General features: G+C 36.9%; 1 long non-coding RNA gene across 1 annotated transcript; it reads left to right on the top strand.

Annotated features, from left to right (window-relative positions):
* Positions 1-57,247: 57,247 nt before the first annotated feature.
* LOC145001655 (uncharacterized) lies at positions 57,248-59,067 on the top strand. The gene is made up of 3 exons (XR_013661675.1): positions 57,248-57,512; positions 57,616-58,062; positions 58,455-59,067. It is a non-coding gene; the product is annotated as an uncharacterized LOC145001655 (long non-coding RNA).
* The last annotated feature ends 13,022 nt before the right edge of the window (positions 59,068-72,089 follow it).

Below are 72,089 nucleotides of genomic sequence, written 5' to 3'. Positions count from 1 at the left end.
CACTTATAAGTGACAACACACTGGTAAGTATGGATGAACCTAACAACTACATGGAAGCCATGGCAGGCCCTGAGGCTGCTAAATGGAAAGAGGCTATGGACAACTAGATACAGTCCATTTATGACAATCAAGTTTGGAACTTGGTTGAAAATGTACTAGGTCGTAAGATAGTCGGGTGCAAATGGATCTTCAAGAAGAAGACCGACACGGTTGGTAATGTACACACTTATAAGGCACGATTGGTTGCAAAGGGCTTTTCTCAAGCTCTGGGAGTTGATTATAATGAGACCTTTTCACAAGTAGCGAAGATTAAGTCTATTAGGGTTATGCTAGCCATTGCTGCATTTCATGACTATGAAATATGGCAAATGGATGTCAAAATCGCTTTCCTTAATTGAAAGTTGGCTTAGGATGTTTACATCATTCAGCAAGAGGGTTTTGTCAACATAGAGTACCCTAATAAAGTGTGTAAGCTTGAGAAATCCATCTATGGATTGAAACAAGCACCTTGTAGATGGAATCTTTGTTTCGATGAGAAAGTCAAAGAGTTTGGCTTTTCGAGGAGCGAAGATGAGTCATGTGTATATTGTTGGATAAGGTGTCTAAGTCCATAACTATTTCTGGTATGTACTTCACCCAACCCGACATGGTCCATTTGGGTTGCATGGCATCATGCATTTTGGATAGACTAAATGAGAGGAATAACACTTGTGGTTTATTAATATATTATAAGTTCTAATATATTAAAAGTATTATTTAATTAGTGTTATCAAGAATTATTTTGGAGTTAATTAAGTGATCAAAAGATAACTAATTAAATATATGGCTTGATTATATAAATCATCCATAAATTGTATAGTGGGCTAAAAGGCTCCATGGATTATCAAGTTGGGTTAAACCCATAAGATGCTCCATGGATGATCCACAGGAGTTACAAACCCATGGGTCATGGAATTGAAGAGTCATGACACATTAGGGTTTACATGGTGGAACCCTAGATGTGCAAACACTATATAAGTAACGTACTATCCACCAAAATTGGCTACACTAAGAAACAAGAGGGCTAGGCTGATTTTAGAGTGTTTTCATTATCTTTAAAGTCATTCCAAAAGCATTTGGTGTTGTGTGAAGCATTTGAGGCATCACACTTGGGGTGCTTGGCTCACAAGGTTTCAAGGAATCAAAATCAACTACAAGGTATGTATTTCTAGCTATCCTTTTAGGATTAAAGTTCCCATGTATGCTAGATAGGATTATGAACCTTGGAAACCAAAATTTTCATGTATTTAGACAAACATAGATCCAAGGTTTATTAGGGTTGCATCTACACTTAGGAAGTGTTAGAATGCTCAAAACCCATCAGTGGTATCAAAGCCTATGCTTGTTTGTTGAATACTGGATGCAAACTTGTTTTTCAAATGCCAAAAACTATCCAGACTGGAAAACTCTACGAGTTCTGGCCAAAAACTCACCGACTTTGTGTGTTAAAGCATGAACTCGACGAGTTTGTCATCCAGTGAGCAGTTTTTGGAGCTTGGATGCTGGAAATGGACTAGAAACATTACGCTAAACTTTTTTAGTGTTATAAAACTTGTTTTAGATGGCGTAATGGTTGTTTTAATCCATTTACAATGGCTAATATCAAATTTTCATGATTATATGTTTTCATATGTTCTTGAAATGTGGATATGAATATTCATGTTCTTATGAGTTCTTGAGAGATCATAGGAGTTACTTGTTTATATGGTTAATTCATGATCTTTATGTGTTTTAATGGAGTCCATAACTTGTCCTCAAATTATGGATAACCAAAAGCCTCTTTGTGTTAAACACCATTAAAAGAACACATAAGTTATAAACTGAAGAGTCTTTATTTAATAACTCATAGGTTATGAATATGAAAGGTTTTGTAAAGTTACAAAACTTGCCCTCAAGTTTTGGAACATGTAAAGTCACTTAATAAACTTTAGTTCCAACCCTTAGAATTTTAAAAGTTAAAATTCAACCCTTATACTTTATATTATAAGTTTATATATATATATATATATATATATATATATATATATATATATATATATATATATATATATATATATATATATATATATATATATATCTAAGATCAAGTCGTGTTACCGGTAGTACCGCCTCATTCACGAAGCTGGTCTATAAGGGGGGTATAAGGTTGTTGCCTATAAAATGGCAACTTAATGGGTGTCCACTCTCACCCACCGCTTCCTTGATCGGTGGAGGGTCGTTAGCTGAACGGGTAGGACAAGGACTTATAAATTCTCCTTAAAAGTATGATGAATATTATAAAGTAACTAAATGATTTTATTAAATTCCCAGTCTTAGTTACTTTAGGAAAAATGTGAATAAGGTGCTAATCCATGAAATTACACTTTACACTTTGTTTAAGTCGTTGGGAAGTGATTTATGAAATCATTGCCGGAAGAAGTTAACTATTATTATTGATTCTGTAATGGGTTTGGAATTGCTTTTATAGTTAGATTGTTAATCTTTTATATAATTTATTTAATAGTGTTTGCCAAGAACCAATTCTTTCACCTAGAGTTGTATACATTGCTTTCACCTAGAACTGTATACATTGCTTTCACTATATTTTTCACACACAAAAGGAAGATTTTAAATAGTAGGCATTGTAGTTAGATTAGGCATTGAACTTACAGTTTAGGCATTACGTTTAGAATTTAGGCATTTTAATTAGATTATGCATTGTAGTTATACATTAAGCATTGTACATCGTTTAGTAGTCAATGAGCTGAACCAATCAAAATTGATATATTAAACAAATATTTGTTACTCCAATATCTAGCAGAAAAGAGTATCATCTTCAAAATATCACTCATATTCATTTATTGCTTTATCTGGTGCACAATTAAATAGTTGATGCAATAAACAATAGAAAAAAAACAAGAGGCAAAAATACCTAATCAGTTGATATAAAAAATAGTTAATATCAAACTTTTTGGAATTGACTTTCAACATGTTATTCCAAGTATAACCATATTCAAAATCAAAGTCTCGATCAAATTAAAGATAAAAACAATTAATGTTACCTGAAATTGACGAATACTTCACAAAGCCCTTAACTCCTTGCAGTCTCTAGCCGTCCTTCAATTTTCGTAAGGTATTGATAGGGTTTTGTGCGGCCGAATGTGATTGTATAACCGTTCTATTACTCTATATCCATGCTCTCGGTAATTCCGGAAAAGATCGTGTTGATCTGGTATCCCATCCAAACCACAGACACATTCCTCCTAATTTCCAATATTAATATTTTATTTGTTACATTTTTTATTGAATTTCAATGTTTTTTTTATTTCAATTTTATACAAATTGCTATGATTTTTTGTTTCTTTATCATGTTGTTAAAACCGGACTGGACCGGCCGGTTCAACTAGTTTAATTGGGAACCGGTCCTGAATCCAGCTCTTAGAGGCAAAAAAAACTTCTCGTCATGTGAACCAGTTGAACTTGTAAGAACCGGTTAAACGTTTAAGAACTGGTCCGGTTAAAACGGTAAAAATAGAAAATTTAAAAGAAATGTTTATTTTTTTAATTTATGTAATTTTATATATATTTAAAATTAATAATAATATAATTATGACATCATCCGGCTTTTCCGGTTTTTGAGACCGGCTGGACCAGTTGAACCATCGAACATGTAAGACGACTAGTTCGGTCTCCAATCCGGTTTTCAACACCTTCTTTTTAAGAGTAAATCACATGAATAGTCCATATGGTGGTTTGTATTATTTTACACGTTTAATTTCGAATATTTTCTATTCAAACTTGGATCGTCCTCATTGTTTGTTTTTATTGAAGTCTCGGTTCATACCATAGATAAAATGTCCTCATTGATTATTTATTATTTATATAGTTTTAATAACTAAAAAAAATGACCAAACCGATCATCTTCCCATCACATCCTTCTTTAAAATGATCACTAGAGTAGCACAAACTAAAACGCAAACTAATGCTCCATAGTTGGAGCTTGAGGGTGGTGGTTATATGTGTTGACGAGTGGTGGTTACTAGAAGTGAATGGTATAGATGGGATGGGGTGGAGTGAAGGGCATGGACTAAAATTCAGTCCCTAATAATTTCTCTCTGAAGCCAAATGTGTTTAGTATATCCAAGACTAAATTTTAGTCCCTAATAAGTTTCCTTCGAATTAGAATTTGCAACTGATTCATCAGTCTCTGATATATGGCGTCTATGACCAAATAATCAGTCTTAAATACAAAGAGCTAGCTAATGTTAGAAAAAAAGGGTTGAATAGATTGCTTGGATTCTATGAAAGTCATGATTCACCATCAAATTGAAGTATTTCGATGGTACAGAGCGAACACTCAATTGGATGAAATTCAGAGAATGAAATCTTAGAATGTATGTGAGAAATATTCTTCAAGATGTACCAGAAAAATTACCAAAAAACGGATATATCATTCCTATCTGAAAATTGTCAATAGACAGTTACAAACTGTCATAAAACTACCAAACCTGTCATTAAACGGATCTCAGGGAAAAAATGGTCAACTTTCTAAAATTGAATTTTTGAGCCAGGGGCTCTGCCCCTTGGACCTCACCAAGGGCTGCCTCCCCTGGGACCCCACTCCCAGGGGTGCTGCCCCCGGATCCCCGTTCGTTTAGGGGCTTCGCCCCTAAATAACAATGTACTTTGAATCTTGAAAAACTTGAACAAGTGTGCACTCCTACACCATCCTAACTTGTTCAATATTCAACAAGATCGCTTTTGGTAAACAAATTTAATCCTATTACACTTAAATAATATTGATGATATAATATCACCAACAAACCTCCCCTATTTAAGTGTAATCCTGATTAAACTTAAAACAAAACATAAACAACAACAAATCGATGCATAAATGAAATGTCGTGACGATTGAATTTCATATTAGTATATTACTCAATCCAAATATTCGAATATCAGGGTGTCACTAAGGATTGAACCCTTTCTATTCAAAGTGAATACATGGAGATAATACACACACCCGTTTACATTCTCATAATTTCTAACTTGACACTATATTTTACTAGCTTGTGTCCCATCATTCAATAAGCATATCAAAGCCAAGTCCCAACTTCTTGAAGCATCTAAACTTCATGCTTATATAGGTAGTTCTTTTATTCTTACACCTGCAAATGCAATTTTTCAAAGAACTACTAAGAAATAAATTTTCAACCTCCTTAACTTGCAGTACTGAACACATACCTTGGGATGATCATAAATATGTGTTCCAATCTTCAAATATCAAGCTTTCCACATTGAATTAAACATCTAATATTGCATTAGATGGGAATTGGGTATCTTAATATAATAGATTTTAAGTGGACTTTAAACCCATCCTTATAGCCACCTTGTGCACAAAATCTCTTGCTAACCCTTTGGTTAGATGATCGGCTAAATTCAACCGATTTCTTACAAACCCCACAAATATCACACCAGTCATGATGAGCTCACGAATCATGCTATGTCTAACACCTAAATGTCTAGACTTTCCATTGTACACTTGACTATAAGCCTTAGCCAAGGTTGCGGCACTATCACATCTGATAGAAATGGTATATATCGGTTTGGGCCATAATGGAATTTCATAAATCAAATTCCTTAACCACTCAACTTCTTTACCAGCACCAAACAATTCAACAAACTCAGACTCCATGGTTGAGTTAGTAATACAAGTTTGTTTCTCAGATGCCCAAGAAATGGCACCTCCACCAAGAAGAAACACTCAACCACTTGTAGAGGAGTGATCCTCTAAGTTGTTAATCCAGTTGGCATCTGAATAACCTTCCAAAACAGAAGGATATCCACTATAAGTTAAACCATAATTCATGGTCCCTTTCAAGTACTTGAATACTCTACTTACAGCTTGCCGATGATGCGAGCTAGGATTATTAGTATATCTACTAAGCCTTCCCACAACACATGCTATATCAGGCCCAATACTAACCATGACATACATTAGACAACCAATAGCCCTAGACTATTCAAGTTGAGACACTGGAGATCCTTTATTTGGTAAAAGCTTGAGACTAGGATCTATAGGAGTGCTAACAGGAGAATAATTCTCAAAGTTAAACTTTTTCAATATCTTCTCAATGTAATGAGATTGAGAAATTGAAATCCCATTATTTCCTTGTTTAATTCTTATACCAAGAATTACCTCAGCCTCCCCCAGGTCTTTCATTTCAAAACTGGATTATAAGAATTTCTTGGTTTTATTAACTTCTTCTAAATCAATACCAAAAATATAACATACCATCCACATATAAACAAATCATGACTCCTTTACCAGAAGTATCAAATTTGCTATATACACACTTGTCAGCTTGGTTTAATGCAAAACCATTAGACAAGACAACATCATTAAACTTTTGATGCCATTGTTTTGGTGCTTGTTTCAAACCATATAATGATTTCTTTAATTTGCACACTTTGTGTTCATTTCCAGGCATCACAAACCCTTCAGGTTGTTTCATGTATATTTCCTCATCCAAGTCACCATTCAAGAATGCAGTTTTCATATCCATTTGGTGAATCACAAGATTATGTATAGTTGCAAGAGCTAATAATAATCTAATAGTAGAAATTCTAGCAACAGAACATAAGTATCAAACAAATCAATTCCTTCCTTTTGTCTAAAGCCTTGGATAACCAATTTGCCTTTATACTTATCAATTGTGCCACCCACCTTCTTTCTTATTTTGAGGATCCATTTACATCTTAATGCCTTGCAACCAGGAGGTAAATCAGATAATACCCAAGTATTCTTATGCATGATAGAATCAATCTCATCATGAATTGCCTCTTTCCAGAAATAAACAACCCTAGAAGCCATAGCTTCATTGAAAGTCTTTGGACACTGCTCAATATTTGTAGCACTCGGTTCCTGGTATGTATTTTCATTTAAGTAATTGTAACATTTTGGCCTGGGACTCAGCGAGTTGAAGGTCCAACTCGTCGAGTAGAATTGACTTTGGACACGGGAGTTTAATGACCTACTCGGCGAGTCGGCAAACCGACTAGACGAGTAGGCTTTTTGGACAAAACCCTAAATCCGAGGGATTGCACCCTTTTTAAATGTTCTAATGCAGCCTCCATCATCCCTTATGCTTACAGAACACCTCATACAGAAACCCTAATCATTTTGTGAGATCTAAGGCTCTTTTTGGTGATTTTGGTAGTTTGTGATGACAAGAAAGAAGGAAAAGCTTGAGAAGCCAAGAGGAAACCAGAGGATTTCGAGTTTGTGCAGCATCTACATTTCCTTAGAGGTATAAAGCTTATACCTTGTTCATTCATGTTCTAGATCCCCTTTTGGGGTGAATTGGGGATTTTAGGAACCATTTTTGGTGACCAATCGTGAGTGCAAGCATGGTTGAGGGTTAAGACTCCAGATCCAGGGTCCTTAGGGGACTACATGGCCTAAAGTGGCCAACTTTGTACCCTTAGAGACCCACATGCACCTTTAGACCTCATTTTTGGATCCATTAAGCTTATACTCCCATGCATTCAGGTAAATTTCATAACTTTACGTGCTAGATTGATTATTGAAGCCTAAATCTACCTTTTGGATGCATGTTGTACATCAGATATCGAGGTATAAGACTTAGATAACATCGAATCATCAAGTTGTTCTTGGAACTCGGTGAGTCCGGGGCTTGAGTCCCCAATATGTTGAGGATCGAAGGAACCCAGTTGAGTTTTAGAATGGGTTTTAGAGGGGTCCAGTGGAGTGACCCAACGTATTATACTTAGCCATGGTCATGGGAATCATAGGACTCGGCGAGTGTATGAGCAAACTCGACATTCCAAGGAAATCTCCCAACCCTTTGAAGATGGACTCGACGAGTTGTTCGTACAACTCGGCGAGTCGGATGAAGGTTCATTCGATGATGTTATAGAACGAGAACTCGTTGAGTCTTTGCTAAACTCGACGAGTAGAGTCAGAAGGGGGTGAGATGAAAGAATTGGGACTTGACGAGTTGGCGGCCCAACTCGGCGAGTCAGGTCAATTGGGAGTTGACTTTGACCAAGATATTGACTGTGGTAAGGGGTAAAACAGTCATTTTAGCCTAGGAGTAGTTATCAGCTTCTAACTAAGTGTCTTTATGGGAATTATAGCTGGAGAATTGCCGGAGCAGCACATAGAGACTTCTCACTCGGATTGACAACATACATCCTTACAAGGTGAGTTGCCTTCTAGTAGCGGTGGGTCTACGACCACAATGCCGGACCAATAGTAGGAGTTGTATGTTAGATGATTGTCTTTGTGATATTCATCTAGGTTTGCTACTACCTGATATGTTATAAGATGACATGATATGTTATATGTGATAGTGGTAGTAGGAGGGGAATAGCCCCTAAGTTCGGTTGTTAGGACCGAAGGGTAGTTCGGACACCCCAGATATGTCTGATAGTATGTTTATGTTATGATATATGTGATAGTAGCAGTAGGGGTGGAATAGTCCCTGAGGTTTGGTTTTTAGGACTGATGGTAGGTCAGCACCCCAAAATGGCTTGACATGGGCAGGTCAGCACCCCAGAATGGCCTGATACGGGTCGGTCGACACCCCAGAATGGTCGTACCAGGTAGGTCGGGCACCCCAGGAATTGCCCGATAGTATGTAGTCTATGTAATTGTATGGTATGTGGTATGGTGGGGGAACTCACTAAGCTTTGTGTTTTACAATTTCAGTTTTGGTTTCAGGTACCTCTTCGTCCAAGGGGAAGGAGCTGGCAGGGTAGCAGGGCATCACACATGCACATATGATTTCTGCTTAGAGTTTTTTGGGATTGCAGTCTGATATTTTATTACATTCAGATGATATGGTTTTGAGACATGATACTACGGTTTTATGTATTGAGATGATTTTAGCAATGTCTTGGCAAGTTATTCTATAAATCACTAAATTTAAAATTAAATTTTTGGCCTCGGTTTTTGGGATGTTACAAGTTGGTATCAGAGCCCTCGTTTTAAGGGATTCGGTCACGCCCTCGGGGGTGTCTGGACTCAAACCGAGGGACTAAAAGATTTTTCATGGAAAACAATTTCTAAAATTTTAAGTTAAGGAATTTGAAGAAAAGACAAGGTGTGTGATGCATGCGACCGGCCGAGCTCAAGTAAGTTTTCCCCAAGATACCCATACTTGTTATGTTATGTGCATGATTCATGATTCTGAGAACTGCAAGCTAGATTAGGGCTAGGGGTCTAGAAGGATGCCTTTTATGCCTGATATATGATTCTGAGAACTGCATGCTAGAGTAGGGCTAAGGATCTAGAGGATGCCCTGAGTGCCTGTTGTATGAGCTGTATGCTAGGACTGTTTAGTCAGCAGTAGGATAGCCTGATTAGGTTATGCCTGATGTGGTTACTCAATACACGAATGATGCTTGCTTTGTGCTTAAGTGGTCCTAGCTAACTTTAACTAACTAGTGAGCGGATATTTAACAAGTATTTGCAAGCTAGTTAGGGAAGGGAAGCAGGAACTCCTAATGCAACTGATGGCGGAGAGTAGGTCGGAGAGTACCCTAGGAAAGCATATGACGAGATTAGTAGGAAAGGATATCGGTAACGGGACTTGGTGAAGTTGAAGCAATCATTGAGGAAAGTGCAAATAGATGTGGAAGGTAGTATGGGCCCGTACTACTGGAAGCAAAGGATCTGTACTCGAGTTAAGGAGGGACGAGATGGAACCAGGGAACTTGGAGAGTGTGTGAGACCTCTCAAGAGCATGAATGATCATGACGTTTATGTGTTTATTTGCAGTATGGCAATCACGCGACATTGAGCAGGAGGTTCAGGATCAGGATCAGGATCAGGCTCGGGTGAAGGATCCGAGCAGGTTGATGATGGGCTATACGAGTTCATCCCGTCTGAGATCACGAGAGGTATCCTTGAGTCGACCCCAGTTATTTTCTGGTCGATCAAGGAAGGGATTGTTGAGCTGATGGAGGATCGCCTTCGAGCATTCAGGAGTGCTTTAGTGTCCATCCAGATGGGTACACGCATGCTGTACTTCAAGGACTTCCGAGGGAGTGGTGCACCAGATTTTCATGGGGTGAAGGACCCTATTACTGCCAGGAGATGGATCGCAGACATTGAGTCTGTGCAGTTGATGAGCTTCTGCCCGGAAGGGTCGAAGGTCCGCTCTGCTGCGGGGTGTCTGAGGGATAGAACCACAGATTGGTGGGAGTCGGTTGGTGACTCATTGGGGGCCCCAACCATCGAGGCTATGACTTGGTGAGATTTCGTGACCAGATTCAGGGCTGAGTTTGCACCAGCTGTGGAGCTTTAGCAGTTGGCCAGAGAGTTTTTGGATATGAGATAGACTATAGAGACTGTGGTGGAGATCACCACCAAGTTCCAAGAGAGAGCATTGTTGGTACCCCAGTATGCGGTGGATGAGGAGATGCAGAAGACCCGCTACCATGATATGTTGAGGGTTGATATCCGGGAGCATGTCAGCTATTCAGCCTGCTCAACCCTGGAGTCCATGATTGCCAGGGCACGGGAGAGGGAGCTCGATTTGGAGCATGTCAGGAAGAGGAAAGCAAAGTCTGAGTAGGTTTAAGGGGTTTTGGGGAAGAAACCCAAGGGATCCGATGTTAGGTCGAACGGTGAGCCAGTCCAGAGCCGCTGCAGGAAATGCAGCAGGCCGCATGAGGGAGCTTGTAGAGCGGGATCATCTGGCTGCTACAAGTGCGGCAAGATGGAGCACTATGGCAGGGATTGTACTGCCCCCACCCCCGCATTGCAGATGTCAGACCTTATTTACTTTCATTACAATCAGAGGGGCCACAAGAAGGCTAACTGTCCTAGATTGACAATAGCGATAGTAGCAACACCAGTAATGGTGCCGACCCTAGTGTCGGCACGTGTGACGGATGGCCAGATAGCCAAGGTAGAGGTTCCAATGGTGCGGATCTGAGCATTTCAGTTGACAACCGAGGAGGCACGCGCTGCACCCAATGTGGTGATGATTACGATTTCTTTCTTATGCTTTTATGTTATGTCGTTGTGATTTTGATATGTTATGTATGTGCTTTGTTTAGGATTGTTCCATCTGAACGGTATCCCAGTTCAATTATTGTTTAATTCGGGTGCTACCCAATCGTTTGTATCTCGTGCGCTTAGCAAGAAGTTTCCTGAGTCTTTGGGCATGTTGGATTGCCCTTTGGAAGTCGAGATTGCGAATGACCAGTCAGTGCGAGCATCAAAGGTCTACCGGGATTGTGTTTTGAGGTTGTTCGAGGAGTGTTACCTGGTAGACTTGGTTCCCATACCTTTGTAGGGGAACACAGTTATTATTGGTATGGATTGGCTAAGCCCCAATGGGGCAGTGATCGAATGTGCACAACAGTTGGTATGGATCAGGACCCCAAGTAGGGGGAAAGTTGGTGATTCAGGGTGAGAGGCCACATCGAGGACCATCTTTATGTTCAGCAGCGAGAGCTAAGCGCTACCTCCAGCAGGGTTGCTCAAGATTTGTCACCTATGTTATGGATACTCGGGAAGCGGGTAAGGCGACGGTGGGCGATGTGCTGATGGTACAAGAGTTTGAGGATGTATTCCCTAAGGAGTTGCCTGGGATATCTCCGGAGAGGCAGGAGAGTTAAGGATCGACCTAGTCCCTCGTGCGGCTCCGATAGCCAAGGAACCGTATCGATTGGCTCCTCCTGAGATGCAGTAGTTGTCTACGCAGTTGTAGGAGCTGTTAGTCAAGGGATTCATTAGGCCGATCAGTTCACCCATGGGAGCCCCGATTCTATTTGTGAAGAAGAAGGACGGGTCGCATCAAATGTGTATAGACTATCGAGATTTGAATAAGGTAATGGTGAAGAACCGTTACTTACTCCCGAGGATTTATGACCTCTATGACCAGCTTCAGGGAGCATCTTGGTTCTCCAAGATTGATCTACATTTAGGATATCATCAGATGAGGGTCAGAGGGAGGATGCGCAGAAGACTGCGTTCCAGACGTGCTATGGCCACTATGAGTTCATGGTGATGCCTTTCGGGCTCATAAATGCTCCTGCCGCGTTCATAGACCTCATGAACCGTGTGTGCAGATCGATGTTGGATCGATCTGTGATAGTTTTCATCGATGACATCTTGGTTTATTCCAAGATGCGAGAGCAGCATGAGGAGCACTTGAGGGAGGTTTTGGGTACACTGAGGAGAGAGAACTTGTATGCTAAGTTCTCCAAGTGTGAGTTATGGTTGCGCGAGGTGCAGTTTCTTGGGCACCTTGTCAACTAGAACAGGATTTCAGTTGATCCGGCCAAGGTGGAGGACGTGATGAGGTGGGAGGTTCTGAGGTCTCCATTTGAGATTCAGAGCTTCCTGGGACTGGAAGGCTACTATCGGAGGTTCATTCATGACTTCTCCAAGTTAGTCGTGCCCCTGACCCAGTTGACGAGGAAAGCTGTGGTGTTTCGTTGGGGGCCTGAGCAGCAGGCCGTATATGAGAGGTTGAGACAGAGATTGTGTGAGGCGCCAATCTTAGCCCTGCCAGAGTGCATGGAGGACTTTGTGGTATACTGTGATGCGTCCATCTTAGGTTTGGGCGCGGTATTGATGTGGAGAGGGCATGTTATAGCTTACGCTTCAAGGCAGCTGAAGCCTCATTAGGCGAATTACCCGATGCATGATTTGGAGCTGGGGGCTGTTGTTTTCACCCTCAAGATTTGGTGCCATTAACTCTATGGGGTTCGTTGTACCATTTACACGGACTACAAGAGCCTGAGGTATCTCATGGACCAGGCAAATCTGAATATGAGGCAACGTCGGTGGCTTGATGTGGTAAAGGATTATGATTGTGAGATCCTCTACCACCCGGGGAAGGCTAATGTCATGGCTGATGCGCTTAGCCGTAAGGCGGTGCCAATCAGGGATATTTGTCTGAGGATGACAGTTGTGACTCCGTTGTTGGAGCAGATCCGGGAGGCCTAGCAGGAGGCCATGAAGGAGGAACATCGAAAGAGTGAGAGAATTGTGGGTCAGGTTTTATCCTTCGACTATGATAGCCGGGGATTGTTGACTCTTCACCATAGGGTGTGGGTCCCTTATCATGGCGATGTGAGCTAGGTACTAATGGTAGAGGTGCACAAATCCAGGTTCTCCATCCATCCCGGGGCGATGAAGATGTATAGGGATCTTCATCTCGATTATTGGTGGACCTGTATGAAGAGGGACATAGCTTGGTTTGTGGAAAGGTGTCTGACCTGCAGGAAGGTCAAGGCTGAGCACCAGAGACCTCACGGAAAGGTCCAGTCATTGAATATCCTGCTGTGGAAGTAGGAGGATATTACTATGGTCTTCATTACAAAGCTTCCCAAGACCGTGCGAGGGTTGGATTCGATTTGGGTCATCGTTGATCAATTGACCAAGATCGCCCATTTTATTCTGATTTAGGAGAGTATTTTGGCCGAAAATTTGGCCGACATCTACATACGGGAGGTAGTGGCACGGCATGGGGTGCCAGTTTTGGTGATTTCAGATAGGGACATGCGGTTGACTTCCAGGTTTTGGAAGAAGTTTCATGATGAGCTAGGTACTCAACTGCATTGTAGCACCGCCTTTCACCCGCAGACAGATGGTCAGAGCGAGTGGACCATAAAGACTCTAGAGGATATGCTGCGAGCGTGTGTTTTAGACTTCGGAGGTAGTTGGGATACTTACCTCCTATTGGCGGAGTTCTCCTATAACAATAGCTATCATGAGAATATCGATTGTCCTCCTTTTGAGATGTTGTATGGGAGGAAGTGTAGGACCCTGATATGCTGGGGAGAATTGGGGCAGAGAGTCATGGGGATTACCGAAGTGGTACTCAAGACTATGGAGAGGATCCAACAGGTTTCGAGCAGGCTTTAGACTGCTCAGAGTTGGCAGAAAAGTTATACCGATAAGCATCGATCATACCTGGAATTCCAGGTCGGGGATATGGTGCACCTGAAGGTATCGCCATGGAAGGGCGTCATTCGATTCAGGAAGCGGGGAAAGCTGGGCCCCAGGTATATTGGGCCCTTCAGGGTTATATCCTGGGTGGGCAAGGTAGCATATAGGATGGATCTTCCAACTGAACTCATTCAGATTCATAGCACCTTTCACGTCTCCCAGTTACGGAAATGTTTGGTGGATGATTCGGCAGTGGTGTCTTTAGAGGATATTCAGGTTGATGATAGCCTGAACTACATCGAGCGCCCAGTAGCGATCCAAGACAGGAAGTCAAAGGATCTGAGGAACAAGAAAGTGGAGCTGGTAAAGGTGCAATGGCAGCACCGCAAGGGCTCGGAACGGGCCTGGGATCCGGAGGAAGAGATGATGGAGCATTACCCAGAGCTTTTTCAGGATCGAGCTGCAGACTTCGAGGACGAAGTCTAAAATAAGTGGGGGAGATTTGTAGCACCCGGTTCTTGGTACATATTTTCATTTAAGTAATTGAAACATTTTGGCCTGGGACTCAGCGAGTTGAAGGTCCAACTCATAGAGTAGAATCGACTTTGGACACGGGAGTTTAGTGACATACTCGGCGAGTCGGCAAACCGACTCGATGAGTAGGCGCTGTTTGGACAAAACCCTAAATATGAGGGATTGCACCCTATTTAAACGTCCTAATGCAGTCTCCATCGTCCCTTATGCTCCCAGAACACCACATACTGAAACCCTAATCGTTTTGTAAGATCTAAGGCTCTTTTTTGGTGATTTTGGTAGTTTGTGATCACAAGAAAGAAGGAAGAGCTTGAGAAGCCAAGAGGAAACCAGGGGATTTCGAGTTTCTGCAACATCTATAGTTCCTTAGAGGTATAAAGCTTATACCTTCTTCATGCTTGTTCTATATCCATTTTTGGGGTGAATTAGTGCTTTTAGGAACCATTTTTGGTGACCAATCATGAGTGCAAGCATGGTTGAGGGTTAAGACTCCAGATCCAGGGTTCTTAGGGGACTACATGGCCTAAAGTGGCCAACTTTGTAGCCTTAGAGAGCCACATGCACCTTTAGACCTCAGTTTTGGGTCCATTAAGCTTATACTCCCATGCATGCACGTAAATTTCATAACTTTACGTGCTAGATTGATCATTGAAGCGTAAATCTACCTTTTGGATGCATGTTGTACATTAGATATCGAGGTATAAGACTTAGATAACATCGACTCGACAAGTTGTTCTTGGAACTCGGCGAGTCCGGGGCTTGAGTCCCCAATATGTTGAGTATCGAAGGAACCCAATTGAGTGTTAGAATGGGTTTTAGAGGGGTCCAGGGGAGTGACCCAACGTATTATACTTAGCCATGGTCATGGGAACATAGTACTCGGTGAGTGTATGAGCAAACTCGACGAGTCCAAGGAAATCTCCCAACCCTTTGAAGATGGACTCGACGAGTTGTTCGTACAACTCGGAGAGTCGGATGAAGTTTCATTCGATGATGTTATAGAAGGAGAACTTGTCGAGTCTTTGATAAACTCAACGAGTAGAGTTGGTAGGGGGTCAGATGAAAGAATTGGGACTCGAAGAGTTGGCGGACCAACTCGGCGAGTCAGGTCAATTAGAAGTTGAGTTTGACCAAGATATTGACTGTGGCAAGGGGTAAAATAGTCATTTTACCCTAGGAGTAGTTATCAGCTTCTAACTAAATTTCTTTATGGGAATTATAGCCGGAGAATCGCCGGAGCAGCAGACAGAGACTCCTCACTCTGATTGACAACATTCATCCATACGAGGTGAGTTGCCTTCCAGTAGCGGTGATGCCGACCCACCAGTAGGAGTTGTATGTTAGATGATTGTCTTTGTGATATTTATCTAGGTTTGCTACTACCTGATATGTTATATGACAGCATGATATGTTATATGTGATAGTGGTAGTAGGAGGGGAATAGCCCTTAGTTCGGTTGTTAGGACCGAAGGGTAGTTCGGACACCCCAGATATGTCTAATAGGATGTTTATGTTATGATATATGTGATAGTAGCAGTAGGGGGTGGAATAGTCCCCGAGGTTTGGTTGTTAGGACCGACGGTAGGTCAGCACCCCAGAATGGCTTGACACGGGTCGGTAGGCACCCCAGAATGGCCGTACTGGGTAGGTCGGGCACCCCAAGAATTGCCCGACAGTATGTAGTCTATGTGATTGTATGGTATGTGGTATGATGGGGGAACTCACTAAGCTTTGTGTTTACAGTTTTAGTTTTGGTTTCAGGTACCTTTTCGTCCAAGGGGAAGGAGCTGGCAGGGTAGCTGCGCATCACACATGGACATATGATTTCCGCTTAGAGTTTTCTGGGATTGTACTCTGATATTTTATTACATTCAGATGATATGGTTTTGCGACATGATACTACGGTTTTATGTATTGAGATGATTTTAGCAATGTCTTCGCAAGTTATTCTATAAATCACTAAATTTAAAATGAAATTTTTGGCCTCGATTTTTGGGATGTTACAATATTAAAACAATATTGATGTTGAGACACCATATCATTTCTTGTTCCTCAATTAAATATTGTTGAAAATCAGATCCAAAAGACTTAGCTTTTCTAGCTCTTGTGCTTTTCCTAGGTTCCGGTACAGAAGTTGCACCTCCAGAAACATCTTCAGGTTGATTGGTACTCTTGCTAGAAGATTGATGAATCATGTCGCTTGCTCTAGGTATAGAAGTAAATCTTTTTTTCATCAAAAATAACATCTCTTGACTCTATCACGGTGTTTACAAACACAGAGTCATTAAATTCTATAGCATAGAATCTATATGCTTTTGAATGCTCAACATATCCAATAAAGATACAATCTACACCTCTCTCACCCAATGTTTTCCTTTTGGGTTCAGTGAGCCTTGCAACTGCTCTATACCCCTAAACTTTGAGATAATTCAAATTTGGTACCTTTTTACACCAAAGTTCATAAGGAGTATTCTTACTCCTTTTGTTTGGAGTTCTATTCAAAATGTAATATGCAGTTAACATTGCCTCACCCCAAAACCCTTCACTTAATCCAAAATAGGACAACATGGAATTAACCATTTCTTTCAAAGTCATATTCTTCCTTTCAGCTACACCATTTTGTTGTGGTGTATAAGGAGCTGTGGTTTGATTTATTATTCTAGTTGATTCAAAATAAATTGGATCATAATATTCACCACCTCTATCAGTATGCAAGACTTTTATTAATTTATTTTTATAAAGCTCAACTTGTTTATAAAATTTAAATTTATCAAGTGCTTCATCCTTAGAATGTAGCAAATAGACATAACAGTATCTAGATGCATCATCAATAAAAGTAACAACATACTTTTTGTATCCAAGGGAAGGTGTTGCATGGAAATCACACAAATCACTATGTATAAATTCCAACACCTTGCTTTCCCTAACAACATCTTTGAAAGGTTGTCTTACGATTTTGGTTAACATGCATGTTTTACATTTTCCATTGTTTATATCAAAAGCAGGAATTAAACTCATTTTTGACATGTCTTTAAATCTCTTGTAATGAATGTGTGCTACTCTAGCATGCCATAAATAAGATTTATTAAAGTTATTACTAGTAGTAGAAGAAGCCATGCAAAAAGCATTATCATAGCTAGGATAATTAATATGAAGCTTAATCATTCCATTACATACATATCCGAAATCCATAAAAGAACCATGTCTTGACAAGATATACTTGTCACTTTCTAATACTTCTTTGTAACCACAATTATTTAAAACAATTCCAGACACAAGATTCTTTCGAATCCCCGGTACATATAAAACATTGTTCAGACATAAAAACTTTCCAGAAGTAAAGTAAAGTAAAACAGATCCTAAACCCTTGATTGGTTTAGTTGCAACATTTCCCATTTTCACCACAGACCCATCTTCAATTGGTTGACATTCCTTGAACCAACGAAGATGTTTACATATATGGCTTGTTGCTCCCGAATCAACCCACCATGCAACATCATCATCTTGTACATAAAATGCTTCAGAAATAACAAAAATATAATTCTGAATATATTTAGAATTCTACATGGAAACGGAAATCTGACCTATTGCTTTTCTGGATCCTTGGATCCACTTGGTCCAGCACCATCCTTGTTCACTTTGCGAAGACGACAATCTTTCTTGAAGTGGCCTGGTTTGTTACAATTCCAACAAACCAACTTAGCCTTCTTGTTGGAAGACTTGTCATCCTTTCCTTTAAACTTCCTTTTTCCATTAGACTTCTTGGGATTCTTTGAACTTTCTCCTTCCACCATGTTCACAGAAGAGGAACCAACTTGGTTCTTGCCTTTAGGATTGTTATCAAGTTCTTGAGTTCTTTTGCCCCTTGGACCCCGCCAGGGGGTTCCTCCCTGGGACCCCACTCCTAGGGGCGCTGCCCCCGGACCCCCGTTCATTTAGGGGCTTCGCCCCTAAATAAGAATATACTTTGAATCTTGAAAAACATGAACAAGTGTGCACATCTACACCATCCTAACTTGTTCACTATTCAACAATATCACTTTTGTCAACAAATTTAATCCTATTACACTTAAATAATATTGATGATATAAAATCACCAACAACTAATTATAAGTGTTCATTCGAATGTCAAGTAGTGCATGTCTATTAGGGACTGAAATTCACTCTTTAAAAAGTTTCTCGTCTGTAGGATAAATTGGTGCAATTGTATCAATGACTGAACTTCAGTCCCTAATAAGTTCCTTACATAATCAAAACTGACACAAGTTTATCAGTGACTGAAAATCAGTCCCTTATAACTTCCCCTCTAAATTTAAAGTTCGCGCAAAACTATTCGTGACATAAATTCAGTCCCTAACGTGTTTCCCACCAATCCTAAACCTATGCAAACATAATGGGGATTGAATTTTAGTATCGAATAAGTTTGGCCAGACTCTAATGATTCACAAATTAAAATAAATCCTAGACATAATTCATCAGTCCTAGATACATTGTATCCAGGACTGATAAATCAGTCTTTGATATTTTAGTCACAAAAGCCCCTTTTTCTTATACTGATATATATATATATATATATATATATATATATATATATATATATATATATATATATATATATATATGTATGTATGTATATATATAAAGGGTGTACTTTAAACATTTTAAAATACTAGGGTTCTAAAACTTAAGATTTCAAAATGAAACTATTTAATTTAAATTTTAAAACCAAGATATTCCAAGGATGCATTTTAAACACATTTCAAAAATACTAGGTTAAATTTTTAATAATCAAAGTAATTTTACTTTTATCATAAAAATTTAACCTAATGATGAATGCATGATAAGGATACAAATTACTAATTACAATATCCAATTTTAAACAATTAATACGAATTTAAGGTAATTATCTTAATCAATCCATGAGACAATTATCAAAACCGAAAATATTGGATCTAACAGTGCAACTCGTCGAGTTTGGTAAATACCACGTTGAGTTTCATGTCAACTCATCGAGTTCAAAGACCAACACGAGGAGTTCAAAGAACAGAATGTCGATTATGTTCCTTTCTCCTTTGAGCAATTCACAATTGAATCAATTCAATAGATAACTAATTCTAGGGTCTGATATCACTGATGGGTTATGAGCAAAACAATAATTCCTATGTTTGCTTGCAACCCTAATGCTTTGGATCTAGGTTTTCTGTAACTGAACATGCAAACTTGAAGACAAAAGGAGAAACCCTAGGAAATAACTACAATTTTCGAAATCAACATAAAACTAAGGTTAGGTTACATACCCTGATTGTTATATTATAATAACAATGATTCCCTTGTAGATCTTGAAGCTTGAGAACTTTGTGTCACAAGTGTAACTCCTCTAATGACTCACAAACACACAATGTAAGAGAATGATATGAGAGAGGAGGAAGAAGATCAAATTTTCGGTTTCTTCTATTTGGAATCAATTGCCGGAAATTATTGGGTTTAGCACCATTTATATAGTGCACCAAGAATGCTACAGATAACCCTAATCTGAATAAAATATTATTATCTCAAATATGGTAATTATCCACCTCCTTTGATTATCCATATATGATAAGATATTCTAGAAATTCTAGAATATTCTTTTATATATATATATATATATATATATATACACACACACACACACACAAACACACTAGGTGTGCACTCGTGCAAAGCGGCAGCAACAATTATTCTTATTTCAACAAATGTTTTGTTTAGAAAATGTTATTTAATTGTTTCAATGACTATATATTTTCTGGCTGATATGTTATAAAAATTAATATGCCCGACCATTGAAAAAACATCATGACCAAGTTGAGATAATAAAATCACTTCTCCATGTTGGGTCATAAGAAGGTGGTTAAAAATTAAGTATAAAATAAAAATCCAAAAAATCGAAGCTTTTTGGAGAATGTTTTGAAAGTTTAATCTGTGAGAAATTATCTTGAACTATTTTCAATAGTAAGGATAAGGAGGGAAATCATATCTCTTGTAATGATCAGAAATATAAAGAAATGGGAGGAACAAAAGAAAATATATTTTTGTCCAATTACCATTTGGTGAATACATACTAAGTATAATTCATATTGTTTTGTCGTGTACTACTTAACAAACTGGTCCTAAGTAAATTTTGTATCTAGAGGAAGAAGCCACTCGAGATGGTTCGGAAACTGATTTTCATCCTAAAAAAAAATAAGTTTTCAAAAAAAAAAAAAAGACTTAAATGTAACAACAAAGAATAATTATATTTTATGAAGGAAAAGATATCACATCAAGAGAAGATTGAACGACAATGATCCTTGTTCTTGAGGAACTTGAACCGACCAACTCATCAAAAAGTTGGATAGATGAACGACCCTTAATAGCTCTCCAGTAATACTTTGGAGAAGATAATTGATAATATCCATTGTTTCAGTCATCATGCAGTTTATTAAAAATACACTTCAAGTTTTCCATAAAATTCATTCAAGAGAAAGAGAATATGCCCACCATATACAATTTTAACATATACGCAGATGTATAGAGAATCAAGAATATAAATGCATGATTTTTTTCATGTCAAAACTTTACAATATACATAGATATATAGAAAATCAAGAATAAAAAGAATGCATAGTTGTGATAGAAACAATTAATAGAAAATCAGGGATATAAAAGTTCACCATTATGTGATAATCGCACCACTAACACCAAAAACATATTTGGAGATTCACAATAATTCCTGACTATAAAGTATTGATATGGAACATGAATAAAAAAAGAAAAATAAACTAAAAGATTAAAACCAAAGTAGAAATATGTTAAAAAAATATGGAATCGTGAACTCTAGTGAATAAAATGACAGTAATGTGAAATAATAACATATCTCGTATTTATTTTTAAATTTTAGTATAATCTTCTCTTTACCTTAAAAAAAAGAACAAATTTTAATTGATATTTGTGATAACTGTCAATTCAGGTCATTCTTGGACTCATGCATCTTTATAAAAAACCATTCATGCACAACATGCCATGGCCTAGTAGTATAGATTAGGTCAGAATCTTGCATAAACTAGGATCCAACTAAGATCTAGGACTAATATACTTGACACTTACGATTCTAGTAAGTTGCTTAACTACAATAGGAAATGCCAATACTATAATTAGAATGAAACTTCAAACTTTGTTACAATTGAAAAAGGGTATAAAACCCTAAAAATAAATTAAAATATTCTAATTACATTTCAATATGATGGTGAATATCAAACAATGTTCCAAAAAAAAAACCCTAAAGAGCCAAAAATCGAAATTTATAAATCTTAAAGCTTAAAAACTTTATAAAATTTGGCTATAAACTTCCTAATATCAAATTTTTATTAATCAAATTATGGATTATAATCAATGACATAAAAATTTGATTTATTAAACATTAAGCATAATTTATTAGTTAAAAACAAAGATTTTTAAAAAATCAAGTATTACATAAAGAAGAATTTTTATAAAAATTCTTAGGTTTTATAAAAATGAAGAGGGAATTTATTTAATTTGAATTTTAGGAGAGAGAGGGCCTTTAATCCACCCAAAATCCGGGCACCCTCTCCCCATGCTCTCCCTCTTCCCAAAACTTCAATCATTAAGATCTAATCCCCACTCTTCCACTTCTCTCTTCACTCTCTCTCACACTCCACCCTTCTAATACTCAAACTCTCTTTCTCTCTCTCTAACTCACGAAAATCATCAGCCAAGAACACCTATCCACACTCAAATCTTCATCTTCTAAGACTATTCTTCAAGGTAAACACGAAAATCACTCATATTTCCTTACTTTCCTTCTTGTTTTCTTTAGGTTTTTCTTGTATTTTGCTTTCTTCTACACCATTCTTTATGAACATTCATGAACATGTTCATTAATCCTGAGTTTTATGATGATGGTGGTAGGGTTTCACCCAAAAACAAAATGCATGTTGTTTAATGGTGAAATCCAAGGACCAAAACCTATGTCAAACACTAAAAATTCGGATCTTTGCAAGTTTTAAAGGTTCAAACACCTTATACATTCAAGTATTTCTTTTAAAAACATCACTATAACAAACATATGTCCATGCATGGTCTTCAAACCGTGATGCATGTGATGAACACCAAGCTAATGAGCTTGATGATCAAAGTACATTGTTAATAGTGCATGTAAACGATTTTGTCTATAAAAATATCTAAAAGTTATTTTCTTTTCAAACCAAAAATTTCACAGATTCCCATTAAGGTAATATGAACATCTGGAAAATTTCAAGAGCTTTTATAATTTCTTTGATTTATTAAAATTATTGCAAGAAAACAAGGGCATAAATCACATAAAATATTTCCAGAGGTCTATAAATCCGGAATAAATTCATGGATGACCCTTATTGTGAATAATGATCCCTCATTAAATTTCATCGATTTTTGTTGCTGTTTGGTATGATTTCCGGTTTTCTTTTTCTTTGTGTATAATAAATCACAAAACCACTTTAGAGAGTGTGAAAATTGTATCTAACAATTTTCGCAGCCCTTAACTGTGGTGGGTGACTCAGAAAAATAATTTAAGAATTTTTTAATCATGCCTTACTATTTTTCCCGATTTTTGGTATTTATAATGACCTAAAAATAGGAAAAACAGTTCAGATTATCCAAAATTCATGAAAATTTACCAGGACATCATGTTGTACAGTAGGAGGTTACATAACAATTTTGATGATTTTTATCTACTGTAAACTATTTTTCTCCTATTTTCTAAGGTTAACTACACTTAAATACACATAAATACCCAAAACCGGATTATACAATATGAAAACCACTTTTGGTATTTTTCCCAGATTACTTATACTGTAAATGATCTTACAAAAACTTTTGGTAATTTATTTTAACTGTTTAATATTTATTCTTCAATTAATGATTATTTAAAGGAATAAAACAAGGAAAAATAGAAATACCCACTGAAAAATATCTTTTATATTTTTCCCAGCCTAGTTATGTATAATAACAGTTAAATAAAAAGTTTGGGTAATTTTGGAAACTGTTTTCTATTTATTTCAATTTTTATTGAAATAAATGCTCAAAAATCATAAAATATAATTAACCAGCTTGGAAATGCATTTTTATATTTTTCTCAGCTTATTATTGTGTAATAACAATGAAATAAAAAGTTTGAGAATTTTTATCCTTTGAATTCTATTTTTCGTGAATTTATGTTGTTAAGAAGACTTAAAAATTTAAAAAATAGTTAACCATATCAAAAATTCAAGGAAACTTTTCTGGATAACCTCTATTGTATTTACAATGGAAATACAAAGTTTGACAAGTTTTGGAAAGTGTTTGATAATACTTTACATTTTTAGGAATATAAAACACCTTTAAATGTGTAGAAATACCTTTAATTTATATTACTAAATCTGGAAAATTAATATTTCCAAAGTTTTAATTAATCGCACGACTTATAGAGTTTCACCATTTCAGAAAAAGTGTAACCAATTAATATAAAATCCAATACTAGAACATAAATTGGCATTTCGCTATATGTAGAGTTTAGTATATTAGTATTAGATTTCGACATGGAAACTCACTAGTGTGTGTTTGATGTCGTAGGATCCCGGTAGTAAGACGTTGGTGCATTCCGAGGCACCACTTGTACCTACACGAAACATTGTGTGTATTCACGCACTCCCCTATTTTCAGTTTTTATGTTTTGGGGTGGAAAAGCATGTCTAGAAAAACTACTATTTGCATGTTGTATTTAAATTGATTATTATCAAACATGATTGCTATTGTATTGCTATGTCTCTTTATGTATGTCTATGCAACATGGAACATGAGAACTTATCGTACTAAGGCCCTTCCCTTATCTCTAACCATTAACTCTTTGAGCCAATGGTCATTGTGGATAGCGCTATTAGGAATTGACAACTCCTCACTCGCCCTATTGCTGGAGTGCATGATACCATATTCATCTATGGAACGATAAGCATAGATCTCGATAGGGCTTCAGTCATAGGTTTGGTTGAGACTCATTGTTTGCTCATACACATACAAACTCGTTTATTGTTATAGCAATAAACTTGTATTCATTAATAGCAATCAACTTTGTTTCTCATTAAAGCAATGTACTTGTATTTACGAAAAGCCTTATTTCAAGCTCGATTTATAAACTTGTGAACTCACCAACTATTTTCATAGTTGACGCTTGTTTTACATGCTTTTTCAGGAAATAATTAGTAAGTGGATATAAAGATTCATCATCATAGAGCATGCTGCATCGTGTTGAAGCTATTATGAAGTTATATTTTGCCTGTCAAATCGGGCCGTCGTGTCATGTTTTTGTCTGACACGACACGACACGACAAGGTTTTTTGTAACACGAACACGACACGACACGATGTCGTGTTTTTTTCACTAACACGAAAACGAACCAATTAAAAAACGACAACACGACACGACACGACAAAGATAATATTACATAACTATTATTTTATTTAATTCATATTTAATCATATATAACACGATAAAAACGACAAACATGAAAACACGACAAATACATGCTCAATCGTGTCAATTTCGTGTGGATTTGCAAACACGAACACGACACGACACGACATCGTGTTTTTTAAACTTGACACGAACACGACACGAAAACGAATTCGAATTATGATTTCGTCCCGATTTCGTTTCGTGTCGTGTATTTTTGTCGTGTCGTGTCATAAATTGACACCCCTAATTTTGAACAATGTTGTTTTGGAAAACTTGTACTTTGTTTCTTTTTAAGCTATGGATTGTAAACATTTAAATACTGCTATGGTGATGTATCTTTATCTTTTGCAATGAAACCGTTATCGCTGTTATATCTTGCGTTTCCGCTTTAGCGGGGTGTGACAATATTTCCTTCCTTAAATATTTTCGGTGATTATTCTTTACCATAATTAGTTTTTGTTCATAGAAATATGAGCGTTTAGTGCATAACAAATTTGTACATTAAGTTTTCAAACATGTACCTCTTAAAAGTGAGTGAGTGAGAGAGAGAGAGAGAGAGAGAGAGAGAGAATCGTCCACCACCTTCCCTAAGAAGGTGCTCGACCCTTTTGTTCAACTATTAAATAATTGCACTTTTAGTCCTAACATTTTTAGTTAATTCCTTAAATCACAAAATTATTACAAATTAATTTCTGATTAAATATTAATTAACAATATGATTACTAATTTCTATATTATTTCCATAACATATTAATAAATCATTTATTCAAATTTATTAATCAAATTAATGAATTCTTCATTTTTCTCAATTAATCATCGTGTCTGGTTGCAAGTGTGAAGACAACCCAAAAGAACCATATCACTATCAATTCAAGTACATACCAATTATAGTTATGGGCTTAGATACATAATCCAATAGTGATAACATAAAATAAAATTATGAAAAAAATATTAACAATCCCACACACAAATAAGAATTTTTCAACATACCTTAACTTATTTAACATAACAACATTTATTTTAACTTAAAATGTCCATATTCAACAACCAAATAAAAAATAAACGTATTTTAACTTCAAAATATCAATATAACACATACCCATTTAATAATACACATTTTTAACCGACTGTAACGTAATCACTAACAATTAACGATCTATAATTAAAAACAATCCATAATAAATAATTATAACAATTAAAATATCTTTAGGCGTCGAAAATGACATATTTGTTATAAAATATGATCAAATAACAAGATAAATTATAAAGTAAAGAAAGACATGAGAGTAAAGAGAGCTTCTATTCCAATACTTGTAATGAAATCATAAAACTTTACAATACATAATATTCATTATTTATACTAAACAAAGAAGATGAAAGGTCATGTATGATATGAATGCACATTATAGTGGTGCATAACTACATTCATAAAACTCATAATAATGTTTGATATAATGTTCACTAATTATGGAGAGTAATGGGGGTATGGAGAATCCAATAGTCATTCACTAAATAATAATTCATAACACTCCCCCTTGAATGACGATTGAATCATGCCTCATTAAAATCTTAATCGGTAAAACCCTTTATTAAGGAAAAAGAGTACATGATTAATAATAGATATTGGAAACAATTGCCTCGTTAAAAACCTTGCTAAGAAAACCCAGTGGGAAAAACATAACTAAGGAAAAGAGTACAATATGTTTCCAACTCCCCCTGATTAGCATATCACTTGATTTTCTTGAAGCACTGCATATCATTGTTTCGTACCATCTTTTCAAATTTCGATGTAGGAAGTGCTTTAGTTAACCAATCAGAAAAGTTCTTACTGGATTGAATTTTCTAGATGTTGATGTCACACTCTTTTTGAAGATCATGAGTGAAATTTTTTTTGGTGATATTTGCTTGGTTCTGTTTCATTTGATAAGTCCATTCTTGAATGGAGATATACAAGTTGTATTATCTTCATATAGTATAGTTGTAACATCCCTGTTAGAAGTTAGACCACAATTCTTGCACATATGTTGAGTTAAAATTCTTAACCAACTACATTCATGATTTGCCTTATAAATTGCTATAATCTCTGCATTGTTAGAATAAGCAGAAACTAAAGTTTGTTTAACAAAATGACAAAAATTTACGTTATGTCCACAAGTGAATAAATAACATGTTTGGGATCGAGCTTTGTGTGGATCAGATAAATATCCTGCATCTGCATAACTAATTAACTTCGCATTTTATGAATTTGATTAGTATAAATTCATATCTATTGTACCTCGAAGATATCAAAGAATGTGTTTGACTCTATTCCAATATCTTCTTGTTGGACAAAAACTATATATTGCTAATAAGTTTACGACAAAAGATTTATCAGGTCTCGTATTAATAGTAAGATATATTAATGCACCAATAGCACTAAGATATAGTTCTTCAGGAACAAGAAGATTTTCATGTTTTTTATGATGCTGAAGTTGGTCCTTTTTGGCATCTAATTGCCTTACCACCTTCGGGTTATTCATAGATGTGAGTTATTCATATAAAACCTTTTTAGCACCTTTTCTAGATATTAATGTACAAAAACTTCATTTTGTGTGCTTAATTTGAAGACTTGAATAGAATTTCATCTTACCAAGATCATCCATTTCAAAATTTCTTTCAAACAAGAAGTGACCTATTCCAATTCTCTAGGAGTTCCAATTATGTTCAAATCATCTACAATAACATCAATTATGAAAAAAAAATTATCTGTATCTTTTTATAAAACACATGGGCTTAATGAATCATTTTTATAGCACTCTTTCAACGGAAATGTACTAAAACAATTGAAACACATACGGCCAAATTGTTTCAATATATACAAAGATTTATTTAATTTTACCAAATATACTTCACGAGAATTAGAAGTTTGTGCTTCTGGCACCTTAAACCCTTCTGTGATTTTCATATTGTCACACCCCGAAAACCGAAGGCGGAAACATTTCCGGGGTTGACTCCACGTTGTGTATCACATCCAATGCACATAGTAAGTAAAGAAAAACAACCATTACATTACATATAGAAAAGTTTACATTTGTTTCAAAAGTAAAGTTATACAAGTGATACATAGTATATATGAACAAAATGAAACGGATCTTCTGAGCACTCTGTCTTCGAACAAAAGGATCTTCGGGTACCCGTCTAACGCTGACCTGAGAATACAAGCAGTTTGAAAATTAGCATAACGCTGGTGAGTTCATAAGCGGTTTTGTTTTGTGAAAAATGTACAAGTTTCCTTTCTGTTACTAAAAATGTTACACACACCAAGAAAATACCATATTTTCTTAATAAGATTGGTTATTGAATTCTCAAAATGTAATGTAAGGTTGTACATTGAAAACACGTTTATTCTTGTGAATGTAAAGTTATCTGGTTTGTTACACTTTTCTGGTTATGTACAATGTTCCCCAGGAAAATCCCATATTTTCCTGAATGTTGGTTACCAATGTGAAGATGTATACTGAAAACCTGGTTATCTTGTGAAATGTATTAGTTTTAACACGTATATAAAACTAATATTTACAAAGTAAATTAATTACTTTATTCATTATTACTATTAAGTAAATTTCACTTATCCTAATTGCGAGTCCCATAACCATACAATAGACTAAATATGGAAATAAGTAGTCCACATCACCTTATGACTTTCGTCACCCTTGATCCATTTCGGTTCGGCTGTAGCTAGCAGCCAGGTGTGGGGTAGTCAGCCCCGTATAGATCTATACACTCAAGTCACGCTCCCTATCTAAGAGATTCTAGTTATGGTTGTGGTCCTCCACTCGCGTATCTCTGTGGAGTGTTCACCGAGGACGTGTCTCCAATTATATAGGACTAACAAATTTACTAGTAATAATACAATAATCCTCCACTCGCGTATCTCTGTGGAGTGTTACCGAGGACAAAACAGTGTACAAAATCTTATGTAAAGGTTCTAATGTCATACTTTTAACTGATAAAAATGTGGAAAACCATTTGTGAAATAATAAACATAACAACTTATAACTAATTTCACAAATAATGTATATGATTATCCTGCAAGTTTCAAACGGTTGTTTGTTATGATTATCAGTGTCAAAAGCATATGAATTATGAAATGCAAACATGTAAAACAAGTTTTTATGTACAATTATCCAATGTACTTTGCTTGTATTCCCCCCTAAAAACAATGAAAAACAGTGAAAAAGGGTAGGGGTATAAACTCACCAGACGAGAAGGCGCAACTGTTTTGGACACTAAACGTTGGTTCGGGGCTTGTTAATACGTGAGGTTCCTATGTAATATGAAATGGTATCCAAAGGTATCTAATTAGACTTTAAAACACTAATTAGATATGATAATACACTCCAATGAGTGAAAACACTTCATAACAAGTGTTTGGAGTGACTCGGGTGACATCTACGGACGTGTAATGATGCGTGGGATTGGAAATTGAGTTTACTCTTCAGGAGTAAACTCCTTATGGAGTTTTCGGCCTTGAACAACACACACATATGAGTTCACGGCCATGAACTCATGTTTGAGGGTTGTATGATGCTAAATGGCTTGAATACTCATGGGAAATGATGGAATGGATTTTTCTAAAGCCTTGGGATGGATTGCACTTGCATGAATATCATTTATGGGAGTTCATGGCAGTAAACATGGAGTTTAGACCGTAAACTCCACCCCAAGCTCAAACCATAACTTATTTTGTGAGTCTAGGACAATCACATGTGATTCCAACTATTTTTCCAAGCCTTGGTATGAGTTTTGGGCATCATTTGACACATAAAGGGGAGTTTACGGCCCTGGAACTTGTCCTTGGGGTTTCATGGCCATAAACTCTCATTTGGAGGGTGTTTGACATGTTTAAGGTCCCCAAACTATTTTTAGATGATTCTAGGATTTATTCCAAGGCTATTGGTGGAGTTATATGGCTTTTAAACATGTTTAAATGAGTTTACTCCCCATGTATGAGATGTTTACGGCCCAAGCTTGTTCTTGGGCAGTAAACTCATGTTTACTCCTCAAAAACCATGTTTAATGTGTTCTAAGTCCGAATTGGTAAGCTATATAGTCGTATCTAAGTCCCAAAATTGGTTTGGAGGGGTTAAATTGCTCAAAAACCCATTTATTATGTGTTTACGGCCCAAGCATGCTCCTTGGCCGTAAACACATGTTCCAGGTCCAAAATGATAGATTAAACATGAATTTGAAGGCCTAAGAGGTTATAAAACAATTAGGGATGTTACCTCAAAGATTTGTAGCCTTAATTCAATGTTTTGGACCTTGATTCTTTAGTTGAGTAGAGAGGTTAGAGAGAGAGATAGTAGCAAGATGAAGCAAAAGCTTCAAATAAAAGCTTAGGTCACTTAAAATAGTGTTCAGGATTTGGACACCATGGAATTCTACCCGATACCGGCGTTAGACGTGGCTTTTGGTCGCACCCGATCAAGTTGCCGTAATCCGATATGGTTGATTCTAGAAATGTTCCGATTACTAATATGGGGTGTTAGAATAAGTTCTAAAAGTATTAGGACACCCATTAAGTCATAATATCAATTACAAATTAATGACTTAATTAAATGACGAAATCGGAAACGAAATTGGAAACGACGATTGGATTATTGAAATGAGTTACGAAAAGGGTTACAAGCAATGATACAAATTTTCGGGTTGTTACATTATCCCCCCATTAGAGGGAATTTCGTCCAGAAATTCAAAATTAAGATACAAATCATGGATCTGGAAAGAGATGCGGATACTTCTATTTCATCGAGTCTTCACGCTCCTAAGTGAATTCCGGTCCCCGCTGGGCATTCCAGTGAACCTTCACTATCGGGATGCGGCTTTTCTTTGTACGTTTGACTTCTTGATCCATGATTTCGATCAGTTCCTCCACGAAGTTGAGGTTTTCATTGATCTCGAAATTGTCTAAGGGAATCACTAGGGTTTCATCGGATAAGCACTTCTCGAGATTTGAGACATAGAAGATGGGATGGATGTTACTGAGTTCGTGAGGTAATAGAAGTTTATAGGCTACCGGACCGATCCTGTCGACGATCTCGAAGGGTCCAATGTACCTCAGATTAAGTTTAGCACGCTTCCCAAAGCATGCCATGCCTTTCCATGGCAAGACCTTTAACAGGACACGGTCTCCAACCTGGAACTCCAAAGGTTTCCGTCGGTTATCAGCACAACTTTTTTGTCTATCACTTGAAGCTTTCAGTCATTCTCAGATTTGGATGATCTTTTCGGTGGTTTCACGGATAATTTCAGGACCGGTGAGAGCACTATTGGGAAATCGACTCTTGGCTAGCTGCGTGTCCCCTACCTCAGCCCATCACAAAGGGGATCTGCACTGGCGACCGTAGAGGGCTTCGAACGGGGCAGCCTTGATACTGGTATGGTAGCTGTTGTTGTACGAGAACTCGATCAAAGGAAAATGTGTGTCCCACGATTTCCCGAAATTGATGACACATGCCCTAAGCATGTCTTCCAGTGTTTGGATAGTTCTCTCACTCTGTCCGTCGGTCTGAGGATGATAAGCCGTGCTCATGTCTAGTTTGGTTCCAAGCGACTTCTGAAGAGACTGCCAAAATATGGAGGTAAACCTGCTATCTCGATCTGAGATAATAGACGCAGGTACACCATGTAGTCGAACTACCTCTTGGATGTAGATCCGTACGAGTCTTTCCATCTTAAATGATTCTTTAATCGGGATGAAGTGAGCGGATTTGGTCAAACGATCGACAATTACCCAAATGGTATCATACCCACTCGGACACTTGGGTAACTTGGTGAGGAAATCCATGGTAATCATCTCCCATTTCCATTCGGGTATCTCGGGTTGCTGGAGCAGACCCGAGGGTTTCTGGTACTTAACTTTCACCTTGGCACAAGTCAGACACTTGCCCACAAACGTAGCGATCTCGACTTTCATGTTTGGCCACCAGTATTGTTTCTTGAGATCTAGGTACATCTTGTCCGAACCTGGATGAACAGAGTATCTGGTCTTATATGCTTCCTCCATGACAATCTCCCAGAACCCTCCGGACTTTGGAATCCAAATTTGGCCCATGAAATAGTAGACTCCATCACCTCTTATCTCATGTTTGTTATCCATTCCCCTTAAGGCTTCGCTTGATTTGTTCTCAGGTTTGAGGGCTTCTATCTAGGTGTCTCGGATTTGCATGGATAAATGGGAATGGATAGTCATTGTCAAGGTCTTCACTTTTCGGCTTGAACTTTCCTTTCGGCTAAGGGCATCTGCTACCACATTGGCCTTTCCGGGATGGTAGCGAATCTCGCACTCATAATCGCTGAGCAACTCTACCCATCGCCGTTGCCTCATGTTTAGGTCTTTCTGATTGAGGATGTGCTGCAGACTTTTATGGTCAGTGAGGATTGTACACTTGGTTCCGTAGAGATAATGTCTCCAAATCTTCAATGCAAAGACTACGACTCCTAACTCCAAGTCATGTGTGGTATAGTTGACGTCGTGTGTTTTTAGCTGTCTTGAGACATAAGCAATCACTTTTCCTCTTTGCATAAGCACACAGCCTAAGCCCTGATTTGATGCATCACAATAGATAATGAAGTCTTCTATCCCTTCGGGTAGGGACAGAACAGGTGCACTACACAAGGCTTGATTTAATGTCTGGAATGCTGATTCTTGCTTTTCACTCCAACAAAAGGGTACGCCTTTCTGCGTTAGAGGGGTTATTGGTTTGGCGATTTTGGAAAAATTCTGGATGAATCTCTGATAATAGCCGGCGAGACCCAAGAATTTACGGATTTCTGTGGGTGTCTTTGGTGCCGACCAATTCTCTATCGCTTTAATCTTGGAAGGATCCATGTGAATGCCCTCCTTGCTTACCACGTGACCGAGGAAAGTTACCTTCCGTATCCAGAACTCACACTTGGAAAATTTCACGTACAATTTGTCGGATCTAAGGGTCTCCAACACTAACCTCAAGTGTTGCTTGTGGTCTTCTTCGCTTCTAGAGTAGGTGAGAATGTTGTCAATGAACACAATGACGAACTTGTCTAAGAAAGGACGAGACACCCGGTTCATCAGGTCCATGAACACAACCGGTGCATTGGTTAGACCGAAGGGCATCACTACGAACTCGTAGTGTCCATACCGAGTCCTGAAAGCTGTTTTGGAAACATCACTCTCAAGAACTCGTAGCTCATGGTACCTTGACCGAAGGTCTATCTTGGAGAAGTAGCTGGCTCCCTGAAGTTGATCGAAGAGGTCATCTATTCGCGGAAGAGGTTATCGGTTCTATATGGTCAACTTGTCCAGCTCACGGTAGTCGATACACATCCGGAAGGATCCATCTTTCTTCTTGACAAACAATACAAGAGCTCCCCAGGGTGAGGAACTCGGTCTAATGAATCCTTTACTGAGCAACTCATTGAGTTGGCTGGATAACTCCTGCATTTCTGCTGGAGCTAAGCAATACGGAGGCTTCGCTACGGGGGTAGCTCCAGGAATTAGGTCAATGCGGAACTCGACCTGACACTCGGGAGGAATTCCTGGAAGCTCTTCGGGAAATACATCAGGAAAGTTACAGACTTCGGGGATGCTCGCGAGGTCTTTAACTTACTGTTTCTCATTGATTACATGGGCTAAGAATGCAATGCACTCCTTTCGCAAGAGCTTTTGAGCTTTGATGAAAGAAATGATACAAAGATTGGAACTGAGTTTATCGCCATAGACTATGAGAGTCTGACCCATAGGAAGATTGAGACGGATGGCTTTTTCAAAACAAAAGATATCTGCATGATTGGGACTCAACCAATCCATGCCAATGATGACATCAAAGCTTTTTATGGAAACCGGCATGAGATCGATAGGAAATGAGTGGTCGTTCAGGGTAAGGGTACAACCTATGAATACATCGCTAGCGCTTTCTTTCTCACCGTTAGCCATCTCGATGGTAAACGTTTCAGTTAAAGGTTGGGGATTATGTTTTAGGTTATGTTTGAATGCATGACTAACAAAACTCCTTTCAGCACCCGAATTGAAAAGAATACTAGCATATGAGTTGTTGAGAAGGAACGCACACAAGACAACAGTAGGATTGGCGACTTCTTCATCCCGTCCCATGGCTAGAACTCTCCCGGTATTATCAGTTGTTGACTTCTTGGGGCAGTTCCTTTTAAAGTGTCCAACCTCTCCACAGTTATAGCAGGCTTGACCAACGCCTGCTCCAGATGATTGATTGGTCGATTGGGCCGGAGCTTTGCAGAATGGGACCATGTGTCCCTTTTTACCATAATTGGTACAAGATAGTTCTCGATAGGGGCCGGGGTTGTGGTGATATTTGCACTTGTCACACAGAGGAAGATTACCAGCATACCTGCTGGTAGGAGTTGGAGTTGTGGATCCCACAACAGAAGCAGCAGCAACGGGGGTAGTAGCAGCATGGACTGCTACAGTCTGCTGTTTCTTGGAAGATCCTTGGGAAGATTGACCCTTCTTCTTCTTCCAAAACTTTCTCTTCTCACCACTCCTTTGATTCGGCTCAGGAGTGGTAGTGGTTTCCTCAACATCATCGTTATGATCAATCAAGGTCTAGGCTAAACTCTTGGCACTGTCATAGGTATCCGGACGTGCAGCTAAAACATTTCCCTTTGTTGGCTGGGTCAGCCCCCGGATGAACCTTTCTATCTTTTTACTTTCAGGAGTGACCAATCCTGGGCAGAGAAGTGCGAGGTCATTGAATCGAGAAGTGTATGCAGCAGTATCGGAACCCTTCATCTTCAGGTTCTAGAGCTCGTGCTCTAGTTTCTGCATTTCACCTCGGGGACAATATTCGGCTATCAGGAGTTCTTTCATGGATTCCTCGCCCATGGCGCTGGCTACGGGTAGGGTCAGAGATTTGAATCAGCCATTCCACCAAGTCAAGGCTTTATCAATGAAGGTACAGGCTGCGAACTTAACCTTATCAGATTCCGCACAGGCATAGATTTCAAAGATGGATTCGATTTTCTCGAACCATCGGGATAAGGAAATGACACCTCCAGTACCATTGAAGGATGTTGGTTTCACATTCATGAAGTCCTTATAGGAACCCTCCTTTCGGTGTCCCTGATTATTTTCTTGGTTTTGGGGCTGAGGACCACCTCATGAGCTACCGGGGTTCATTTGCAACATTGCTGCTACCATTGCGGCAGTCAGAATTTTGTCTGAAGCGATGCAAGATCAAATTGAGGAGGAGGTGGTGGCGTAGGAGGATTGTTTTTGGTCTTTGAGCTGGGTCTCTTTCTGGGAAGCATCTTGATCTAATAAGATCAGGAAAGAGATGATGATAAGTCCTCCAAATTGAATCGATGGATATGACAGTTATTTATCCCGAATAAGCGATAAAGCAGGAAAGAGTTATCAAAACAGATAATTTATCGCCAAGGAATGATCAGGGAACATCTCTTGAATGGGGATTTATACTAAGGATTGGCTCGAGAAATACTCCCATAGTATTTCATGGTTCGCTACGACTCTGGTTCGATGTTTGTGGTATTAGGGTAAGTTTTAGGCATGCTGCATACCACAGTCACTCCCAAGCACATGTTGGCCATGTCTCGAATGAATATAGTTGTCCAGGCTATATAGATCCTAGACACGACTACATAACTGCCCAGGTTTAACCGTAGAACACAAAACCCATTTACTTATGTTTTGTAGTTACGGATCTCGAGGGTAAGGTATACTTGTATACTTTTTGAAAATACTTATATTTTGAAGTATACTTTTAGTTCAGAGCACTTAGGCCCCTTAGTGTTTATAGTTTTATACCATGTAATGTTTGGTATACTTTATTCACTATAAACAAGGTCTCTGATACCAATCTGTCACACCCCGAAAATCGAAGGCGAAAACATTTTCGGGGTTGACTCCACGTTGTGTATCAAATCCAATGCACATAGTAAGTAAAGTAAAACAACCATTACATTACATATAGAAAAGTTTACATTTGTTTCAAAAGTAAAGTTATACAAGTGATACATAGTATATATGAACAAAATGAAACGGATCTTCTGAGCGCTTCGTCATCGAACAAAAGGATCTTCGGGTACCTGTCTAACGCTGACCTGAGAATACAAGCGGTTTGTAAATCAGCATAACGCTGGTGAGTTCATAAGCGGTTTTGTTTTGTGAAAAATGTACAAGTTTCCTTTCCGTTACTGAAAATGTTACACACAACAATATAATCCCATATTTTCTTAATAAGATTGGTTATGGAATTCTCAAAATGTAATGTAAGGTTGTACATTGAAAACATGTTTACTCTTGTGAATGTAAAGTTATCTGGTTTGTTACACTTTTCTAGTTATGGACAATGTTCCCCAAGAAAATCCCATATTTTCCTAAATGTTGGTTACCAATGTGAAGATGTATACTGAAAACCTGGTTATCTTGTGAAATGTATTAGTTTTAACACGTATATAAAACTAATATTTACAAAGTAAATTAATTACTTTATTCATTATTACTATTAAGTAAATTTCTGTTATCCTAATTGCGAGTCCCATAACCATACAATAGACTAAATATGGAAATAAGTAGTCCACATCACCTTATGACTTTCATCACCCTTGAACCATTTCGGTTTGGCTGTAGCTAGCAGCTAGGTGTGGGGTAGTTAGCCCCATATAGATCTATACACTCAAGTCACGCTCCCTATCTAACAGATTCTGGTTACGGTTGTGGTCCTCCACTCGCGTATCTCTATGGAGTGTTCACCAAGGACGTGTCTCTAATTATATAGGACTAACAAATTTACTAGTAATAATACAATAATCATCCACTCGCGTATCTCTGTGGAGTGTTACCGAGGACAAAATAGTGTACAAAATCTTATGTAAAGGTTCTAATGTCATGCTTTTAACTGATAAAAATGTGGAAAACCATTTGTGAAATAATAAACATAACAGCTTATAACTAATATCACAAATAATGTATATGATTATCCTGCAAGTTTCAAACGGTTATCTACTATGATTATTAGTGTCAAAAGCATATGAATTATGAAACACAAACATGTAAAACAAGTTTTTATGTACAATTATCCATTATACTTTGCTTGTATTCCCCCCTGAAAACAGTGAAAAACAGTGAAAAAGGGTAGGGGTATGAACTCACCAAACGAGAAGGCGCAACTGTTTCAGACACTAAACGTTGGTTCGGGGCTTGTTAAGGTTGGAATAGTGTCTAAGGCTGCAACTATATTAGGCAAGTATTTGATCCGGTAGTGCATGGTCCTTTTGGGTTGGCTTCACCATAGCAACTTGATGGATGATTTGTTAAGAGAGAGTAAATATTATAAGGAATAATATATATGGTTATTTGATTAATATAAGTCATAGATTAATTGGAATTAATTTGGTGACTTAAAGAGATTAATTAAATAAGAGGGTATAAACTGTCAATTGTTTGATAGTTACACTTTAGACTATAAATCCTTATCCAAGATAGGATGGACGATTTCTAGGGCTTGGATAAGCCAAAATCGTCCATTGGGTTATCAACGAAAGGATATGGATCAACTTAAAGTCTAAGTAATCCAATTAGGGTTAAAGCTGTAATCCTTAAGGAGTCTACAAGTATAAATAGACCCTAGGGGTGAGGGAATTCGACACACCATCTAAAGTAGAGATACTCTGGCCGAATTCCTCCCCTCTCCTCTCTCCTAAATCATCCTTCTTGCTATTGGTGTTTGTAAGCCATTAGAGGAGTGACATTTGTGACTCGAGAAGCTCCAAGACAACAAGATCAACAAGGAATTCAAAGGTATGGTTCTAGATCTATTTCAATGTTGTTATTTAACCTAATTAGCCATTAGAAGTCTTGGATTCAAATCATGTTTAATTAGAAAGCCTAGATCCGAGCATTAGGGTTTTGCATGCGCACATAGGAAAGTTCTTATGGCTAAAACCCATCAGAGGTATCAGAGCCTAGCTTGGTTTTCTTTAAATTGTTGCTTGATTAACTGAAACAAACCTGCAAAAAATTCGATTTTTTGGTTTCTGAGTCATGGACTCAGCGAGTTCCAAAGTGGACTCGGCGAGTTCCTTTGTGTACTCGGCGAGTCCGGGCGTCAGGATTAGGAAAAACCGGGATTTTTTCATGTTTATTTTATGGAAACTTACCTTAATCATATTAGATCAACACTAATCTGATTTTTTTATATATATAACTATAATCTTGATCTAATTAAAGATATTTATCATCTAATAAAATATTTAATTTCCTTATATCATAATTGATTAATTATTTTGATAATTATCTTAAAAGAAATCTTGGATAAATCAAATAAAGATAATTAGGATATTAATTGTTAATTGGAATTATTTGTTATTTGATCCTCCATGTTTTAAATGTTTAAAACATGCCCTCAAGTTTGAAATTTATATTTGTGATTAAAAGGTTTTAATTTAGACAACTTAAATTTCAAACCCTATGTTTTAAAAGGTTAAAAACACAACCTTATACTAATATGATATTACTAGAATAATATATATATGTATAACTAAATGCTAGTCTTACCGTTAGTAGGCCTCATTCACGAAGCCAATCTATAAGGTGGGTATAAGGTTGCGGCCTATAAAATGGCGTTTAATGGGTGTACACTCACACCCACCGCTTGCTTGATTGGTGGAGGTCGTTAGCCGAACGGGTAGGATAGGGCAACCTCATCCTCTCATTAAAAGTATAATAAGAAATACAAAGTAACTACACGTTTTAAAAATTTCCCAATCTTAGTTACTTTAGGAAAAGGGAATTGATGCAATCCCATGAAATTACACTTTGCACCCTTGCTAAGAAGTTAGTGGAGCGTGTGTGGTTTACCGGCACACTAATTGGTTCTAAGCAAAGGTGGAAAATGGTGATTCATTGTTTATCATAGTTCGATGGAGCGTGTGTGGTTTACCGGCACATCGAATAGGTGATCGTTACAATGAAGGCACCATGTGAATTTGCATAGTAATTCACACCCGCTTTGTGATCCTCGGCATCCCAGTCACAAACAAGAGGGGCATATCGAGATTTAAACATGCCATTGAATAGTTTCAATGAATCTCATCCGAACCTAGGAATTCTCAATACACTTAGGACTAATAGTCTAGGTTTTGTAATGGAGAATTAGTGAATCGTCATTCACTTACCTTCAATTTATTTTCATGTTGGATTACGGCATCCCTTTTCTAATATGTAAATGTTATTTTTGGATCCTAACCCTAATTTTTCTTATTGGGTGATAATTAGGGATTCTTATTTTAATCTATCTTTGTATTTTCTATAGATGTTGAACACAAACAACGCTTCTGCGAGTTCTTTCACGTTGATGAGCCTTTGCCAAAAGGTCACCTTCGATGGAACGAACTTTAGCGAATGGATAAGATACATTCGCACCATTGCTCGCTATGAGGATAAGGAGTATGTCCTCGATGAAAAGCTTGAGAAGATCAACCCCAAAATCGCTACTCCGGCCGAAATCACTGCTTTTGAGACTCATGAGTGCGATGCAACGAAGGTACATTGCATCATGATTGCCACCATGAACTCCGAATTCCAAAAGTCCTACGAGGACATGTATCCATACGAGATGCATCAAGACTTATTGGAGAGATACCACCAAAACGCGAGACAAGAGCGTTATGAGATTTTCACTAACATGATCTCTGCTAAGATGGGTCATGGAGAATCTCTTACCGTGCACCTGCAAAAGATGCAAAGGTATGTCGATCGCCTTCGCAAGTAAAATGTTGACTTTGGGGAAGACATGGTGATCGACATGGTGCTTCACTCTTTGCCTCCGATGTACAACCAATTTAGGATGACCTACCACATGAACAAAGAGGAGGTCACCCTAAGCAAACTCCAAGGTCTTTTGAGAGTCGCTGAGAGCAACTTCAAAGACAAGTCTGTTGCACCTACTTCCAATCCGTCTGCTGCTCCTGTCTTGGCAATTGGTCAAGGAAAGGGAAAGAAGAGGAAGGCTTCATCAAAGAACTATCGCAAGTTTAAAGCCCGAGATAGTGCCTCTTCTAGTGGGACCAAAGTTGATCCCTCTAAGCCCTATCCTAACCCGAAGGAGGCAGAGTGCCACCACTGCCACAAGATAGGACATTGGAAGAGAAGCTGCCCAGAATACCTGCAAGCAATCAAAGAAGGAAAGATCAAGCCATCTTTCGCAGGTATATACACAATTAAATCTAACGATTCTAATCATGCTATTTCTTGGGTTCTTGACACCGGTTGTGGTTATCACATTTGTTCAAATGTGCAGGGACTAAGAAGAAGTAGGGATGTGGAGCAAGGAAGGATCAATCTAATCATGGGGAACAGAAGATCGTCGCCTGTTACCAAGATTGGAGTGTATTCTTTAGTGCTTAGGAATAATTTATGTTTAGATTTGAACTATTGTTGCTATTCGCCAGAAATGGCTAGAAACATCATTTCATTTCATGGTTTATATAGACAAGGATTTAGATTTTCTTTTAATAATGAGAATGGTTCTATTATGGCTTATCTAAATAGTGTTTTTTACTTTGAAACTATACCGTGTAATGGAATATATGAAACTGTTATGATTGTTGATAACTTAGGAAATAATGTTTTGAATATTGATTCTTCCACTAGTTTGGATAAAGCATCCTAGTGGCATTGCCGTCTTGGACATGTCAATAAGAAACGCATAGCTCAACTCCAAAAGGATGGAGTGTTGGAGTCATTTGACCTTAGGGAAGATGACACATGCGAGTCTTGTTTACATGGAAAGATGACTAAGTCACCCTTCACAAATACTTGTGAAAGGGGTGAGGGGCTATTGGACCTAATACATACCGATGTATGTGGACCCTTTAGATCAACCACGAAGGATGGGAACCGCTTCTATGTGACTTTTACCGATGATTATAGTAGATATGGGTATATCTATTTAGTCAAGCAAAAGTCAGAAACCTTTGAAAAGTTCAAAGAGTTCAAGAATGAAGTGGAGAATCAATTGGGCAGGAAAATCAAGATGCTTCGATCCGAACGAGGAGGAGAGTACCTAAGTCTTGAATTCCACGATTATCTCAAGGAGTGTGGAATAGTTTCGCAATTGACGCCTCCTAGGACACCGCAGTTGAATGGTGTGGTAGAAAGGCGTAATCGAACCTTATTGAATATGGTTCGCTCTATGATGAGTCGTGCTTCAGTACCTATCTTCTTTTGGGGGTATGCCTTAGAGACTGCCGCCCATATCCTTAACTGAGTCCCTACTAAGAAGGTTGCCAAAACACCTCACGAGATGTGGACAGGGAAAGCTCCCTCGTTGGCACATATCAAGGTTTGGGGTTGCGAGGCTTTCGTAAGATGAGATACTCACGACAAGCTTGAACCTCGAAGTGAGCGATGTATTTTCATCGGCTACCCGCAGATATCCTTTGGATATCTCTTCTATAGACCGAAAGACAATGTTGTTTTTATTGCGAGGAGAGGAGTTTTCCGAGAGCGAGAACTCATAAGCCAAGGAGACAGTAGGAGGCAAATCGAACTTGAAGAGATTCAAGAGTCCATAGATGAAGGAACCTCTACCGCTGGCATTCAACCCGAGGAGGAAACTCCGGTTGAACCGATTGACGAGTCCTTACCTCTTAGACGTTCCGATAGAGTTAGAGTTCATCCCCAGTTTTATGGTTTTCATATTACTACCGAAGGGGACACGTATATTAGTGATGGTACACTAGTAAATCTTAATGAACCTAATAGCTATAAGGAAGCCATGGCAGGCCCGGAGTCTGCGAAATGGAAAGAGGCAATGGATAGCGAGATCCAATCCATGTACGATAACCAAGTTTGGAATTTGGTTGATTATGTGCCCAGACGTAAAGTCGTTGGGTGCAAGTGGATCTTTAAGAAGAAGACCGACGTGGATGGGAACGTACACACGTATAAAGCGCGATTGGTTGTGAAGGGCTTTACTCAAACTCCAGGAGTTGACTATGATGAGACCTTCTCACCAGTTGCGAAGATTAAATCTATTAGAGTGATGCTAGCAATTGACGCATTTCATGATTATGAAATTTGGCAAATGGATGTCAAGACCACCTTCCTTAACGGAAAGTTGGCTGAGGATGTTTACATGGCTCAGCCAGAGGGGTTTGTGAATCTGCAGCATCCAAATAGAGTGTGTAAGCTTGAGAAGTCCATTTATGGACTTAAGAAAGCGTCTCGCAGATGGAATCTTTGCTTCGATGAGAAAGTCAAAGAGTTTGGATTTGTACGAAGCGAAGATGAATCTTGTGTATATGTCAAAGCCAGTGGGAGTATAGTAAGCTTCCTCGTTCTATATGTCGATGACATATTACTCATAGGAAACGACGTCTCGCCTCTGCAGGAAGTCAAGTCCTGGCTCGGGAAGTGTTTCGCTATGAAGGACCTCAGAGAGGCTTCTTACATTTTGGGAATAAGGATAGTAAGAGAAAGAAGTAAGAGACTAATTGGACTTAGTCAAAATACTTACTTAGAGAAGGTACTAAAACGTTTTAGTATGGAAAACTCAAAGAAGGGAGAACTACCGATACAAGGAAATGCCAAGTTGAGTAAGACTCAAAGTCCGAGTACTGAAGCTGAAATAGCAGAAATGAGCCGAATACCGTACGCTTCCGCAGTTGGATCAATCATGTACGCTATGACTTGTACTCTCCCTGATGTAGCCTTCGCTTTGAGCATGGTTAGCAGATATCAAGGGAACCCTGGAAAAGCACATTGGATTGCGGTAAAGAACATCCTTAAGTACTTTCGGAGGACGAAAGAATGGTTCTTAGTCCTTGGAGGGAGTGATGACTTGAAGGTGCGAGGGTATAGTGATGCCAGTTTTCAGACTGATAGGGACAACTACCGTTCGCAGTCGGGCTGGGTCTTTACCCTAAATGGAGGAGCAGTAACTTGGAAGAGTTCCAAGCAAGAAACCGTAGCTGATTCAACGTGCGAATCAGAGTACATCGCAGCGAGCAAAGCGTCGAAGGAGGCAATATGGCTAAAGAACTTCATTGGTGATCTTGGAGTTGTGCCTGCCATAAAGGAGCCCATGGAGATTTTCTGTGATAACGAAGGTGCGGTTGCCTTGACCAAGGAACCGAGGGATCATGGTAGATCTCGACATATCGACAGAAAATATCACTTCATTAGACATCGTGTAGAAGAAGGACAACTCATAGTTAAGAGGATATCATCAGAAGATAACCCAGCAGATCCGCTTACGAAGGGACTGAGTAGGGTTAAGCATTTGCACCATGCTAGGAGCATTGGGCTGAAGGATGATATTAGTATAGATTAGATAGTATTAGAAACCTATAATAGATAAATGTAATTAACATTTGATGATTAAATAAAGGAGTTTTATTTATAAGTAAAGTTACTGTCATATGTTAATTGTTTAACTATTGTTTCACTTTGCATGTTTTGACTTCCAGAATAATTGAGTTTATTAGGAATAATCGAATTATTCAAATTGTCCACAATCGTTCACATGTTGGAAGTAGATATGAATGAAGATTGTCATGAATTGGTGTGTAGATTGTCTAAATAGTGTTAGACATAACAAAGGTTGCTGCAACGTTCATGAGTGCTTATGAACTGGTTTTGAGCATTGGAATAAACCCGCGCTTGCTGGAATCACTTTATGGAATACGATATGAAAGGTGATCGCAAGACGATAATATCATATAGTCTTAAAACCTAGATATATGGTTTATTATTTGTTAATTGATTGTACATTGATAATGCGAAAACGCATCAGTAACTTGGTGTTATAAAACGCATTGTTGTGTATAGTTGGTTAATGAATAAGTAAATGCATATAAGTCGAAGTTTATCTGTAAATTTTATCCTAAGAGTGTAGAAGAGATATCTTGGCCACTCGATGATTTGATTTGACTTATGTGCTGGGCCCGGTCAGAACTGAATTGATGTGTTTGATTAAGTTCTATGTCGAATAAATCGGAGATCGAGAAATCAAATGCTAGACTAACCATTCCATAGGATTGTCAGCATGATATCTAACAGTGGATTGTACGATCCCTTATCTAAAGGACAAGATTGATTAGATCAGAGTTTGATAGCGTCTTTGAGAGCTACGATTGCAAACCGAATTGTACTTGTATAGTTACTAGACTTATCCAAGTGGGGGACTGTTGGAATAGTGTTTAAGGCTACAACTATATTAGGCAAGTATTTGATCCGGTTGTGCATGGTCCTTTTGGGTTGCCTTCACCATAGCAACTTGATGGATGATTTGTTAAGAGAGAGTAAATATTATAAGGAATAATATATATGGTTATTTGATTAATATAAGTCATAGATTAATTGGAATTAATTTGGTGACTTAAAGAGATTAATTAAATAAGAGGGTATAAACTGTCAATTGTTTGATAGTTACACTTTAGACTATAAATCCTTATCCAAGATAGGATGGACGATTTCTAGGGCTTGGATAAGCCAAAATCGTCCATAGGGCTATCAAGGAAAGGATATGGATCCACTTAAAGTCTAAGTTATCCAATTAGGGTTAAAGCTGTAATCCTTAAGGAGTCTACAAGTATAAATAGACCCTAGGGGTGAGGGAATTCGATACACCATATAAAGTAGAGATACTCTGGCCGAATTCCTCCCCTCTCCTCTCTCCTAAATCATCCTTCTTGCTATTGGTGTTTGTAAGCCATTAGAGGAGTGACATTTGTGACTCTAGAAGCTCCACGACAACAAGATCAACAAGGAATCCAAAGGTATGGTTCTAGATCTATTTCAATGTTGTTATTTAACCTAATTAGCCATTAGAAGTCTTGGATTCAAAGCATGTTTAATTAGAAAGCCTAGATCCGAGCATTAGGGTTTTGCATGCGCACATAGGAAAGTTCTTATGGCTAAAACCCATCAATTAATACGCGAGGTTCCTATGTAATATGAAATGGTATCCAAAGGTATCTAATTAGACTTTAAAACACTAATTAGATATGATAATACACTCCAATGAGTGAAAACACTTCATAACAAGTGTTTGGAGTGACCCGGGTGACATCTACAGACGTGTAATGATGCGTGGGACTTGGGAATTGAGTTTACTCTTCAGGAGTAAACTCTTTATGGAGTTTTCGGCCTTGAAAAACACACACGCACATGAGTTCACGACCGTGAACTCATGTTTGAGGGTTTTATGATGCTAAATGGCTTGAATACTCATGGGAAATGATGGAATGGATTTTTCTAAAGCCTTGGGATGGATTGCACTTGCATGAATATCATTTATGGGAGTTCACGGTAGTAAACATGGAGTTTACGGCTGTAAATTCCCCCCCCCCCCAAGCTCAAACCATAATTTATTTTGTGAGGCTAGGACAATCACTTGTGATTCCAACTATTTTTCCAAGCCTTGGTATGATTTTTGGTAATCATTTGACACATAAAGAGGAGTTTACGGCCCTGGAACTTGTCCTTGGGGTGTCATGGCCATAAACTCTCATTTGGAGGGTGTTTGACATGTTTAAGGTCTCCAAACTATTTTTAGATGATTCTAGGATTTTTTCCAAGGCTATTGGTGGAGTTATATGGCTTTTCAACATGTTTAAATGAGTTTACTACCCATGTATGAGGTGTTTACGGCCCAAGCTCGTTCTTGGGCAGTAAACTCATGTTTACTCCTAAAAATCCATGTTTAATGTGTTCGAAGTCCGAATTGGTAATCCATATAGTCGTATCTAAGCCCCAAAGTTCGTTTGGAGGGGTTAAATTGCTCAAAAACCGATTTATTATGTGTTTATGGCCCAAGCATGATCCTTGGCCATAAACACATGTTCCAGGTCCAAAATGATATATTAAACACGAATTTGAAGGCCTAAGAGGTTATACAACAAGTTAGGGATGTTACCTAAAGGATTTGGAGCCTTAATTCAATGTTTCGGACCTTGATTCTTTGGTTGAGGAGAGAGGTTTGAGAGAGAGAGAGAGTAGTGAGATGAAGCAAAAGCTTCAAATGGAAGCTTAAGTCACTTTAAATAGTGTTCAGGATTTGGAGACGGTGGAATTCTACCCGATACTGGTGTTAGACGGGGCTTTTGGTCGCACCCGATCAAGTTGCCGTAATCCGATATGGTTGATTCTAGAAATATTCCGATTACTAATATAGGGTGTTAGAATAAGTTCTAAAAGTATTAGGACACCCATTAAGTCATAATATCAATTACAAATTAATGACTTAATTAAATGACGAAATCAAAAACGAAATTGGAAACGGCGATTGGGTTATCGAAATGAGTTACGAAAAGGGTTACAAGCAATGATATGAATTTTCAAGTTGTTACACATATAAATATCATTTTCAAGTGAACCATATAAATAAGCGGTAAATACATCCATTAGACACATCTCCAGTTTTACGTATGTTGTTAAACTTATAAAATAACTGAATGTAATTGCATCAATTACCGGAGAATACGTTTCTTCATAATCAATTCCGGGTCTTAGGGTAAAACCTTGTGCAACAAGTATTTCTTTATATCTCACAACTTCATTTTCTCGTTTCTTTTACGTACAAATACTCATTCGTGTCCCACTATTCTTACTCGGTTTGTTGTACGGACTAAGGGTCCAAAAACTTTTCGTTGGGTAAGAGAATTTAACTCTTTATTTATTTCATCTTTCCATTTTGGCCAATATTTTCTATTCATACATTTCTCAATAGATTTAGGTTCAAGATCCTCATTTTCTTTATAATCACGCATGGAACATGATATGAAAAATTATCGTCGACTTCTGTCTTATGTTGGTTCCGTCTTATTCCTGTCATGACATAATTTATTGAGATCTCATCATTTTCATTTTTTTCTAGGTACCTTATATTCTTTTGTTATGTCATTGGGCTCTTCTAGAGCTTCATTCATCTTTTCAAGAGATTTTATTTTCACTTTTGGACCATCAATTGTATTTGCTCCATTTCATTTTCGAGGATTTTTATCTTTGGAACCGGCTGATCTTCCATGCTTCAGGCGTGCCTAAGATTCATTTGCAGTTGTATTTGTTTTTTCTTATGGGATATCAATTCTAACTTGAGTATGTATAGCTGGTACATGAGACTTTGCTACTCAATTAGGGTCAGTAAATGCTTCTGACAATTTATTTGTTACATTTTGTAAATGAATTATCCTTTTTATTTCAAGTTCACATTAACTTGAATGAGGATCTAAAACTGAAAGTGATAATTCATTTCAAGAGATTTTATTTTCCAACTTCTTTATTTCTCCCCTTAATGTTGGAAAATATGATTCATCAAAATAATAATCATCAAATATAGCTGTAAATAAATCTCCAGTTGATGATTTTAAATATTTTACTATAGATGGAGATTCATATCTAACATAAATTCTCATTCTTCTTGAGGATCCATTTTTGTGAAGTGGGGTGGAGTAATGGGTACATAAATTTTACATCCAAACATCTTTGGATGGTAAATATTGTTGGAATAGTGTCTAAGGCTGCAACTATATTAGGCAAGTATTTGATCCGGTTGTGCATGGTCCTTTTGGGTTGCCTTCACCATAGCAACTTGATGGATGATTTGTTAAGAGAGAGTAAATACGATAAGGAATAATATATGGTTATTTGATTAATATATGTCATAGATTAATTGGAATTAATTTGGTGACTTAAAGAGATTAATTAAATAAGAGGGTATAAACTGTCAATTGTTTGATAGTTACACTTTAGACTATAAATCCTTATCCATGATAGGATGGACGATTTCTAGGGCTTGGATAAGCCAAAATCGTCCATAGGGTTATCAAGGAAAGGATATGGATCAACTTAAAGTCTAAGTTATCCAGTTAGGGTTAAAGCTGTAATCCTTAAGGAGTCTACAAGTATAAATAGACTCTAGGGGTGAGGGAATTCGACACATCATAAAAAGTAGAGATACTCTGGCCGAATTCCTCCCCTCTCCTCTCTCCTAAATCATCTTACTTGCTATTGGTGTTTGTAAGCCATTAGAGGAGTGATATTTGTCACTCTAGAAGCTCCAAGACAACAAGATCAACAAGGAATCCAAAGGTATGATTCTAGATCTATTTCAATGTTGTTATTTAACCTAATTAGCCATTAGAAGTCTTGGATTCGAATCATGTTTAATTAGAAAGCCTAGATCCGAGCATTAGGGTTTTGCATGCGCACATAGGAAAGTTCTTATGGCTAAAACCCATCAGTGGTATCAGAGACTAGCTTGGTTTTCTTTAAATTGTTGCTTGATTAACTGAAACAAACCTACAAAATTCGTTTTTTAGGTTTCTGAGTCATGGACTCGGCGAGTTCCAAAGTGGACTCAGCGAGTAGGCCTGACTCGGCGAGTCCCTTTGTGTACTCGGCGAGTCCGGGCGTCAGGATTAGGTAAAACCGGGATTTTTTCATGTTTATCTTATGGAAACTTACCTTAATCATATTAGATCAACCCTAATCCGATTTTTTGATATATATGACTATAATCTTGATCTAATTAAAGATATTTATCATCTAATAAAATATTTAATTTACTTATATGATAATTGATTAATTATTTTGATAATTATCTTAAAAGAAATCTTGGATAAATCAAATAAAGATAATTAGGATATTAATTGTTAATTGGAATTATTTTTTATTTGATCCTCCATGTTTTAAATGTTTAAAACTTGCCCTCATGTTTTGAAATTTATATTTGTGATTAAAAGGTTTTGATTTAAACAACTTAAATTTCACACCCTACGTTTTAAAAGGTTTAAAACACAACCTTATACTAATATGATATTACTAGAATAATATATATATGTATAACTAAATGCTAGTCTTACCATTAGTAGGCCTCATTCACGAAGCCGGTCTATAAGGTGGGTATAAGGTTGCGGCCTATAAAATGGCGCTTAATGGGTGTACACTCACACCCACCGCTTGCTTGATTGGTGGAGGGTCGTTAGCCGAACGGGTCGGATAGGGCAACCTCATCCTCTCATTAAAAGTATAATAAGAAATACAAAGTAACTACACGTTTTAAAAATTTCCCAATCTTAGTTACTTTAGGAAAAGTGAATTGATGCAATCCCATGAAATTACACTTTGCACCCTTGCTAAGAAGTTAGTGGAGCGTGTGTGGTTTACCGGCACACTAATTGGTTCTAAGCAAAGGTGGAAAAGGGTGATTCATTGTTTATCATAGTTCGATGGAGTGTGTGTGGTTTACCGGCACATCGAATAGGTGATCGTTACAATGAAGCCACCATGTGAATTTGCATAGTAATTCACACCCGCTTTGTGATCCTCGGCATCCCAGTCACAAACAAGAAGGGCATATCGAAATTTAAACATGTCATTGAATAGTTCAATGAATCTCATCTGAACCTAGGAATTCTCAATACACTTAGGACTAATAGTCTAGGTTTTGTAATGGAGAATTAGTGAATCGTCATTCACTTACCTTCAATTTATTTTCATGTTAGATTACGGCATCCATTTTCTAATATGTAAATGTTATTGTTGGATCCTAACCCTAATTTTTCTTATTGGGTGATAATTAGGGATTCTTATTCTAATCTATCTTTGTCCTTTCTATAGATGTCGAACACAAACAACGCTGCTGCGAGTTCTTTCACGTTGATGAGCCTTTGCCAAAAGGTCACCTTCGATGGAACGAACTTTAGCGAATGGATAAGATACATTCGCACCATTGCTCGCTATGAGGATAAGGAGTATGTCCTCGATGAAAAGCTTGAGAAAATCAACCCCGAAATCGCTACTCCGGCTGAAATCACCGCTTTTGAGACTCATGAGCGAGATGCAACGAAGGTACATTGCATCATGATTGCCACCATGAACTCCGAATTCCAAAAGTCCTACGAGGACATGTATCCATACGAGATGCATCAAGACTTGTTGGAGAGATACCACCAAAACGCGAGACAAGAGCGTTATGAGATTTTCACTAACATGATCTCCGCGAAGATGGGTCATGGAGAATCTCTTACCGTGCACCTGCAAAAGATGCAAAGGTATGTCGATCGCCTTCGCAAGTTAAATGTTGACTTTGGGGAAGACTTGGCGATCGACATGGTGCTTCACTCTTTGCCTCTGATGTACAACCAATTTAGGATGACCTACCACATGAACAAAGAGGAGGTCACCCTAAGCAAACTCCAAGGTCTTTTGAGAGTCGCTGATAGCAACTTCAAAGACAAGTCTGTTGCACCTACTCCCAATCCATCTGCTGCTCCTGTCTTGGCAATTGGTCAAGGAAAGGGAAAGAAGAGGAAGGCTTCATCAAAGAACTATCGCAAGGTTAAAGCCCGAGATGGTTCCTCTTCTAGTGGGACCAAAATTGATCCCTCTAAGCCCTATCCTAACCCAAAGGAGGCAGAGTGCCACCACTGCCACAAGATAGGACATTGGAAGAGAAGCTGCCCAGAATACCTGCAAGCAATCAAAGAAGGAAAGATCAAGCCATCTTTCACAGGTATATACACAATTAAATCTAACGATTATAGTCATGCTATTTCTTGGGTTCTTGACACCGGTTGTGGTTATCACATTTGTTCAAATGTGCAGGGACTAAGAAGAAGTAGGGATGTGGAGCAAGGAAGGATCAATCTAATCATAGGAAACAGAAGATCGTCGCCTGTTACCAAGATTGGAGTGTATTCTTTAGTGCTTAGGAATAATTTATGTTTAGATTTGAACAATTGTTGCTATTCGCCAGAAATGGCTAGAAACATCATTTCATTTCATGGTTTATATAGACAAGGATTTAGATTTTCTTTTAATAATGAGAATGGTTCTATTATGGCTTATCTAAATAGTGTCTTTTACTTTGAAGCTATACCATGTAATGGAATATATGAAACTGCTATGATTGTTGATAACTTAGGAAATGATGTTTTGAATATTGATTCTTCCACTAGTTTGGATAAAGCATCCTTGTGGCATTGCCGTCTTGGACATGTCAACAAGAAACGCATAGCCCAACTCCAAAAGGATGGAGTGTTGGAGTCATTCGACCTTAGGGAAGATGACACATGCGAGTGTTGTTTACTTGGAAAGATGACTAAGTCACCCTTCACGAATACTTGTGAAAGGGGTGAGGGGCTATTGGACCTAATACATACCGATGTATGTGGACCCTTTAGATCAACCACGAAGGATGGGAACCGCTTTTATGTGACTTTTACCGATGATTATAGTAGATATGGGTATATCTATTTAATCAAGAAAAAGTCAGAAACCTTTGAAAAGTTCAAAGAGTTCAAGAATGAAGTGGAGAATCAATTGGGCAGGAAAATCAAGATGCTTCGATCCGATCGAGGAGGAGAGTACCTAAGTCTTGAATTCCACGATTATCTCAAGGAGTGTGGAATAGTTTCGCAATTGACGCCTCCTAGGACACCGCAGTTGAATGGTGTGGCAGAAAGGCGTAATCGAACCTTATTGGATATGGTTCGCTCTATGATGAGTCGTGCTTCACTACCTATCTTCTTTTGGGGGTATGCCTTAGAGACTGCCATAGAGCGAACCATATCCAATAAGGTTCGATTACGCCTTTCTGCCACTCCATTCAACTGCGGTGTCCTAGGAGGCGTCAATTGCGAAACTATTCCACACTCCTTGAGATAATCGTGGAATTCAAGACTTAGGTACTCTCCTCCTCGATCAGATCGAAGCATCTTGATTTTCCTGCCCAATTGATTCTCCACTTCATTCTTGAACTCTTTGAACTTTTCAAAGGTTTCTGACTTTTGCTTGATTAAATAGATATACCCATATCTACTATAATCATTGGTAAAAGTCACGTAAAAGCGGTTCCCATCCTTCGTGGTTGATCTAAAGGGTCCACATACATCGGTATGTATTAGGTCCAATAGCCCCTCACCCCTTTCACAAGTATTCGTGAAGGGTGACTTAGTCATCTTTCCAAGTAAACAAGACTCGCATGTGTCATCTTCCCTAAGGTCGAATGACTCCAACACTCCATCCTTTTGGAGTTGGGCTATGCGTTTCTTGTTGACATGTCCAAGACGGCAATGCCACAAGGATGCTTTATCCAAACTAGTGGAAGAATCAATATTCAAAATATCATTTCCTAAGTTATCAACAATCATAGCAGTTTCATATATTCCATTACATGGTATAGCTTCAAAGTAAAAGACACTATTTAGATAAGCCATAATAGAACCATTCTCATTATTAAAAGAAAATCTAAATCCTTGTCTATATAAACCATGAAACGAAATGATGTTTCTAGCCATTTCTGGCGAATAGCAACAATTGTTAAAATCTAAACATAAATTATTCCTAAGCACTAAAGAATACACTCCAATCTTGGTAACAGGCGACAATCTTCTGTTCCCCATGATTAGATTGATCCTTCCTTGCTCCACATCCCTACTTCTTCTTAGCCCCTGCACATTTGAACAAATGTGATAACCACAACCGGTGTCAAGAACCCAAGAAATAGCATGATTAGAATCGTTAGATTTAATTGTGTATATACCTGCGAAAGATGGCTTGATCTTTCCTTCTTTGATTGCTTGCAGATATTCTGGGCAGCTTCTCTTCCAATGTCCTATCTTGTGGCAGTGGTGGCACTCTGCCTCCTTCGGGTTAGGATAGGGCTTAGAGGGATCAACTTTGGTCCCACTAGAAGAGGCACTATCTCGGGCTTTAACCTTGCGATAGTTCTTTGATGAAGCCTTCCTCTTCTTTACCTTTCCTTGACCAATTGCCAAGGCAGGAGCAGCAGACGGATTGGGAGTAGGTGGAACAGACTTGTCTTTGAAGTTGCTCTCAGCGACTCTCAAAAGACCTTGGAGTTTGCTTAGGGTGACCTCCTCTTTGTTGATGTGATAGGTCATCCTAAATTGGTTGTACATCGGAGGCAAAGAAAGAAGCACCATGTCGATCGCCAAGTCTTCCCCAAAGTCAACATTTAACTTGCGAAGGCGATCGACATACCTTTGCATCTTTTGCAGGTGCACGGTAAGAGATTCTCCATGACCCATCTTCGCGGAGATCATGTTAGTGAAAATCTCATAACGCTCTTGTCTTGCGTTTTGGTGGTATCTCTCCAACAAGTCTTGATGCATCTCGTATGGATACATGTCCTCGTAGGACTTTTGGAATTCGGAGTTCATGGTGGCAATCATGATGCAATGTACCTTCGTTGCATCTCGCTCATGAGTCTCAAAAGCGGAGATTTCAGCCGGAGTAGCGATTCCGGGTTTGATTTTCTCAAGCTTTTCATCGATGACATACTCCTTATCCTCATAGCGAGCAATGGTGCGAATGTATCTTACCCATTCGCTAAAGTTCGTTCCATCAAAGGTGACCTTTTGGCAAAGGCTCATCAACGTGAAAGAACTCGCAGCAGCGTTGTTTGTGTTCGACATCTATAGAAAGGACAAAGATAGATTAGAATAAGAATCCCTAATTATCACCCAATAAGAAAAATTAGGGTTAGGATCCAACAATAACATTTACATATTAGAAAAGGGATGCCGTAATCTAACATGAAAATAAATTGAAGGTAAGTGAATGACGATTCACTAATTCTCCATTACAAAACCTAGACTATTAGTCCTAAGTGTATTGAGAATTCCTAGGTTCGGATGAGATTCATTGAACTATTCAATGGCATGTTTAAATCTCGATATGCCCCTCTTGTTTGTGACTGGGATGCCGAGGATCACAAAGCGTGTGTGAATTACCATGCAAATTCACATGGTGCCTTCATTGTAACGATCACCTATTCGATGTGCCGGTAAACCACACACACTCCATCGAACTATGATAAACAATGAATCACCCTTTGCCACCTTTGCTTAGAACCAATTAGTGTGCCGGTAAACCACACACGCTCCACTAACTTCTTAGCAAGGGTGCAAAGTGTAATTTCATGGGATTGCATCAATTCACTTTTCCTAAAGTAACTAAGATTGGGAAATTTTTAAAATGTGTAGTTACTTTGTATTTCTTATTATACTTTTAATGAGAGGATGAGGTTTCCCTATCCTACCCGTTCGGCTAACGACCCTCCACCAATCAAGCAAGCGGTGGGTGTGAGTGTACACCCATTAAGCGCCATTTTATAGGCCGCAACCTTATACCCACCTTATAGATCGGCTTCGTGAATGAGGCCTACTAACGGTAACACTAGCATTTAGTTATACATATATATTATTCTAGTAATATCATATTAGTATAAGGTTGTGTTTTAAACCTTTTAAAACGTAGGGTTTGAAATTTAAGTTGTCTAAATCAAAACCTTTTAATCACAAATATAAATTTCAAAACTTGAGGGCAAGTTTTAAACATTTAAAACATGGAGGATTAAATAACAAATAATTCCAATTAACAATTAATATCCTAATTATCTTTATTTGATTTATCCAAGATTTCTTTTAAGATAATTATCAAAATAATTAATCAATTATCATATAAGTAAATTAAATATTTTATTAGATGATAAATATCTTTAATTAGATCAAGATTATAGTCATATATATCAAAAAATCGAATTAGGCTTGATCTAATATGATTAAGGTAAGTTTCCATAAGATAAACATGAAAAAAATCCCGGTTTTGCCTAATCCTGACGCCCGGACTCGTCGAGTACACAAAGGGACTCGCCGAGTTAGGCCTACTCGCCGATTCCACTTTGGAACTCGCCGAGTCCATGACTCAGAAACCCAAAAAATGAATTTTGCAGGTTTGTTTCAGTTAATCAAGCAACAATTTAAAGAAAACCAAGCTAGGCTCTGATACCACTGATGGGTTTTAGCCATAAGAACTTTCCTATGTGCGCATTCAAAACCCTAATGCTCGGATCTAGGCTTTCTAATTAAACATGCTTCGAATCCAAGACTTCTAATGGCTAATTAGGTTAAATAACAACATTGAAATAGATCTAGAATCATACCTTTGGATTCCTTGTTGATCTTGTTGTCTTGGAGCTTCTAGAGTCACAAATGTCACTACTCTAATGGCTTACAAACACCAATAGCAAGTAAGATGATTTAGGAGAGAGGAGAGGGGAGGAATTTGGCTAGAGTATCTCTACTTTTGATGATGTGTCGAATTCCCTCACCCCTAGAGTCTATTTATACTTGTAGACTCCTTAAGGATTACAGCTTTAACCCTAACTGGATAACTTAGACTTTAAGTTGATCCATATCCTTTCCTTGATAACCCTATGGACGATTTTGGCTTATCCAAGCCCTAGAAATCGTCTATCCTATCATGGATAAGGATTTATAGTCTAAAGTGTAACTATCAAACAATTAACAGTTTATACCCTCTTATTTAATTAATCTCTTTAAGTCACCAAATTAATTCCAATTAATCTATGACATATATTAATCAAATAACCATATATTATTCCTTATAATATTTACTCTCTCTTAACAAATCATCCATCAAGTTGCTATGGTGAAGGCAACCCAAAAGGACCATGCACAACCGGATCAAATACTTGCCTAATGTGTCATTTCTGGTTAATCTTCATGAATATCACTTTGAATAAAATTTGTTTTAATATTTTATTTTTCTTTATATTTTAGATAAGCTTGATAAAGATCAAAAAAATGCTTTGGCAAACGACATGCACAAGACCAATGATCGGTCATTCCACATTAATGACAAACATTTTCAACCTTTTTTTTTCCCTTGACCACTTTATCATTAGGATGTGGATTTTTTCATTTTCTAACTTCTGGTGGTTATTTGTAATCTTGTTAGTTTTATGATAATTATGGTAACCTCCACGACGTCGGTTAGACCCATGACTATTATGATTATATAATGTTGCATTCACTTTAGGGAATGCACTAGAACCGGTTAGGATTGATTGGTGATTTTTCATCAATAATTTTTTTTGTTTAGCCACAAGAAGACATGAGATTATTTCAGTTTCTTTTTTAAATCTTTCTCATGATATTGCTGCTGTAGGAGCATGTTGGTGGCATGAAAAGTAGAGAAAATTTTGTCTAACATAATATAGTTTTCCATAGTGAAAATACTAATCAAAATAAAGACTTGTATCTTTAGGAATTCTTAGTTAATAAATTTCATACAATAATACGTAATCATTGTACATGTGAAATTATAAAATATACATACCTGAAAATGACAAGAGCGACAAAGAGTTAGAGCTCTATGGTAGAGTCGTGCTGATAACGTGTTATAAAATATGGTCAAATAACAAGATAAATGATAAAGTAAAGAAAGACATGAGAGTAAAGAGAACTTCTATTCCAATACTTGTGATGAAATCATCAAACTTTACAATACATAATATTCACTATTTATACTAAACAAAGAAGATGAAAGGTCATGTATGATATGACTGCACATTATAATGGTGCATAACTACACTCATAAAACTCATAATGTTCACTAATTATGGAGAGTAATGGGGGATATGGAGAATCCAATAGTCATTCACTAAATAATAATTCATAACAATATTCAGATTCTGAATATGAAACATTTTCATTATTGTCTCTAATTAGCGATCATCTACTTTATGCTTCCATGTTATTTATAAAATATGAAAAAATGTTGGAAATTTTTTGTGTACACGAGAATTGTTTTTGGGAGTTGATGACTCATGTTTGCAATGCCAATAAGGTTGCAAATGAGTCATGAGATTACCCCAATAAACAAATTTTGATCTATAGAAAGAAACTATTTTAACATGAATATAATCTTTGATTTTTTTTATGTTTTTTTTATGTTTTTTTTTTTTTTTTTGCATTAGATACTTTTAACATTTTTTTTTAAAGTTTTATGACTATTATATATAACATAAAAGCTTAAAATGTTGGGGATCAGTGACTTTTTTTCTCTTTCATATTTTGACACGAAGGTTTTTTGATTTTCTTATTTTGGCACTGAAACTTCTATTTCTTAGGGGAAAGGACAAACCGCCTTACATTTTCTCATCCTTTATCTTTTCTACCTCAAACCCGGTTGCCAGGGATACAAACAAGAAAACACCTTCACCAAGAATGATGACTTCTCTCACAATTACGAACGTTGACCGTGGTAATTTCACTCTCAAAATTCCAGGTCTAGGATCAGTCTTAACCCTCTTTATCTTCTTCTGTTTTTTTAATGACTGATTTTGTTCCCTAAATCATGTTTTAACTCTTGATCGTTCATTTGATTTTTTATCAGCAGGTTGGTTTGGGCCTTCAAGTTTGATAGTGGGACAGAATGAAATCGAGAAGGAGATATTGAGAGGACAAGACGGGAAACATAATGAATCAAATTACTCAAAGAAATCGACTTCATTTGATTGATCTCTTCCAATCATCCATCATCTGATCGGCATGCTTTTGTTCACATCTGAATGAACCGACGTCGGCGTTGCTGCTACTGCTGACGGCGGGGGTAGTAGGTTGGAGTTGTGATGGTGTTGCGCCGTTGCTCCACATATAAATTTTCAAGGTAAACACAAATCGTTCGTCGTCGTTCTTTATAGATTTCGAATCTCTTCCAAGTCAAGGTTTTATGAAATGATTGAAATTAATTGTGTTTGTATATGGTGTAGTTCAATCAGTTTCAGGTCATCGGCAGAGTCCTACCCACAGAGTCAGATGAGAATCCTAAGAAGATACGCATCGATTGGTCATTGTTTCTTCTTCTCCACCGTCCGCTGAATCAATGTGTTGTTCTGATTTGAAGCTCACAAACGTTGAGACTGGACTTTCTTTCATGGGGCGATACGAACGGTAAGGTTGAATAAATGTTGCAATGTTTGGACACCACAAAAAAACGTAGAATATAATACTCCGAGCAACAGAAAACACAAGAAAAACACTCCATGACCGTTTATTTTCCATTTAATTTTGGTTTCAAAATCTAATATTTCCACATTTGTTCAAAGGGTTCCTCAACAAATCTCCTGAAATATTTCACAAGAATATATAGTCGATTTCTTTTTTAGGGTTTGGGCGTTCACTTGGCAATCGAACTCTACTCCATTCGTACATCAGAGGTAAAGTTGCTTTGAGCATCTTTTTTCCTTTTTCTCGATAATTCTAGAGTAATTTTAGGATTCCTCTATGATTGTTTTGATTTTGATCAGTATACTGTAGTACTTTTAGGGTTTTTGTTTGTGAGCAATTACAGTGTAGGAATATTCCTTATAGAACATGAACGATGTATTGTAGTTTGATTTGAGTTTACAGCCATTAATGAAGTAACAAAAAAACAATTTGATGATCATCTGATAATATTATTTTTCGATTTCATTATACTGTGTGTGTAAGATCGCGTTGTTATTGCTTCTCCTTTTTCATGATTCTTGATTGGGAGCTTATAATGGCAAGCTTTGCTACCAATCGATCCTATATAATGCATCTAATTCGTTTTCCTGAAATTCTGTAGGAAAATCCAGCTTAAAAAGTGATTGATTACAATGAACTATGGATTCAGCTTCAAGAACACTCTCCTAAAATCATCAATGGCTATGCAAACATTCCGTTTTACATTGTTTATGGCTTTCGGCATTTGGTTATTATACCAGATCAAGCAATTGTCCACAAAGAAGAGTGTCACTAGTGAGATCTTCTCAATCCATCTCAACAACCAACGAATTTCCAACATATTGGGACGAAAAGGGCGAGTCACACCACTGAAGTCGACTCACCGAGTCAACTCAGAAGTGATCCTATATGATACAATGAATAATTCCGGTGAACTCAATGATAGTGTCTAAGAACAGGAATCGATAGCAGCAGAAGTGTTGACTAAGAAGTCAAACGATCATGAACTTAAAGAGCCTGAAGATGGGGATTATAGATTTCTTGATGAAAATGGAATTCCTGAGGCTGATCGTGAAAAGTTGGTTGGAAATGAGTCGACTCGGTCGGGTAATGAAAGTTGAAACTCATGTATGAGCTCAAAACATTATGTTAAGCTTTTTCCTATTACTTATAAAGTATATATATACAAAAATATTCTACTTGTATATGTATTAGAATAAAGATGTCTATTAAGATCTCCATTTATATCAAATTACACTAAAGATTAGTATTTGTGGAATTAAATGAGTTTACAAGACTGTTATAACATCAAATAATCATGTATGTCCAAAAATATGATATTTTATATATTGTCCCAACACATGCAATATTTTCTTTTTCTGAAAATTTTGTTTTCCAAATCCATAAATGTCATTTCTTGATCATTAGAACATATTTGTAATATTGATTGTGATATGCATTCTTGATACTTGATCGATAGATAAAAACATTTGTTAAATATTTGAGAAAAGTTATTACATCAATTATTTTTTATTTGTTTAAAAGTTGAACAACAGTAATTCATACCTAAAATTGGATCCATGGAATCAACCATATAACTATTGAGATATAGGGTTGACATGTGTGTACATGTTACGCAAAATCGTTTGAACCTTTTAAATTCTTAGCGTACTTTCTCTTACATCTCGTCATGCCTTTGACGACTAATTTCTCAGCCTTGGTCTGAATTTGTGTACTTCGTTGAAGAAGACTGGAAAGAAGCAAACAGAGCAATGGATGAAAAAAATCCAAGAAACAATGACATTGACTCGAGGGAATTGGATGAGTGTGATGAACATCTTGATAATTTAGTACTTGAAGATGGAAGAGATGAGAAAAGCGACGCAACAAAGGGTCCTAAATCTCGAAATAAGGTAAATGTTACTGTTGCACGATCTTTTTTTGTAATTGTACATTGCTAGATAAGTAATTTGTTGGATAATTTGGCATGAGTCTCGATACTCTAATGATGTCTCTTTTATATCATACAGATTTACCACACCCAATTTTAGATCTTTAAAAAAGACCAAAAATAGAACCTGCAATGGTGATTGAAGGAAATAAAATGACTTCTTTACAGATCCTTATGTAGGTAATTTGTGATGTGATTGTTGTTTACTCTAGTAACACCTGTCCAATTGACACAACTGACACAAAATTAAACCATTTTACAAAAAGCCCATAATAATTTTTATTAATTAATATATTAATGGTGAGAAATTGACATTTTGTTAACAGGACAAGAGGATTATAACAAACTCGGTGAGTTAATAAATAAATTAATGTCTAAATATGAGAAAATAACCACTTTACCCTTGGTATATAGATCTTCAGGATGATAAGTAGTTCTTTGTGAACTACCCTGGTGCAACTCACATAACTAATGCTCAAATAAAAATTATTTGATAAACTTTGTGAGATAAGAAATAAAAATTTATTTTGAATGTAATTTAAATAGGAATCAATTTTTACTATTACATCCCATTTTTGTTGCGCTTTAAATCACCTATTGATGCAGGTTATTGCCAGATCTTAAGTGGTGGCAAAAACTTCTCTAATGTCTCTTCTTATATGGAGCTTTAAAACTAAAATGGGGAGCACAATGACTTCTTTTGGTAATGGCGATATTTCGATGGTTACCGTTTTACTCATCTAATTTTTATTACCTCTCTCTCTCTCTCTCTCTCTCTCACACACACACACACACATACTGATGGGTTTCAGTATATGGTATTTAGGATCTTGGAGGGTTTACCTTGCCTTCATGCTCAAGTACAAGTTAAATTAAATTGTTATGTGATCTATAGATTGGTATTTTGTTTCATGGATCTGCTTTCGTTTTTATGCAACCTTTGTTGGTTACAGAATGCACCATGTTCACACACAAAAACATATAATCTCACCATCAGATTTATTGGATTAGTCATCTATTTTTTGAGATTTTGAACTCCAATTAGATAAACGTAATCTAAAAATTAAAAAGGAGTCAAGCTAAGGCTTGGGTGCTTAATGACTTTAATCTAAAATTAACAATCTTGGTTAGGAAAAATGCAAAAATAGCAATATACTCTCATTTGCTTATGAAATTATAGCATCTAACTTTGCTTTTATTTCCCAACTTTTTTTTAAACATTATTTCATTATTTCTTTCCTTTTTTATTTAAGTTTGAAAGTACGCTTATGTAAATCATTTTTGGCTTAATTTCAAGAAACATTTCACACGTATATTACAAATGACAACTGAAGAAATTCAACAACTCTGGAGAGAATATAAGGATAATGCTCAAGCATTGGAATATGAAACAAGTAATTTTTGGTCATGAAACAAAAAGAAAAATTCATCAAATTCTTTATTGTATTTCTCTAAAAAGATATTAATTTCATTTTTGAGATTGTGGTGTGATGATTTTATTGCAGAACATGATAGAATTTTAGATGAGTTTTCCCTCTCAACAGCTGGTAATATTTTTCCTTTTTCACAAATAAAATAAGGATAAATTGGGTTTTTGTCTTTACGTATTCATGGGTAATCTACGGTTGTAAGTTATGCAATGATGGTTGTACTACATGGAGGTTTCAAACTGAAATTGGCAAGAGTTGGGCTGCTGAAATTATTGCTAGGAGAAATTCAAGATTGACCAAGCAAAGTAATTTTTTTTTAATTTCCTAAATTATTTATTTGTTAATTTGATAAGTTCTTGATTTATATTTACAGATATTACGGTCAGTGTGCACAGTTTTACAATTACTTTCATGACCTTTAAGTGATTCCACAATCTAAGCTTCACTTTTAAAGTGGGAAGACTAACAATCTACTTGTGGTTAGGATCATATTTGCGGCTTACTTTCATTTCAACAAATGGTGTAAAAACAACCTTTCTTTTTTAATTCACATAAATGTAGATTTTATGATGAGAATTGTAATCGAGATTTAGAAAGCAATCATGATTATATGAATGAAAAGTAAGAACACAAGGAGTAAATATTAATCAGATCTTATATTGATGAAGAAACTGATTACAAACTAAGCAGAGAAAAACTTGTCTCTACTTCTAACCTCAGTCCCTATTTATAGGAAACATGAGTGTACAAAAAGTATACTAAGTCCTGAACAAAATGCTTCGCACAAATGAAGACTTAGTAAAATAACTAACATGCGAAACTCAAACTAAACACTTCGACTTTTACAAAAACTAGACTCTACATTCTCCCCCTTTGTAAATAATCGAAGCTATTCAGGTTGTTAAATTCTGAACAGTTGAGTGCATCGTTCTTCGAATTTCTGAATACCAAGTAATGATCTTTTTAAGCTCCTTCCTGTCTCATTCATTATTCTTTGTGCAATTATTCATACGAACAATGAAATTCATATATTGCGAAGTGGTGTATCTTTCAATCTTTGAGACTTGAAACAAAAATCTTTTAGGCTTCCCCTTGGTATCTTTGCCTGCAAAAACCATGCCAAAAGGTTTAAGGCATATTTCCCCGTCTGCATATTTCTTCAATTTTGTTTGAGGTAGTGTGGATTCCCAAGGAACAGTGACTTGTCTACCATGAACTGATGTGAGTTCTTCATCAGTTAACGCCAAGCAATCATAGTAGTTATCTATGAAATACTTGATATGTGCGAAACCAAATTTGAACACATTTGTATCATATCCGTTGAATTTGTTTTCTTCCATTTCTTTCACGATAAGAGCCACTTGAATGAGCTCATTTAGATTCATCAAGGGAAAGTCAGCAACGGTAAAATCAACAGGCTTGTTATCTGCTCGAACAACAAAGTATCGAAAATTTTGAAGCATGTTCTCGAACAGTTCATCCTTCTTAATAGTAAGCACTTTTTTAATCTTTATCAATGACCAAACCTCGTCTTGATCCTTTGCAAGTACAACATGAAATCTGATTTTCATTAAAGTGTATTCATCAGCATTTTTGAATTTTTCATTGATCTTGTACTGCGCAATGACAAAAATCATTTCATTAATCGGAAAGTCAAGTTGGCATCTGTCTGAATTTGCAACATCATAACTTCTTCTGGGCTTTTTCTCAAACTCATACAGATGACTACCCAAGACTTTGAATTATTTCATATGAGTACAACTTCGCAGGATCACCTTTGTTCAAATTTGGTGGATCACTTGCTCTTTGCCTTAAAATGCTTTGAATTTGCCTTTGCTTTTCCATTTCTGCTTCAATCTCTGCTTTCCTTTCTTCTTTTGACTTTTTGTAAGCCACCTCTTTACCTTTTGCAGTATTCAGTGGTTGAGGTTTCGCACTTGAACTCCCTCCTTCTGTTGAACCAATAATAATTCCCTTGAGAATTGGCTTTGTGAATGGCTTTGTTGTTACTATTGTTGAAGGAATTGGTTTCGTGAGTACTGGCAGAGTTGTTTTGAGCTGAGTGGAATGTATCTTTCCAACTATTTTCGCATCATCATCTTTTCTTCCTTTTCTTTCTCCCCCTTGCACTCCTGTGAAAGCAGGTGGGGAATTCTTTGGCAATATGGAAGTAAAATTGGTGATCGGGGCCAAGGCTTTATGTATAGCTTGCTCCAAAGTGTTGACTTTAAGTGTTAAAAATTCTGGAGTAAGAATTGATTGTTGAGAAGTTGTTGAAACACAACTTTTTAATTGAGTAACCATTAGAATTAATTTTGCGAACTGCTCCTGAACTTCTTTGTATTTGGCTTCGATAAGTGGAGCAGATGATTAATAATCAGTAGCAATTTTGGTAAGTGCTACAACAACAATATCAACACGCTTTTGCACATCCACATTTTGCGAATTAAGCTGCTGAAGCTCTTTTTCAATCTCATTCTTTAACTCCTCAACTTTGAAGTTCACATCTTCACGAACCTTCTTCACATCTTGTACAAAAAGAACATGTCTTTCTTTTGTAGCAACTTTCAATTCTTGTACAACATTGTCAAAAGACTTCCTTCAGCTTGAATGCGAAGCTCATTATTCTTATCAGACTTATCAACTATCCCAACTATTCTTTTCTCAGTAGATTTGAGGAAAGTTTCAACCTCCGAATGTGATACAGAAGTCTTTGTTCCAGAATCAGGTTGAGATTGAATGATTGCATTCAACTTTCGATTCAGGATTTTAAATTGCTTTCCTGACATAAGCATATGATCATGAATTTCCTCCTCCTCCGAATCAAAGTGTAAAGCGTCAAACGTTCCTCCAAAACCTCCTCCTTCGGTTTCTTCATCAAATTGAGCTTGCAAAGATGGAAGTTGTATTGGTTCAGGGGATTGTGAAAGAAACAATGTAGTGAAGGGATTTTGTAAAGGATGATCAAAGATGGATGATGTCGTTACATTTGTATTTAGGAGAATGTATGGTGGTAATGAAGTAGAGAAAGTCTCAGATGAGATGGGTAATGAAGTAGATAAATAATGGGTAGTGAAGATTCAATACTCTTGATAGGTGTCCCCGTATCAGATACGTTAACAACCATATCAGAAGCAGGTACCTCCTCATAAACTGATTTGGTAGTGACTACTTCGAGTGGAATGTTTATGTTGGTGGAAATTTGCAAAGTAATGGGAAGAGAAATATTTACCATTGAAACTAGTGGATTCGCAGAAACCACTTCCTCATCAGAAGACTCAGTTTGAATTATCATCTTCCTCTTCTTGTACATCTTCTTTGTAATATGCTTCGCAACTTCTTGAGCTCTTCTTTTCTTTGACATAGGAGAAACAGGAGTGGAAATTTCTCTAAACATGGCCCCCTTACTACTCACTTCAGTTTTATGAATAGTAGGAGAGGAGATCTTCTTTTGTGACACCTTGTGTAGCTTCTTTAGGACCCCTGACTTAGTCGGTAAAATCTCATTCGCAGGTTTGGAAGCAGACTTCACTTTCGTAACCTCTTTAGCCTTTGATACTTTTGGAGATTCATTTTTTTCTCCTTTTTAGTCTGTTTCTTCTTCTTGGATGATTCACCGGTGACTTCAAGTAGTACTTCAGTTCGCACGTTTGTATCAACAGTTTTCATGTATCTAACTAAGACCTTGTGTGTAGAAGACACTTTGCGAAGAATTGCATCTGGAATTCTGGCAACATTTGTGAAGATATTCCCATCATCTTCAACAACTTTGGGAAATTGATACAAAGAGAATTCTGCATCATCTTCACCTTCAGGAACTTGAATTGCTTCTTTCACATAGACCTTTTCCAAGATCGAACTCCAGTATCTTGCACAAGAAATGCCCTTATGAACACTTGTGTTTTCTAAGCTTTTGTTGAATTCCTTCCAAAGTTGAGTGCCATAATCAACACTGAGATCATAGTAAAGTCCCATAACCATTGCATAGACCTCCATTATTTCTCTGTCTAAACCAACACTCCTTCCGGTCAAACATCTTAGAAAGATTCCAAACAAGAAGTTCCAAATGCATGGTAAGCTTGATTTTCTGAAATCACTTATCATTTCAAGAGTGGGTTGATGACCCATCTCATTGAACATAAAGATAATCTGTGAATTGGTTGGCTTAAAGAACGGTGGGTTATTAGGAATGTTCAAGAAGTCGATGAACATGTTCTTGGTAAGACGAACCGTCTTGTTATTCACCAAGTTGAAGGTTATCATGTCGGTTGTATAGTTGTATGACGCAGTTGATGCCGCCATTGACAACCAAGACATAGGAACGGGGAATGAACTGAACATAGCAGTTGATAGTGCTGATCTTTTGAGTGCAACGATCAACATCTTCAATTCGTTTGGGTAAGATGAAACTTTGGGATCAACTTGGTAATTTGTGCTTTGAATCTTCATAAGAGACTGTGAAAGAACTTCTTCTGTGTTGGATTGAGTGGCAGCCATTGTTAATCTGAGAAATTTCATGAGAGAAAGATTAGGGCTTTTTGTTCGTCTGAGAATTTTGAATTGCGTAACGATTCACAGAAAAGATTATCCCTTTTATATGTTAATCTTAAAGACGATCCGTTTCAAAAATAGAGTGCGCTACATGTGTCGGGAAACGTGTAATCAATAGTCGTTGTGATGATCATGCCGCATAAAGTGCCTTGAAACCAGGGCTGACGGTTACTTGAAATTGTTCATGAGTACAATTGTGTGATAGAAGACCCTTCAGTATTGAGGTTGGGCTCTTTCGTTTATGGGATTTTAAACGAAGTCATTTACCAGTCTAGCGAAATCTTTAGCCTAAGTTGGTATTACTTAGAGCCTCAAGGATTTCGTGAGTGCATGTGATTCAAAGAAATGAGATAAGAAGCAAGTAATTTTTTTTTCTTTTGGAATTCTGTGATGTCAAAATTTATTGACATAAAGCAGAAAAACCCTGGGCAAAGGTTACTTCATTAATTACCAAGAGAGGTAATCAAGTGCTTTTGTATTTTCCTGTAACATACAATCGAATATTTATAGAGAAGTATTGAAGGGCTTCTTTTATAGGCTTAATATGGTGGTTTGCGAATTTCGTTACATATAATCCTAAACATAAGGTGAGTAATTGTAACCGAAATAACTTGTGTAAACATTGTGTTTAGGGACAAGATTGCTTTGGATTATTTTTGAAGAGTGACAAGGATCTCAGATATAGACTCACACATACATTATATTCATAAAAAGTTTAAGTGCTGGACCTTGTTGGGAAACAAACTTCGTATGTTGCGAAAATTTGATCAGGATCACTCATAAGAATGAATATAATTTGGAGTATATGAAATATTAGGTACAGAAACAAGTGTTTCGTAAAAATCTGGAACATAGTTCCCCGTCAATTCCTTAACTTGCGAAGTTTGTGGGTTTCACTTAATTCACGGACTCATGAAACAAGATCATTAACACAGAATGATGACATATCTAAATCACGATTGGTTTGATCAAGTGACCTCTTGGACATGTGTCTTTGTGTGTGCATCGTGTTAAGAAATTTTGTGATGAAAAAGATTGGTAATAAGATCGACTGTACCTCTGTTATTTGTGGACCAAACAGAAAACTCTTTACTCATGTGAGAAGAGTAAGGTAGCTCTTTTGACTAATGCGAATACAAGCCTGATTGGGAAGAAATTTTCATAAGATAATTTCATTAAGGCTTTCATTTCTCACACATAGAGTCATATGAGGCTAGGGTCAACATGTTGCAGCATGCTTCTAGGGACATCCTAACTAGTACATAGTTGAAAGAAATGATACCTTCCCATAGACACATAAGCATGACCTTTTCTCATTTTGCTCTGGACTAAAACTGACAACACACAAAACTTAAAGAACAAAGTAAAAAAAAAATTTTTTTTTATGATTTTGTATTTTTCAAAAATTAAAGACAAAATAAAAGAAAATCTTTTTGTTGTTTTCAAAAATAGACAAACAAATGAAAATATTTTTGATTTTTCGTGTTTTTCGCAAAGCATAAAAGAACTACATTAAATTGAACCTCAGTTACCAAATGTGCGAATGCGAAGCAATGCGAAACCACTTAACACACAGTAACTTCTTAATGATTCTGAATCAGAGCTGCTGAATGGACCTTTCATTCTCGAGTGATAGATTTTGACACTGAATTCACATCAATCATCCCTAAACCTGCTAAAATTCTCACAAATGATTTTTCATCAAGAGGTTTAGTAAAAATATCAGCAAGTTGTTCAGTGGTTTTTACAAAATGAACTTCAATATTCCCATCTTCCACATGATCTTTAATAAAGTGATATCTAAGAGCAATATGTTTTGTCTTTGAGTGTTGTACTGGATTATGAAAAATGCGAATTGAACTTTGAGAATCACAATACAAAGGAATATTTTTCATATTTATAGCATAATCGTGAAGTTGACTCTGAATCCAGATGATTTGCAAAGTACAAGCAGCAGCTGAAATATATTCAACTTCAACAGTTGAAATAGCAACACAAGTTTGCTTCTTTGACTTCCAACTCACCATTTTTCCATCCAGTAGTTGACATCCACCACTTGTACTTTTTCTATCCAAAGTACATCCCCCTAGATCAGAATCTGAAAAAGCATGAATGAAGAATCCTGATTTCACAGGATACCAAAGTCCTAACGAAATTGTCCCCTTAAGATAGCAAAAAATATTTTTCATTGCAGTTAAGTGAGGTTCTCTAGGATTAGCTTGATACCTAGCACAATTACACACAGAAAACATAATATCAGGTCTACTTGCAGTTAAGTACAATAAAGACTCTATCATGCTTCGAAAAAGTGTTAAATCAACAGCAGGAGTATCTAACGAAGGAGTTAGTCTTGTTCCTACTACCATTGGTACTTTAAGCTTCGTGCTGTTTGTCATTCCAAACTTTTCAAGCAGATTCTTTGTATATTTTTCTTGGTTGATTAAAATTCCATCCCTGTTCTGTCTTATATTTAAACCAAGAATATTGTTAATTTTTACCATCATGCTCATTTCAAATTGACATTTCATGAGATTTTCAAATTCAGTAGACAATGTTGGGTTAGTTGAGCCAAAAATAATATCATGAACATAAATTTGAACAAGCATAAGATGATTCCCAACTTTCTTGCAAAATAATGTGGGGTCCACTGATCCTTGTTTAAATTTAGATTGTTTCAAAAATTTTGTAAGTGTTGCGTACCAGGCTCTTGGTGCTTGTTGTAACCCATAAACTGCTTTGTCTAATATATAGACATGATCAAGATGATCCTGATTTATAAATCCTGGTGGTTGTTCAACATAAACTGTTTCTTCTAGTTCTCCATTTAAGAATGCACAGCTAACATCCATTTAAAAAACATCAAAGTCTTTGTGAGCAGCATAAGCTAAGAATATGCGAACTGCTTCGAGTCTTGCAATAGGAGCAAATGTTTATTCATAGTTTATTCCTTCTTGTTGCGAATAGCCTTTAACCACTAGTCTAGCTTTATTTCGAATAATATTGCCTTCTTTGTCGGTTTTATTTTTGTAAATCCATTTTAATCCGACAATCGAAATATTTGGAGGTTTAGAAATTAATCTCCAAACCTTGTTTCGTTCAAATTAAGCTAGTTCAGATTGCATAGAAACAACCCAATCTGAGTGTTCCATAGCATTCTTTACTGTCTTTGGCTCTATTTTTGAAATAAAAACATTAAACACACAAAATTCTTAATTCGCATTCAGTACCTCATTTTTTGCACGAATTTGACTTCTTGTCAACACACCATCTTGTGGATTCCCAATCACCTGTTCTTTGGGATGATTCCTTGTCCATTTCTCAAGTGGAAGAAAATCAGGATTGAATTCCAATGGCACATCTTCGTACATATCTTCATTTTCAGATCCTGCAACAGAGAAAATATCATATAATTCATGAAATTCATCATTTTCATCAAGATTAATTGTCTCTGTTTCACATGCTCCCCCTCAAAATGATGTTCCTATTGAAATTGCGAATGCTACCCGTCAACTTGATGATTCATAGTCTCATTCTCCCTGTCGAAAGTTTGTTGTCCCTATACATTTGTGATCGTATGCTCCCCCTCCATACAAGCTTCAGGCACACTTTCGCAAGATATTGACGTCATTGTAATTGTTGAATCATCAGTATGTTTTGAAGATTCTGACGTTTGATTATCAGGAGCATTAACTTCCGCATCAATTACCCTGTCAGAAATCCCAAAAATTAAGTCATAATCAAAATCATTTATATCTGAATTTTCAATTTGAGTATCTGAATCAACAAGAATTGATTTAGTTTCAAATTTAGTATCCGTTTGTTTAAGATAGTAATCATCAAAGGTTAGGTTGAAAGTTTCTTCAACTTTTCTTTTTCTCTTGTTTAACACCCTGTATGCAACTGAATTTTGCGAATATCCTAAGAATATGCCTTCATCAGCTTTAGCTTGAAATTTTGTCAAATTATCTTTTAGATTCATTATAAAACACCTGAAACCAAAATCATGGAAAATTTTTACATTAGGTTTTCGATTGTTGAGTATTTCATACGGAGTAATATTGAATCTTCGATGAATGAAAGAACGATTCTGAGTAAAACAAGCAGTCGACACAACTTCAGCCCAAAGATATTGAGGTAAATTCACATATGTTAGCATGGTCCTTGCTGCTTCGCATAGAGACCTATTTATTCTTTCAACAACACCATTTTGTTGTGGAGTGTATGGGGATGAGAAATTATGCGAAATGCCTTTGGCTGTGAGAAATGAGTCCAGTGTTTGATTTTTAAACTCAGAACCATTGTCACTTTTAATTCTGCGAACATTTTTTTAAAGATTCATCTCAATCATTTTGATAAAATCAATCATCGTCTGAGCAATTTCAGATTTTAAGCTGAGAAAGAATACCCATGTAAATCGAGAAAAATCATCAACAATAACTAAAATGTACCGCTTTTTATTGATCGTAGCAACAGTCGATGGTCCACATAAGTCAATGTGAAGAAGTTCCAATGGTTCCACGATTTTTGAATCTATCACAATTGGATGACCTTTTCTATGTTGTTTTCCTTGTTTACAAGCTGCACACAAAGTATCATTGTCAAATTTTAGGACAGGCGAACCTCTAACTAAATCTTCAGTTACAAGCTTGTTAATATTGCAAAAGTTCAAATGAGACAATCTTCTATGCCAAAGCCAGCTAACATCATTAGAGGCCTTTGACAATAGACACACTGCATGTTTTCCCACAATCGGTTTGATGTCGAGTGTGAACATGTCTCCATATCTTATAGATTTGAGAAGTACTTCATTTTTCGGTACTTTTGAAATGATACTTCCTTCTTCATTGAACACAACTTGATTTCCAGTACCCACAACAACTTGCGAAACACTAATCAAGTTATGTTGAAGACCCTCAACATAAGCAACCCGATTAACTGTGAATTGTCCATTTGTGACTTTTCCATAACCTTTCACTTGACACTTGTGATTGTTTCCAAATTTGACTACTCCTGCATTTTCCAAGCTTCGATAATCTCGCAAGTTTTCCTTTCTTTCAATCATGTGACAAGAGCAACCACTATCAATATACCATTCGCAACATATTGCTCGTCACATATCACCTGCATTTAATGAAAGAATTTAGGAACCCAAGATTTGTTGGGTCCTTCATTAGTAGCATTGAACAAATTCTTTGAATTTAAAAACCACGTTTTCACTTTGTCTGTGACATTATCAATTAAATCAACATCATCAAATCTAGATATTGAAATATAGTTGTTCGATAGTTTTGGATTTCCATTGACTTTTACCTCATCCTTCACAACATTCGCAACTCTCACAACTGGTTTCCACTTTTGTATCGGGACTTGCGAATCATGAGATGATGAACTACCAGTATAAGACTCATTCACAAACTTGTCAAATGCAACCTTTATCTGTTGTTTTGAGAACTTTCCATTTTGGTATTATTTTCTTTGCCCTTCAAGCCAATTATTGAACATATATACATCAGATTTTCCTTTTGTATACGAAACTTTTGTAGGTTTTGTGATTGAAGGATTTGGAAAATTTGGTTATTTGGGTGAAAATCTTGGTTTTGTTTGACTTTTGACATTCAAAGTTGGTGAATTATTCGTTAATTTTCTAACACTTTGAAACTTATGATCATTCACAAAGTTTAGCGAAGTCTTAAATTTTCTAATGTTGTTAAATTTTCGAACAGATTCATCTTTATTTTTCATTGAAATTTTGTCAACAGAATATATTGGTTTGTGAAAACTTGTATCCTTTTTTTTATTTGTTCCCTGAAATTTTGATGGTTTTGTGCTAGAAATTTGTGCTTTTGCAACTATTGGTTTATCATTAGACACAACTTGCCAAAAGATTGCTTTTCTTGCTTTTCTTTTTGAAAAATTATTTTCTTTTGAATACTTTCCAACCATCAACTTAAATTCATGAGAATTCAATTTCACTTCCATCTTTGGTTTTTCATCCTTTTCAAAAAACTTTGTTTTCTTTTTCACTTTTAACCACCCATTTTTGTGATGATTTTTGATGTTGAAAAACATAAGAGTTTTGAGTTAAATTGTTTTCTACCGTATTTTGATTTGCAAAGAAACCTTCGGTAGTTGACCTTTTGTTATCATTTTCAACCATTTAATTGAACTCAGTCTTGATTTTCTCAACATTTCCAGTTGTGACGAATACTTGGTTTGGAAAAATCGTGATATCAGTGCATGTAAAAATCGGATAGACCACAATGTTGGTTTCCAAATAATGAGCACCTTTGTCATTAAGAACTTTGTCAAATTATTTTGTATCACC

This window comes from Lactuca saligna, chromosome 1 (genome assembly GCF_052625555.1).
Source record: "Lactuca saligna cultivar CGN05327 chromosome 1, ASM5262555v1, whole genome shotgun sequence".
NCBI lineage: Eukaryota > Viridiplantae > Streptophyta > Magnoliopsida > Asterales > Asteraceae > Lactuca > Lactuca saligna.
Note: the sequence above shows the minus strand (reverse complement) of the source record. Positions and strands in the feature narration are given on the sequence as shown.